This window comes from Pezoporus wallicus, unplaced genomic scaffold (genome assembly GCF_028554395.1).
Source record: "Pezoporus wallicus isolate ANWC-B61680 ecotype Strahan unplaced genomic scaffold, APGP_CSIRO_Pwel_v1 contig_2908, whole genome shotgun sequence".
NCBI lineage: Eukaryota > Metazoa > Chordata > Aves > Psittaciformes > Psittacidae > Pezoporus > Pezoporus wallicus.
In genome coordinates this window covers 7357060-7429148 of record NW_026642179.1, presented here as the reverse complement: position 1 = coordinate 7429148, position 72089 = coordinate 7357060, and the positions used below count along the sequence as shown (strand labels likewise).

General features: G+C 38.6%; 1 protein-coding gene across 1 annotated transcript; it reads left to right on the top strand.

Moving 5' to 3' along the window:
- The first annotated feature begins 35905 nt into the window (after positions 1–35905).
- Positions 35906–71541, top strand: MTPN (myotrophin). Its single transcript, XM_057427918.1, has 4 exons — positions 35906–36107; positions 59176–59289; positions 61356–61439; positions 69416–71541. Exons 1-4 carry the CDS (start codon positions 36036–36038, stop codon positions 69500–69502), a joined length of 357 nt encoding a protein of 118 aa, XP_057283901.1. The 5' UTR covers positions 35906–36035; the 3' UTR covers positions 69503–71541.
- Positions 71542–72089: the final 548 nt, after the last annotated feature.

The following is a 72089-nucleotide window of genomic DNA, read 5'->3' as shown; positions in this document are numbered from 1 at the left end:
AGCCTGTTAAGAGATCCTCAAGTATAGTAAGAAGAGTAGCATGAAGTGACCCTGTGAAAGCATTGAGGCATTACTCAGTAGAATGTTAACGTTCTAATAGTCAAAAAGGCAAGCATCATGAGTTTGAACTGACTTGGATTTAATTTGGGATAAAAAAGAAAAATCACCGAAAATACTTGGATGGCTGGGAACTCAGAGAACTTGGTTTCAGTCCATTTTCCAATTTGTCCCTGATTAAATTAACTATTGTTACACCAAGGACTGAGACCTATGTTTCAGAAATGCTAGACCCTTTTGACTCTTTTCCAAACAGTTGTCCTGTCTTGTTTTCAAAAGCCATGAAGAAGACTTAGGACTTCCATGGAAAGCAGAAGTTTTTCTGCATTGCAACACATGCTACAGCTTTGATAAGAAGAGTGTCTACTCAAAAAGTGGCTACTATGCACAGAGCAGCTGAGGTAGGAAGAGATTTACTGAGATCATCTAGTCTCACCTTGCTACTCAGGCAGGTCACTTACAGCATGCTGCCTGGGGTCACATTCAGTCAAATTTTTTAATGCCTGGTTTGCTGAGCTATCAGGGAAAAATCTGGTTTTGTTTGTGTTTCATTCTCACAGTAGCTTGGGCACTTCTCTGAATCACAGAAAAACTCCTTACATGATTGATAAGCACTAGTCTCAGTGGTTTGTGTTGGCCTATGAAACCTCCTCCCCCACAGGCACCTTGCTGGCACTTTAAATCTTATTCTTGGTCAGCTCTTCTTTCAGACAAACCTGCAACTGAAATGGCATATGGAGTCTAATAAACCTATGTGTGTGTGCATCCTTATTTATAGATGATCAATCTGATAGCAAAAAGCTCATAATGTCATTGGAAAAAAAAAAAAAAGTAATTATATTTTCTAAGTGTTCCATGAACAAAACAAAACAAAAGATGCTTTTTTCTATAAATATATGTCTTTACATAGTTGAGAAATCAGAAATAGTAAGAAGTGCTGAAAGAAGGGTATTCTGCTTTATTTTAAGCATCAATATATGCTGGAGCATTATACAACAGATGGCAGATAGCAAGAAGTAGAGCAAAGAAAATGTCCTGTAGAGATTGCTAAATTTGTGGTAAAATCAATCACAGTAAGCACAGAATTTGATCCCACAGTTAAAATGGGATTTGGTGTTGTGGTCTGCTGGATTGCCTATTGCATGGTCCAGAGCCACCAACATGTTTTCATTGATTTCAGTTTGATCTCAAAATAAACAGTTCTGTTGAGCAGTCCAGAAGTGAAATAAGCACAAAATATTATCTGGAACTTGTGAAACAGAGAACATAAAAACATGTTCAAAAAGTAAAAAGTAATAGCTTTGTCCATACTGGGCACATTCGCTACTGGAAAGTTGGAAGAGTTATTCAACTATAGTAAAATGACTTCCACTCTCAGTTATAAAGTATAATTTTGAACTAATTGGGCTGGAGCCATCCTTTTGTTATTCATGCATCCAATACCAGCATCTCCCAATTTTGTTTATAGGTAGACTGCAATTGTGCTGTCTGTTGGAGGTGTGGTATGGTCTCTGCTATCGCTCACTGAGTCAGTAAAATAACATGGTTTTACATTTTTACTCTCCAAGTATTTTATATGGTTTGAAACAGTGTAAATGAATACTTAAAGCCAGAGCTATATTTATTCCTCAGCATACTGTGATTGAATTCCATTACAATTAAAACCTCAGGTCAGCATGAGTGTAACTCATGAGACCTTCATTGTGCTTGAGGGTGTAGTCACTAGGAACTTACATTGAAAAGGTTAAGTGACTAATAACAGAGTGAATAGAAAGGCAGGTAGCAGGGATAAAAAGGATAATTGAGTGGCAGTATATTTTATTTTTTAACCAGCAGGAAAAACTGCAAATGAAGCAGCTGTGCTGTGAAGTAAACACAAGCTGGAGAACTGCAGAGAAAGAAAAATAATGGATGCAGATCAAAATATTTTGGTTTCATAAAAGAGAAGTTTTGTTGTGTAATCCTGATGTAATGCCTTTTATGTAGAACATCTATGTATTTCATTTCCAAACTTTTCTTTGGTTTAAAAAGCCCCAAATATTCCAATAGCATGAAAACAAAAAATTACAGCATTACTAGAGTGTATAATTTGGGAAGAGATGAGGCTCCAATTGAAATGTCAGCAAAACTGACAGTTTTTAGACAAGTTTCAACAACAAAGAAGAAAATCAGTTCTGGTATACCCACTAGCTATAAAAGAAAAAAAAAAAACAACAAAAAAAAATCCTGACAGTATACAGTTTGGCCTAAGTTTTCCTCTGCAAAGGATATTTATTAACACCGAAGTGTTAGAACAAAAGCAAAGAAATTCAAAACATCTGAAGGTGAAAAAGAGTCTATACAATTCCACTTGAGTTTTGTATTTAAATTCTTAAAACTGAGCTGAAAACGTTCCTGTGTGTGTTCTGCATCAGGCAGTATTAAGATTTGATGCTCAGTTACCTCTTCTCATTATGTGCCCTGCCTGGCAGCTGCAGTTCACAAGAACCTATAAACTTGTCAAACTATGATCCAGATTTTTAAAGACATTTCCACATACTACACTCAGGAAATTGGAATGAGGCATCTAAAAGCCTTTGAAATGGATCCCGTATCATTTCATAACTACATAGTCCAGGCTTGCTTCATAAGCCAGTGCTCCATTACAGCTAGAGTATGTTCAAGTTTTGCCTAGGAAAAAGCACCATGTTTGTCAACATAATCCTACAGGATTCATCAAAAATGCCAGCATTGAACTCATATGTTAGAAACATCTCATATTGACTTAAAAAAAGGTAGGGGGAAAAGGAGCCCCTCATGAATGTCAGAGCAACAAGACACCTGTGTATGCACAGATTTCTCCAGGGATTTGTAGACCAGAATCCAAGGAGATTGATTTCCAACTATGCTGCTTTCCTCTCTCACAAATCCTGCCTGCACCAAAAGGGGAAAAGTGTGGCTTATCTACTGAAAGAAACTGCAAAGATCCTCATCCTTCAAATAGGCAGGCAAGTTTTGTTTTTATCCTCCAGCGCACAGGCAGAGGCAGCTGAAGGCTGTGTAAGCGTGGGACTGTCAGGAAGAGCCCCCTGAAGGCTGAACCTCTTTCATGTGGCTGAGCAACATTGACCTTTGGAAATGCTAACTAACAAGGAAAACTTTAACAGGAAAATTTTAAAGGCTGTTCTAGAATAGGTTGGTAATTGTAATATTAAATAGGTAAAATGGAATAACAAAATCCTGGCCCAGTGGTAGCAGTGAGCAAGACCAAAGTAGTTGTTCATATAACAGGTAAAAATAGAGTTAGCTTACAGGAGAAACAGTGTGCCCCCCAGGGCACAGGGAAGCAGTGTAGGGCCCCAGCTGCCAGTGCTGCAGCCAAGGATGGAGCTTGCCAGGATGCTTAATCATACAGCCACTGCTGTCAGCTGGAGGTTAAAACCACAGTGAGTCTTTAATATAACAAAGAGTAGGTTAACACAGATGTTAGAGATGGAGAAAGTTATTTTGATCTTTTTCAATACCCAAGTCCAACTGGTCTGAAGCAAAATCTTGAGGTGAATTGCATTTCAGGCCAGACTTTACAAAGTTCTGGTTACCCTCTTACTTCAGCAGAAGATAAAGAGGAACACCAGGAAGATGCTGGGTTTATTGTAAAGTCAGGCATTGGACTAGATGATCTTGAAAGATCCCTTCAACCTCAAATTATTCTGGGACTCTATGATTGTGGTATTTGTTTCCTTCCATAGGCTGGCCTATGCATGCCATGTTCTGTGTATTGTTTCCCTGCACTCACATCCTTTTGGATGATCCTTTACGCAGTCACTCCTCTACTTCTCGTTTTCTCATTATTTTTTTTTTTTTCCATCTCATTTCTCTACCTCCTATGCCATCCTTAGGTATCACATGATAAATGTTCTGTTGCTGCCCTCTGATGTATACTTGCCTTCTCTCCAGCATGGCCAAGAAGCTGTCTTCACTGACTAACTAATACAGAAGTGCTCCCCTTAATGCTTCTCATCACAAGGGCTCTCAGAATCTGCAAAATATATACAAGCCAGATAGGGAGAGCAATGATGCTTCTCCTAGCCCACCAAGAAAATAATTCAGCCAAGTTTGTGTTCTGCTTTTCTGACTTATTTCAGTCCTTGTTCTCATCAAGGCCCAGGTATGTGGAAAAGGATGTTATTGTGAGAAAATCCACTATTAGGAAAGAATGGGGCACATCCATAGTCACAATTGTAATTAAACCATACCTCAAGCTGAGCATGTGTTTAAGGGCTTTCACTGCATTTGGAACTGAGACGTGATGGTGGATGCATTAAGTATGTGCTTAGATATAAACTCATCATAGAGAAAAGATCCTCTTTTAAACAGCAAATTTCAGTCTGTAGAGTTTGTCATTTGCTGCACCAAGTCAAAAACAACCAAAGCCTTGTCACACGGACTGCAAAGATCCCAGGACAACTGCTCCAACATTTTTCCAGACATACTCAGAATTTGATTTCTGTGTGTACCTAGTAGGGGTCAGGTTTGGAGAGAAATGTGAGTATGTCAGAGTAGGCAACAGGAAAGAGGCAGAGTCTATTTCTTTGCAAGGGGCAGACGGTCTGCATTAAACAAAGGGGAAATCAATTCTGCTACAACATGGCTTGTGACATTTCCTTTTCCTGTGGGAAATGAAAAAGTGATAAACGCTGTAGTACCGGTAAAAACTGTTTCACCTACTAAACCATGTATCATGGCTTCAGAGAATTGGACATTTCTCTTATTCTGATGTTAGAACACTTTCTGGGGGAAACATCTAGAAAGAGAATGAGAAAAGCATTGGCAGAAAGTAAGCACAAGGCTCCAAAAACACTTATAACCTTTCTCCTACTTTTTCAAATCTTTCCAATATTAGGGAACGTTTTAAACATGCTGGTATCAGGACATTAGGATATTGAAATAGGAGGTAAGCAGTAGTAGGAATTCTAACAAAGGGTTGTCTAGCACATTTGGGAAGAGCCTTGCTCACTTCATTGCCTTCCACTGCTATTGCACAGGCAACAGCTTGAGAACCACTCTACAGCAGCAGCCATAACCTGAGAAAGCTGTGAAGGAAAAGGCAAGCATATAAGTCTTAAAAGATGCTGTTGCCTGCTTTCCATTCTTTCCCACACTCCTTACTGTGCCACGTGACCACCAACATTTGTCCCTTGGGCAACTTATCTCTTGTCTCAGCCTTTAAATATTTCCCTGGTGACAGAGAGTGCTAAGCTGGGGTCTGTGGGCAGCCTGTGGAGGTTGCAAAGAGCAGGTGGAGAAAAGCTCCAAGGAGAGAAACATGCAGCAAAAGTGCCAAAGAGTGTCACTTCAGCCATCCCTTAGATGAATTAATTACCAAGTGGTTTAACCCCTCCACCTCAGTTCCAGATGTATAAGATGTGCATAATAAATGTTCCTCAACTCTGAGATGTTACACAGCTAAATCTATGAAGGAATATAAAGACTTAAGTGAATGGAGTAAAGGCATCATAAAAATGCCCCAAGGAAATAAATAATCCTGTTTACATTGGAGGAAAGAAGGGAAGAACTCGAAGTACCCCATGTCCCATCCCACCCATCAGGTGGAGGTGATCTTTTACGACACTGCACAATTCACAGAGAAACCACAGGCCCCCCAGAGACTGAAGAATTAAACTATTAATTTCACTGTAAACTTCCCTAAAATTATCTCAGGAGGAGCAGAAGTCTTGGCAGGTTCTTATTCTTATAAGAGATACCAAAGAGAAAGAAAGAAAACAGAAATAGGCTCATCACCCATGGATCTAGCAACACCTTTTCTGTCAGAGAACAGAAATTCTTTCAGTTGTTGTAGCCCCCGTGATCAGTGATCCCACTGTGGTCCACAGCAGAGAAGCTCACACCGCATAACTGAAGGACGGTGTCTTTTACAGGGTTTGGCTCTTCTGGAACCCTCCCACACCTGAGATTCATCAGCAGGGGATCCGCTGAGCCCCAGACCCAGTTCACGTTGTGATCTGGCAGGCACCGCAGTGTCTGTCTCTGTCTTCGGGCAGTTTGTAGCTTCACAGCCCCAGGGCAGGCATCCAAGGGAAGCATTCCCCACCTTGGTGTAGCAGTATTCCTGCTCTGCCCCCCGGCAGTCTGCCCAAGCAATAATGAGCTGTCTGTACCTTCTGTTTTGAGACAAACACAAGAAGGGTGCCTTGACCACCAGACCCCACCGGACAACAAGCTACAAAAAAGTGAAAACTGAATTAGTATTAGGTGCAGTCACTGCTAAGCAATTTTCTTCTTCTTTGGGTTTTCCTTACTGCAAGTACCAAAACTGACGAAGCCTTTTTTCTTCTGGATTTCTCTTTTTTGATTGATTTTTCTAACTGAATTACAGCAATGTTTTCCTTTATCTCCATATATAACTGGATTATAAAGCTGAGGTAACCGGTTTTCTTTTTTCTCTCCCACTCCAATTGTCCTCCAGCAAAGTAGGAACAAAATAAACCACCTCTTTGTCTACTCTAGCACCTCAAGTATTAGTCTAAAGTAATCTATTTCCACTACATTATCTCCCACTACCTGTGTGTAAATGAGCAGTGACAGCCAAGTGAATGGAAGCATTCAGGACAAGGTTGCAAGTGTTTCTTATCCCCCGCTGTCCATTCTTCAGCAAATCTAGCAGAACACACTTGCTTTTAAAACCTCTGTATCTGGAAACTGATTGAAATTCCTCGCTGGATATGGAAGTTTTTAGGCGATGATATCACACGGTCCTAGAGCTTTGTTTCCATCGAAATTAGCATAAAAATACTGAATGATTACATAAGAAAGCATGATGTAATAATGCATGTACGCAACGGAAAAAGAACCTCAATCAAGTCCTCTTTGGCTTTTAAATCTCTAAGTCTTTGCAACCTTAATATTTACTTATTATAATTTTGAATATCTCTTTAAGTATATTTAGAATATGTATAATGATTATTTAAGTGTATATTCTTATTATAAACGTATACTTACATGCAAGGCAATGCACTCATTTATATATTTACACACATGCAGTTATACACCACTGAATTATAATATTTGACTTCATTATTATTTATGCAGCTGGACTAATTATTCTTCAAAAACTATTAATTCCCAGCTATGATCTATAATATTTCTCCAGGAAAAGCTGCTGTGGAAAAAAAAAAAGAGGCTTAAGCTTTTCTATTGTGGTGTTCTGTAACAGAAGTCCTGCTAATTGCAAACTGGGGTTTCCACTATTAAGATTTCAATAATTATCATGTCACTTGGGAAGTAAGTAATCAATCTGCTTTGTAAAAGTAGCTTAAGTGACAATTGTTCATCTTTGCATATAGAAAAGATATCTGCATGACATGAAGTACTGTGCAATTGCCTATAAAAAGCCTTCTGCAGAAAGTTTATGGGTTTTCAGCCTAAGAAGAAAACACCAGTAGGTGACTATAATGATCAACACTCATTATTTAAGTGGCTTAGGTGCAAGCTGCACTGTTCAGACATTTGGAGAGATAAAACTGGTTTTGCTGTAGAGAATATAAAATAATTAGTCTTAACTGAAAGTGATGAAAAGGCTCTGACAGATACTGGACAGGGATGCCTAAGCAGGAAATGGCAGAATTGGGTTAAAAGTTCCATGCAGCTATAAGGATATGCAGCAGCAATTTGACATTGTAAAAGTAGAGCTGGACAAAAGCAGAATTTGTCAATGCAAACTAACTTTGTCTTCTTTTCTGCTTAGCTGGCTGGTGATTTTTTTTCTTGCCCCATTGAAATGGACAAAAAAAAATACTGTTTCCAGATATTTGAAACAAAAGCCAAGGAAACAAAACTGCCAGGGGAGCTTACATATGGATATCTAAATTTACATGCATCTTACTACTTTATATAACAGGCTAGGTAGAATCCTATGCACCACTGAACTCTTGCTCAAGTTCTCTTTTGAGGGCTTCACTGTAATTAACACACAGAGGCATTATGCTTCACTCTCCTCCAAGTAAATTTTCTCAATAGTGATAAAAAGATGAACTTCTTCACAGCAATCCTCTTCTATCTCTGTGAAATGTTTGCATTCCTTTCAGGGGTCAAGGGTAGGAAAGGGGAGAAACACTAATAAAATAAACATAATGGGCCAAATTTCTACAGGTTACTTACTGAATGCAATGCAGACTTTGTCCTGATGGCATGTAATGACTTCTAATATTTCCAACAAGAAGGTTAATTTCAAATTTTAGATTTATTTTATTCTTAGTACAACATGGGAAAAGTATCACAAGTCAGAACAGTGCTTACAATTACGAATTTTAAGAGACATCTCCTATAGCACAATGTAATTCTGGCTGCACTGTGGGTTCTGGGGACAAAAACAAACCTGTCGACCAGACCAGTTCCAATCTAGGTGGATAGGTAAGTGTCTCAAAGTCCCTGACATCACTTTTTCCACTTGTGCTTCTATATGAGAAATGCTGACAGATTTCTTCAGTACAAATTCATACAGATTTACTCCTGTATAGACACATATTTATTTTTAGGCTTCAGTTAAACCCCTCTTTTCAATTAACCAAACATGTGAGAGGATTCAGGCTTGCATTTAAAGTAAACCATATTTTTGTTTTCTCCAAATGTACTGTTTAAGAAAGAATAATAATTCCTAGGAAAATGGAAGTACTTTTATTCCTTCAAGAGAAATAATGTACATTAAGACACTGGAGACCAGATCCACAGAGGTGCTTATGCACCAAAAGAACAGAATAGTTGGGCACCTATAACTTTTCATGAGTCTAGGCCTTTAGAGTCTGAGTTAGTATCTGCCCCCAAAAGAAATTCACCAAACTGAGTATCTTAAACCACTGTTAAATCAGTATTTTGGGGATAATTGTTGGGCATTTTAAGATTACATGCAGCTAAACCAAAGCTGATAAGGCTGAATGCTAAACTCGTTTGTTTGTTTGTTTTCTTCTAAACACAACAGAAAAGTACGTTTAACAAAGCAGACACATCCATCTTCCATTATTATATATAAAGCTTTTTCTTTCAGCTATAGAATAAAGAGTTAAAATGAGTTTCTGTCTGCCCTTTGTCATTACATTCTTATGAGAACTTACCACTGTGTGCACTATTATTTATACATGAAAGTAAAAAAAGGAAAAGTCAGCAGATTAATACAAGGCAGCATTTCTGATACTGAAGCTAAAAGGATGCTCTTCAGTTGATTAGGTCCCAAAATTGATTTACCTTTAAAGATGTTTCATGTTATAGCTCTTTACTTCCAGACTCCCAAACGTGGTTCTTTTGAAAATCAGTCTTCATTGACAAATGTCTATGACAAAGCAATAACAAATGGGGCAGGGAACTGTTCCAAGGGGTATGCTTATTGCTGTCTTCTCAGAACACCCAAAGGCACTCTTAACACCTGCTTCCTTGTCTTTGCTGACAGCGAACTCACAAGCTAAAATCCCTACTGCAGTTTGAAAAGCACCTTCTGGAGCACTCGGGACCTATATTTAAAACCATAATAGCTGGTTTAGTGCAGCTTCTGGAAACATAAAATCCTGCCAAGCATTCCCGGTCAGGCCATCCGTGAGGTAACCATTTGCGTGGGAAGTTACTGGAGGCTCCTGGAACCTCTTTTTAACAATATGGTGGATTTAACCGATTTATGAGGACCTGTAAGAGCATGAAAGATATTCAAAGGCATGAATAACAACTGTATATCATTTCCCTCCTGTTTACTTTCTATAGAGATTAAGCATGTAAATGACATCTGAGGTTTTGAAAAGCTTCACCTGCTAATTTTAAAGCATGGGATGGCAGTATGTCGTAATAAATTGGAAAGTGTCTCATTCTGAACAAAAGACACCTTGAACTACTAATCTGCTGCAGGCTTATCAAATTAAAGTGTCACTGGAAATGCATTCATTAAGTTAGTGAATATATTTAATTCCATTTTGGTGTAAAAGCTGTGGGTTTTGCTGATTGTTAAAAAAAGAAGAAATAGATCCCCTAAAACTATAGAAAAAAAAATTAGGCTTAACATTTTATGTGCATAAAGGCATAATTTACAGCTGCAGTGTGAGACATCTGGGCATTTTAGAGTTTCTACAACAGGCTATTGCATTTTATGACACAGCAAAGATTTTCCCCATGATCACAGGCTTGCTTACTTCACTCTTCATCCCCATAAAGCAGGGGTGACTTGTGCTAACCATTGTAAAGCCACCTGTGAGGGTTAGCATATTACATCAGAAAGTGTTCTCTCTGCATAATCTGATGTGTGCTGGGAGAATTACAAGACAGCATGATGAATTAAGACCACGTATACTAAGAACTAGAATATATGTACGCATGGAAACCTTCAAATGAAGCTAAAATGGTAGCTGGGATCCTGCTCATCTTGACACTTACAAACCCATACTTCACCCATTTTCGAAAGGAAGGCAGCTCTAAAAGCTGAAGCTGTATACACAGTAAATTTTGAAGGCAAAATTTAAGCTCCAAAGGATAACAAAGCCGAGAGTATAGTCTGGCACATGGCTCTTAACTCAAAGATGTTATGCTTAGTTTTCAAGGTATTATATGTCGGGGCAATTAGCGTGACATTACACAGACATGATTTGATTTTCTTTGGCTGCATGGAAAGAAGCGAGAATAAGTGTAGTTGTTGTTGTGCTGAGTTTTCTAGCAATTATGTTAAATCTGAGGCCATGTTTTTGAGGCCCTGCACAAAACCACAGTCTTGAAAAGACATGACGTATGTGTCTTCCCACCTGCTCTTGCATTTCTGTGGCCAGTAAGAAAATGCAGGGTTTATGTGAAACCTGGAACACACTTGTTTCTGGTGGAGTCCTGCATGCTGTTTTCAGAGATTCACAAGTGGTCAAATGACATGTCAATAGTGCAGAACTCCTACAGGACTTCGCAAAATAGTGACGGTGTAGAAGAATATTCTGCAGGAGTGCAGATACATGTTTTGTAACAAAAATAAGGCAATGAACCTAGGAAAAGAATAATTTGAATCATGGTTACAAGTTTCCAAATTCAGAACTGCCAGACACAGTCCATAAAAAAGACCTCAGAGACAGCTGAGACCACTGTCATCAAATTTAAAAAAAAAAAATGTTTGACATCATTTAGAAAGGTACTGAGAACAAGACAGGGGTTTGTTTTATTGCTGTTTAAAGCCTTTGCCCACATCTTGAGTGCTGTCTGAGGTTCCGGTCCCTGCAACTCAAGAAGGATGTAGTAGAGTTAGAGAAGGTACAGTGAAGTGAGGCTGAGATGATTAGGGTGATGAAGCAGCTATTTTATGAGAAGACACTAAAAAGTCTGAAAGTCTTCAAAGAACGGATGATAGAAAGTAAGATACAGATTTATGAAATAATTGAAGCAGTGCATAAAGCAAACGAAGAACTGTTATTTACTATGCCACAATACGGGAGCTAGAGGATACCCATCAAAGCTATTCAGAAATCAATTTAAAATGGATAAAAGAAAGGAATTCTTAACACAAAGGGTAATGAATGTCTGGAATTTATCTTCAAAGGAAGTTGTGGATGTAGATAGTGTATCAGCAGCTTAAAAAATGGTTAGAAAAAGTCATGGACAATAGGTCTCAAAACAGATACCTCTGACAACCCTATAACTAGAATCCTGGATGAGTGGAGTATAAGGGGAATGTACAGAAGAAAGCATCAAGACTGACATACACTGTCTAAACAACTTCTCCTAGTGCCACTGTGTGGAACACAACACTGGGCTTTATGGACTATCAGTCTGAGTTAGTAGGGCATTTCTCACATCCTTATAGTCTCATATATGGAACTTCTGGGTGATAATGTGAACCTGCTTCTCTACAGACACGGCATAAGTATTGCAGGTTACAGTAGGAATATTGTCCAGGTGGTTAGTCACTATATACTTACAGTGAGGTTTCACTGCACCTTACAGGAACTTATTGATTTGGGGTTTTGGGAATGCATGCAGAAAAGCTACATAATGTATCTAGAGGAGCCCAAGGGACACACAGGACACTCTCTAGTGAGAATGTGGTGTGCAGGCTCTTGCTTCAAGCAGCCTAGCTCTGGCAGATAGCTATCACTCTCCTAACAAAGCCAGCAGGCTGCAGATCAGAAGAACTGTAACATCTTTTAAAGCACTTCTGAAAAAGCAAAGGAAGGTCATTTACCAGAACTGCCACCAGGCTGACAGGCAGAGTCTGTGGAGGGAGCATATGGATATTCAGTCTTCTTGGATCCAGGAAACAGTAAGGAAAAGAGCAAGTATACACATATATTTGGGGTTACTGGTTTTGTGATACATTTTTCTTGAAAACATTTAAGTAAATATTACGTGGCTTTTAGAAGATAGAGTGATCACTGTACGAGTTATTGCCCCAGATGTGTGATAAGTGCAAGGATCTCTGCTTGATGAGAAACAGTGTGTAAGGGGGAGGGAAGGCTAGGTCTGATTTGAGGGTTGGAGATAAACATGATCCCATGCAGAACCAGATGATGATGATAAGCCAGAGGCAGTAGGGTTGGGAAGCTTGTGCCGTTCCTGAATTGAAGGTGGCTAAGGGTGGTTTTCAGCTGGCACTGTTGACAGCCAGGCTTTGAATATAAGGCCTAATGTTTGCTACTAAGTTGTTGACTTTACCCACAACTCTGACTGTTAAAACCATCAGCTTATGCTAGACATAGTTTCTACCCATGAGGAATGCAGACAAAATAGGCATGACATGATGTAAGAAAGAGATAGACAACACCTACACAGAAGACAAAGAGAAGACAAACATGGGATGATAAAATACTTGCCTAGAATAGCACAGGTGTCTCGGCCAGAACTAGGGACTTAGGCCTAGATTTCTGAATCCTTATTTGAACCTTCAAGCCCAGGACCTCTTTCCTGTTAACAGTAATAGTGTCATATTAGGCAGGCACATACCCAGCTGGACAAGTTAATACATTTCATTGGAATGACTCTATATAATCAATCAGCTGCGAGTGAGCATCTGGCATAATAATTTCTTGCTTTCCTATCCTTCTGCTCCTTTTCTTGTTTTTCTAGCGAGTGATTTCTTCTTTTTGTAGAAAAGCTTCATCATTCTATCTCCAAGGATTAGCTGACACAGAAAACTACAACAGGAGCTTGCTAGCACTGTGATGGAATATCGTTTTACAGAGAATGCTTTTAATAAGCTAGCATCTTTCTGTGCCTTCCTCAGCTGATGCATTTATGCAGCTTTTTTATGTTACCACAAGAACCAAACAAATGAGCGAAGGAAAAATATACACTAATGTTCATTCACAATTTTGATGAAATTCAGTTCAGTAGTGTTTCTGCCTTTTCTTGTTTTTGTGTTACAGAAGGACTTTAGCCAGCCAGCCTCCTGGCATTGATGATGTGGGAGAGAGCGAATGAGAAAAAAAAAGGGAGAAAATGAGAGAGGCTGACAGACAGAAAAGATATCTTCAAAGCAGGACAATTAAATATAATTTTATATTTAAAATATAGGTAGGTGGATGGGATACCCTGAAGCTCAAATCACTTCTCTCAACAATTATCTCACCCATCCCTCTGGTAATTTTCCTGCCCACAATATTTCTCTTCATGCTTTTTCCAGGGTTTTGGAGTTTTTGTTTTGTTTGTTTGTTTTTTTGACAATCAAGCAGCAGTACTCACATTTAGTTTATTTAGTTTAAAAAGGCAGAGGATGGAAGAGGAATTGTGGGGGAGAAATCCCAAAGCTCTAGGCCCAGTGACTCCCCATCACGTTTAGAATGAGACAATGGGGGCAAAAGAGCATCCCAAAGAGTCAGAAAACACAACATCTGACTTATATGACCAATTACAACAAGTCTGTATTTAAAGCACTTCTGTCAATCACAAACTGGAAAGAGAAAAATTGAAAAATGCACTTGTCAAAAAAAATGGGCACATGTAAGGAAGCTACTATTTGCTCATGGATATTTCATGATCTAAGAAAAATGCCAAACTCATCAGATAAATTGTTTGCTGTGAATTATGCACTTGAGTCTAAATTGCTGCTCTTTCAGGCAAATACAATGGAAACCTGTGACTCCTTGTCATCAGTTTTTCTCTTCTGGAGCTGCATCACATTCACTTTTCTCACCAAAAAAAAAAAAGGCTTTGTATGACAGTTATCAATATAATAGTAACAAAAGGATTTCATTACCTTTTCCTCCTGTTTTTATATTACCTTCCTCCATATTCATCTTAGAACGTTACCTTTCACAGACAGACCCCGATTTCGCATGATTTCAACTTTCTTGCCTGTAGTTAAACAGGGCTGAGGAAAGAACTTAACAGAAGAAAGAATTCATGGTGAAGGACGTGCTTATTTCTCCTGCTAAACTGACATACTGGCATATTTTTTTAGCTGGTCTGAACTTTACATCCCAAAGGCAAATATTCTTCTCAGTTAATCTAAGCACAGCCAGACTCTGACATAGTCCCCGTTATTGCTGCCCTTTAAACTGCAGTAACTTATCAGCCCACTAGAGTGCAGTCCTTTCTCCTTTCATATAAGTAAATATTGCTTATTACATAAAGAAATTATTAAGAAGCCTCAAAGGAATATTGCAGGCAAGCAAAACAAAAGACTAAAGAAAATAACCTTATTGCTGGAAAGAAATGTAGAGAAGCAGTAAAAAAAAAATACATTAAATGCCCACAATACATTCACTCAAAAAACTTAGATCTGAAATTTGAGCCTTCTTCTTCGCTTGACCCATCCAGAAACAAATGGCATACTGTTTTCAGTTTAACAAGTCTGACTTCCTCTCCTGCCTGTTACATCTCCATACACTCACACAAGACAGATTTTTTCCCTTCCCAGCTTACTCTATTATGGTGAATAATGAACTTATATTTCATTGCCATATCCTTGCCAATATCCTTCAGCATTTTTGAAAAGGGGTTATTTAAGTTGCAGAGTACTTAGAATAGTACTTGTATTTTTATTTTGTCCTGCTTCCATCCTTTGGCTTCAGATGGATGACTTAAACATAAATAAGTACCATAAAACAGTGTACAGATGATGGGCTATAAATCTGCACATCTAGCTGTGATTAATAAAGATAGGTGTTTTAGCCAGTGATTGTATGAGAGCTGTTGATGAAAAGGAAAGAAGAAAAAGAGATCCAAGAAACCACAGTGAAAAATAAATTCTGCTGACAAAAGTTGCAACATACATATATAAATTTTAATTATCTGCATAAGATAAATGGCAGGTGGAGGTTAAAAAATGCCATTTGTAATAGTGAAAAACAGGACAATCTTTTCTTACCAGGTAGCAAAAGCACAGTGTGTCTGGCTGAAACAGAAGTACAGAAAGTTCCTGAAAGCAGAACTTTTTTGGACTGCTTCTCCTGATAAGTACCTTACTTTTCCCAGCCCTCTGTCTCGTGACAGGCAGTAGGGTGAAGGACTAAAAGCACTTAAGGAGCAAAAGTGTTCTCGTATAAATAAATTGACAGATGTAAGTCTCTGGATACACCAAGATGTAGCTAGGGTCATATTCTGCACATGGGATCTACTCAGATTGTTACCTCCCAGGTTGTATGGAAGACTACCACTGATATATGGGCCTTTGGCTCTGGTCATACAGCATGAGTCTGCAGCTACTGGAGTCAACAGGAAAGTCCTCACTGGGTACAGTGAGGAAGAATCCCATGGAGGGACTGTCCTTTAGCTGACTTCCCCTTCCTAGCTCAGCACTGGCCCTGCAACATCTTGTCATGTCTGCTGTAAGGTCTCTGTGGTAGCTGGTTCTCTAATAAATATACATAAGGAGACTGAAAAACCTTCACTGAATTACTCTATAATATCAGATTCAACAAATTCTGCTTCTGAGCTAGTGATCCAGTATAAAGGAACATTTCTTATCGAATTTAAGAAGATTATTATTTTCAAAAACCCTGAAGTACATCATGTGATAAGCAAAGCAGCAAGCATGCAAGTTTATCTCTTTTTTTTTGACAAATTCAGCTCAAGACAAAAATCAAATGGCATGGATCACCTCAAATTTAAGAAAAAAAAATAATTAGGGTGGTTTTTAGACGTCTGGAGAGGGGATTTATATGAGTGACCTCCACATGCCAGTGAAGAGAGTACTAGACTATTTCAATGATTATTGACACAAAGTGAAACAGTTGCTGCCTCTCACATGTCCTCTCAACTGTATCCATACAGTGAAAAAGAGAAAGCTATCACTACCCCAGAGCGCCAAAGTATTCCTTCAGAAAGTTACAAAATAACATTTTTGCAAAGCATGCAATGGTAACTTAAAGAAGCTACCATAAAATTAGATAATGTTTCAAATCCATTTATCAAAAGTGGTTATATTTCTCATTTCAAGGCAAGTGACAGATAATAAACATAGATCAAAGGAAGCTAGTCAGTATATAAAAAGTATAAATTGAAAAAACTGGTTCACAAAATAGCATTAAATATCTTATAGCCTCTTCACAGCTCTTCTTATTTATAAACTGAGCTTTGTTTTCTATGTTGAACTTCAACAGCTATCATGTCATATAGCTATAACCCCTGGGGAAATAATCCCTACAGATTAAAGATCTATAGAGACTAGAGATGGTTCCAACCACAGTCCAGAAGTGAGATGTGAATCCTTTCAGGTTCTGAGGACATTGAAATGAGATCCCAGCTTGGAAGCACAAACCAATGCTTTTTAAAAGCAAATTCATGATAGAAACCAGGCTCATCAAAAGCCTTCAGCCATTCTGCTGCTGAGCTCACAAAGACCTCTCAGATTTACATTTCCGAGGCACAAGAGAGAGTGCTTCCTCTTTGCATTAGGCAAATGATTTTTCTGCTGCTTCAGGTCATGTGGCTGGGAAAAGCCACAGGTCTGGGCTGCGGCTGCAGACTGTGCCACTCTGCAGGACAGTGTTACATGTCACATCTGACATCACTGGCTCTTGGGACAGGATAAACAGTGGTGTCTATACCCTTTATACCCACCCTGCATGTCAACCCTTTGCAATCCACAAGACGTGACAGTAGCAACACAAAGTCTTATTTTCATCATCCCAAGCTAGTTTTAGGTAATCTAAAATCTGGTCCCATCATGCACAAAAGTCCTTTTGAACCTGACAGCAGATATGCATTTTTCTAGAGTAGAAGCCTGCATTTTAACAAAAATTTGCCCATTACTTTGGACTTCATAATGTCTCTTGTCATTGCTGGCTATTTGATCTCTTTCCATTCCTACAGTGAGAATTGAAATGTTACCTTGAAATTGTGGCAACTGTAGGAGGGATGTTGCACCCCGTAACATCTTGAGGTTGTTCGACTGTCAAATTTGCACACAGTGTATTTTTATAAGCTAGCATTTTTTAATAGACTTTTTAAAATATCAGATGTCACTTTTTCACTTAATTTTTCAAGTTAACTAACTCCTTGGGCATGTGTATATTACAGAGAAAATTTTGAATATTCTCTCTTTTCAAAAGCTTATGCCTGAAGTTTTGTTAGAGTTTATTTATAATGCATGGAGTGAAATTCTAGCTTATGATCGGGACATGAAAAATATCAAAACTGTATACAAAACTGCATGACAACCCTATAGCTTGTCAGATCTAAAGGGCTGAATGCAAATGCATCATTTCTACAGATTCTGACACTGTCTCCTGAAAAATAACAGAGTTTACATAGAAAATACTAATAAAGTAAAGCTGGGCAACAGGCGAAAACATACTTTTATTTACATGTGAAGTAAATGGAAATCTGCTTACTGGAATGCCTGGAGAAAAACAGGCAAAAAGAAAGAGAATCCTTTGGGAGAACTCAGTCTTTGTTCTAGCAAAACTCTTCATAAAGCCATGTTAATTTGTCTGTTGTCCTTGCAGAGGGGTGCAAGTTATCAGGTATGGCGCCTAGTTATTCAACCTACTTTTTTTGCCTATTTCTGTAGTGATCCTGACCGAGAAACCACTGCATGTTTAGGAGTCAGTGATCCACATGACAGCTAACCTGCACAAGCTCAAGCCTGTGCTGTGCTTCAAGTCCAGCATGTCACTCAGGCCTGCGTTGTGCTGCACAGTGTCCTTGGCTGCAGGATAATCTCAGCCAGATCATAGCAACTGAGGGGCCTGCAGGCAGATCCTTCTTGGTACCAGTCCTGGCACCATCTGCCTGGCCTTGCCTTTATCTAAAAGTGCAGCTAGAAGTTCTCATGAGAACACCCTGCAGGAACAGAGTCGTTTTCTTGTAAGGAAATTATATGTTAGCTTGAATGACCAAAAGGGAGAGCTTTTCTCTACAGGTAGGATTTACTCTGCCTTGTGCAGTGCACTGTGGGAAAATCCATCCAGGCTCCATCCAATGCTCTGTGAACATAGTGTGCCTAGCATCTGAAGGGGTGTAAGGTTTACTCACTATCTATATTCTTATTACTATTCTGTCTTCTTAAAGCAGTCCTCTTAATAAGCACTTTGCTGTTATGCTTTTCTCATTGTGTTTCAGACAGGAGCCTGCACTGTCCCTCTCTTCCCTCACCTTCCCACCCTCGTGCAGAACAGCTTCCAGCTAAACTCAGTCTAACATCATCTTATTTAGAAAGGTACTAAATCACTATGCCAATCCCCCAAAAGATCTCCAAGCATTTCTCCTAGTGATGGCTCATCCAAAATTAACACTCCAATCTTGCATTAAGCTTGGGAGTATGAGCTAACCACTGCCTCCAACCACTCTGACAGGAAGGCAATACTGACTCTACCTATTTGAAGAAGGGGTACCAGCACAAAAACTACCATCTGCATTCCATTACAGGTTCTATGCTGACATCTGTAAATTAATTTTGTTTCCTTCAATTGGAATCAGTCTCTTAAGGACAGCAGTGGAAAACATAACTCTCAAATAAAATGACCTGCATCTTTTAGATACATAATGAATCATGGGCAGGGAATAAAATGTTTTATTTGAAATTCACTAATAAGATAAGTAATAATTCCAAAACATCAGTGGAGATTAAATCCAGTTCTTAAGATTCTTAGAAAGTGAATGTATAGCACCATTCAACTGAACTATATGGATACTTATCTCACTAGCAAGACTAAAACTAAGTTTACCTTTTTCCTGCATCTTTTTCTCAGATGAGCTGTGAATGGTGATTTTAATTAAGGCTGCCTGCTTATCATCCCAATTCCTCTTAGTTTTGCTAAATTTTAGCCACCGGTTAATAATGGTAAAGTGGACAATAAGCAGTCTGATACATCCTAATTTAGAAGTGCTTGACCTTGCAATCTTAATCTACTTTCATTAATAATGACCTTGAGCAGGTAAAGCCTACTTATCATGGCCAAAACTCTGCACAGATATTATATACTTAAATTACATAATTCCCTGATTCAGAAAATCTTGACAGAATGTGTTTAAAATTACTAGCTCAAGGCTATGAAAGTAGGTAATATCAAAACTGCCAATGGATTAAAGAAGTTTCTTTCTTCCCATCTCATGATTAATCCACTAATAATGTTTATTAAATAGTTTAAATTCAGATTCTTTTTTGTTGATATTCTATAATACTGACTTGAAATACTAATTATTGCTCTTTTCTTATGTCAGATGATCACAGAGTAAAATTCCCCTAACCATAAGCAAATGGAATAGCTACTCACTGATGGTAGTGTAGAATATGACACAGGATTTTCAGTTCAGATCCAAAACTGCAGTTTATGAAGTTACTGCTTAAAATACCATGTCTGGTTCATTGCACACAAGGTGCAATAACAGCAAATTTAATTTAAAATTTCATCTATTAAAGCAGTAATTAGGTACAACAGTGGCAGGCTCCAGAAGGAAAGAATAAATATGTTTAACTTACTCAGACAACATTCCCATACTTTCTCCTATTTGCTCTTGCCACTTGCGTGGAAAACCTTACTTCCTTTTCAGGTGTTCAGATATCAGTGCACTGAGATCTTAGAGCATTACCCTGTCTAGTGGGTCTTTTAGCCACAAACCCCTTCCCAATTACAGGAAGGCTTCTCCTACTAACAAGAGGAATTGGAGATGTGTGCACATCTACAAACAAGAGGAATTAGAGATGTGTTCACATATACGGGGGTATGATATAATAGCTATCACAGAAACATGGTGGGATGGCTCCTATGACTGGAGTGTTGGAATGGAAGGTTACAGGCTCTTTAGGAAAGACAGGCCTGGCAGGCAGAGAGGGGCAGTTGCCCTTTATGTTAGGGATAGGCTGGAGAGTATGGAACCCTGTCTGGGGACAGGTGAGCAGTCCACAGAGAGTTTGTGGGTGAGGGTTAAAGGGAATATAGCTATGGGAGACATTACTGTGGGCATCTGTTACAGACCGCCTGATCAAGGAGAACCTGCGGATGAAGCACTCCATAGACAGATAGGAAAAGCCTCACGCTCGCAGGCCCTTGTTCTCATGGGTGACCTCAACCACCCTGACATCTGTTGGAAGGACGGTACGGCCTGGCACAAGCAATCCAGGAGGTTCCTCGATTGTGTAGAAGACAACTTCCTTCTGCAAGTAACAGAGAAGCCGACAAGGAGAGGTGCCATGCTTGACCTCATGCTCACCAACAGGGAAGGGCTCGTCAGAAATGTGACGCTCCAGGGCAGCCTTGGATGCTCGAATTTGAGATCCTGAGGACAGTGAGAAGAGCATGGAGCAAGCTCACTGCCCTGGACTTCAAAAGAGCAGAGTTTGGCCTCTTCAGGAACCTGCTTAGTAAGGTCCCATGGGATACAGCCCTAGAGGGCAGGGGGGCCCAAGACTGTTGGTTGATATTCAGGGATCACCTGCTACAAGCTCAGGAGTGTTGCATCCCAACCAGAAGGAAGTGCAGCAGGAGGGCCAGAAGACCTCCTTGGATGGATAAGGAGCTGCTGAGGAAAATTCAAAGGAAAAAAAGAGGCTTATAGGAAGTGGAAACAAGGACAGGCGGCCTGGGAAGAATACAGGGATGTTGTCCAGGAAGCTAGGGACCAGGTTAGGAAAGCTAAGGCTCAGTTAGAATTAAACTTGGCTAGGGTTGTTAAAGATAACAGGAAGGGATTCTACAGGTACATAGCAAAAACAGACTAGGGAGAATGTAGGCCCCCGCAGGAAGCACTTAGGAGAACTGGCTACACAGGATTTGGAGAAGGCTGAGGTTCTGAATGACTTCTTTGCCTTGGTCTTCACTGGCAAAGGCTCTGACCAAACCACCCAAGTCTTGGAAGGCAGATGCAGGGACTGTGAGAATGAAGACCTTGGGCCCACTGTAGGAGCGGAACTGCTTCGAGACCATCTTAAAAATCTGAACGTGCACAAGTCCATGGGTCCTGATGAGATCCATCTGCGGGTCCTGAAGGAGCTGGGAAATGAAGTTGCGAAGCCACTGGCCATCATATTTGAGAAATCATGGCAGTCAGGTGAAGTTCCTGATGACTGGAAAAAGGGAAATATAACCCCCATTTTCAAGAAGGGGAAAATGGATGACCCGGGGAATTACAGACCAGTCAGTCTCACCTCTGTGCCTGGCAAAATCTTGGAGCAGATTCTCCTGGAAGGCATGCTAAGGCACATGAAAAACAACAAGGTGCTTGGTGACAGCCAGCATGGCTTCACTAAGGGGAAATCCTGCCTGACCGATTTGGTGGCCTTCTACGATGGGTCTACAGAACTGATGGACAGGGGTATAGCAGTTGATGTCATCTACCTGGACTTGTGCAAAGCGCTCGACACTGTCCCACATGATATCCTTGTCTCTAAATTGGAGCAACATCAATTTGATGGATGGACCACTCGGTGGATAAAGAACTGGCTGGATGGCTGCACGCAGAGTTGTATTCAATGGCTCAATGTCCAGCTGGAGACCAGTAACGAGTGGCTTCCCTCAAGGATCGGTGTTGGGACCGGTCTTGTTCAACATCTTTGCCGGTGACATGGACAGTGGGATTAAGTGCGCCTTCAGCAAGTTTGCCGATGACACCAAGCTGTGTGGTTCGGTTGATACGTTGGAGGGAAGGAATGCCATCCAGAGGGACCTTGACACGCTTGTGAGGTGGGCTGATGCCAACTGCATGAAGTTTAACCATGCCAAGTGCAAGGTCCTACACCTGGGTCAGAGCATTCCCAGGACAGCTACAGGTTGGGCAGGGAAGAGATTCAGAGCAGCCCTGCAGAGAAGGACTTGGGGGTGTTGGTCAATGAGAAAATGAACTTGAGCTGGCTTCAGTGTGTGCTCGCAGCCCAGAAAGCCAACCATATCCTGGGCTGCATCAAAAGGAGCGTGACCAGCAGGTCAAAGGAGGTGATCCTGCCCCTCTACTCTGCTCTTGTGAGACCTCACCTGGAGTATTGTGTGCAGTTCTAGTGTCCTCAACATAAAAAGGACATGGAACTGTTGGAACAAGTCCAGAGGAGGGCCACGAGGATGATCAGGGGACTGCAGCACCTCCCGTATGAAGACAGGCTGAGGAAGTTGGGGCTGTTCAGCCTGGAGAAGAGAAGGCTGCATGGAGACCTCATAGCAGCCTTCCAGTATCTGAAGGGGGGCTATAGGGATGCTGGGGAGAGGGACTCTTCATTAGGGACTGTAGTGACAGGACAAGGAGTAATGGGTTAAAACTTAAACAGGGGAAGTTTAGATTGGATATAAGGAGGAAATTCTTTCCTGTGAGGGTGTTGAGGCACTGGAATGGGTTGCCCAGGGAGGTTGTGAATGCTCCATCCCTGGCAGTGTTCAAGACCAGGTTGGACGAAGCCTTGGGTGATATGATTTAGCGTGAGGTGTCCCTGCCCATGGCAGGGGGGTTGGAACTTGATGATCTTAAGGTCATTTCCAACCCTAACTATTCTATGATTCTACTAATTTTAGTATCTGTAATGCAGACAGGAAATATTATTATCAGGCTAAAAAAAAAATCTATAATGTCAACATTTTGCAGCAGAACTGCTTATGTTAAAATCATTAACAAGAGAAACTGGTGTATGAACTGACATTAAACATTCTAAAGACACATTCATTCCTCTAGGAGAAAAACTGTACATAATGGATCATTTTTTTAGAAATAGTTACACATTTAACAGCAAGATTGTTTTTCTATTAGCATAGTAAATGTAGCCACAAAGATTCTGGATGGAAAACTGCAGCAGAATCTGGGAATTCGTTGGAGCTGATCTGCTGAGATACAAGTCACTGTAACAGCAGTTAGTAGCCAACAGGTAACTGTTGGTTACTTCCATGTCTGTTCTGGTGATATGAATTATTTATGTTTCTTCCATAGTTTGTTACAGCAATTGTCAAGTAAGCTATGAAATGTTTAAAGACACAGATAAGAATATGAGTAATGATCAAAGGAAAAACAGGTTTTGGGAGCTCAGACTGATTTGCACCCACTGAAATAGGATTATAGCATACAGAAATCTGCATGGAGATTCAGCATGCAGAAATATGAACACACACATATCTGCATAATCTACATGTACATGCGTGCATATAGGCATGCTTTACAATTACCTGCAAAGATGTAAGATATATAATTACAATGATGTCTTTACTTGGTTTTGCAGGCAATAAAGATAACCTTTGAGTATATAGGTACTGGTATATGATGAATATGTACAGATCAATGCACTGAGAGTACACACACCCTTACATAGATCCCTAAGTCTGACTAAAGACATAGACTCATAGAATCATAGAATGGTTAGGGTTAGAAAGGACCTTAAGATCATCTAGTTCCAATCCCCCTGCCATAGACAGGGGTGCGTTACCCTAGACCATCTCATCCTAGGCTCTGTCCAACCTTGGCTTGAACAATGCCAACGATATTTACCACTTATTTGAGCAACCCATTCCAGTGCCTCACCATCCTCACAGTAAAGAACTTCTTCCTTATATCTAACCTGAACTTCCCCTGTTTAAGTTTGAACCCATTACTCCTTGTCCTATCACTACAGTCCCTAATAAAGAGTCCCTCTCCAGCATTCTTGTAGGCCCCCTTCAGATACTGGAAGGCTGCTATGAGGTCTCTAAGCAGCTTTCTCTTCTCTAGGCTGAATGGCCCCAGTTTTCTCAGCCTGTCAAAAAGGTAACAAAAAACTTACCCATAGGTCTCAATATAAAGAAAGAAAAAGGAAAAAAAAGGCACTTTATAAAGATGGCTAGGTATTTTTTCAACTTGTGCAGAAGATATTCAATGAGCTTAAGGGTTTTAAACACATGCAAGTAATCATGCCATTCTTTATTCAACAACCTGATCTGATCCTGAAATCCCGTTAGTTTCTCTTGGTGTTGCACCCTCTTAAACCTGAGGTAGTGCTCAACCTTTTCCTGACTGCTAAAGAAGTTAATTTATTCCCTCCGTAGTCGGAAGGAGACTGAATTCACGAAGATAACCACTAGAGGTCAGCCAGGGTGCAATTCATGGCCACAAGGAAACGGGAGATTTTATTAAGCTCCGTTGGCAAGAGAAATGAGGGACCAGAGTGACACAGACATAACAGGATTTAAATACTTGCTACTTTTCATGTCAGAAAGCAAAACTGTGCTCTTGAAAACTGCTATATTCAAGACAGATCACACGCACTGGTATGACGGTAACGGTGAGGAAATAGTTTTATTAGAAAACAGGTTCACAGTTAAACGTGAAAATGGTCACAGTAAGCATCTCAGTCAGCAAGTGTGCAATTCTACCCAAAGTTTGCTTGTTTACTGGATCTTCAGTTGCCTCTTGAAGCACTTTTTCTACATTGCTTTCATTACACAAAGGTGCGTGAGAGGAGGAGAATATGAAGTAGAAAACCACTGCAATACTCCATTTTTCTTGGCTGAATAAGAAATGCAGTCCCAGCCTTGGAATGCATGCAAAACATTGTCCTGAAATGTTAAAAATAATTCAGCAGCTACTTTCCTGTATCACCCACACAGTTGTGACTATCTCGATGAGCTTCTCAGGGGCATCTGTTTGTTTGATGGAAATAGAAGAGTTAAGCTCGGGGGTGCACAAATGACCACTTCTTGTCACAAAACTGGTAGCACCATCCAGTGGGACAGCTGACCTGCAGCTGCAAGCCCCTCCTTTGCCTCACAGGCTTTTCCTGTCCACAGAAGTGCTACTTCTGATCAAAATGCATCTTCCCTGCAATATACATGCTCATATTCCCTTGCAGCCTATATAAATCTGTAAGCTCAAAGGTTAGGTGCTTTGTACTTCACAGAAAATCTTTTAAAGAATTTTCTCAAACAAACATGTTTCTTTTTCCCATATGCCACCTGAGTACCTGGTGCACTCCTCATACTGCCTGCTGTCATGAGACCCCACCTGAAGTACTGTGTTTAGCTCAGGGGCTCCCAACAAAAGAGGGATGTGGACCTGTTGGACCGAGTCCAGAGGAGGCCACAGAGATGATCCGAGGGCTGCAGCACTTCTCCTATAGGGAGAGGGTGAGAGAGTTGGGCTTGTTCAGCCTGAAAAAGAGAAGACTCTGGGGAGACCTTAGATCAGCCTTCCAGTATCTAAAGGGGGCTTACAAGAAAGTGGGAGATGTACTTTTTACAAGGGCTTGTTAGTGACAGGACAAGGGGAGATGGCTTTAAAGTGAAAGAGCGGAGATTTAGATTAGATATTAGGAAGAAATTCTTTCCTGTGAGGATGGGAAGACACTAGAACATGTTGTCCAGAGGAGTTGTGGCTGCCCCATCCCTGGCAGTGTTCAAGGCCAGATTGGACAGGGCTTTGAGCAACCTGGTCTACTGGAAGGTGTCCCAGCCTATGGTAGTGGGTTGGATCTAGATAAACTTAAAGGCTGCTTCCAACCCTAACCATTCTATGATTCTCTGATTTGCAGCTGAGTGCTATAACAGTACTTCTATATTTCTTGGAAGTTCATTTTCTTGGAAGCATTTAAAATAATTCCACCAAAGCTGACATTAAGGTTGGCCCAATTATCCAAAAAAGGCTACAGTGGCTTTGGTTTGCTTACTTCCTTGCAAATACTTATGTTTTATCCAATACCATACCAAGAGTGAAGAAATTATTGAAAATTCAGTCACATTTACTAAGTTTTACATCTAATTGTACCTACTGCATTCCTAATTCATTATAGATCTGTAAATAGGTACTTAGAGATACTTGTCTCTGATAGCTTTGTTAAAAAAAAGCACATCCACCAGAAAAATCACTTTATTCAAGTTAGCCAAAATCTGTACTTGTAATCTACTGGACTGTGAGATAGTTGTCTTAAGTATACAAGTCCTTAGTGGTATTAGGCAAAAAGAGATACAAAAAATTTAGACCTACTTGCCACAATATGATAGGAAATAAAAAGGAAAAAAAGTGCCTAATATGTGTTACTAATTAAAAGAGAATCTGCTAATCTTTTAATACTTGTTGATTTCTGATAAACCTTTTCCTCCTACAACAGCTTTCCTCCTACAAACAGATATTTAAAAATAAGTGCTACATCTCTGCAGCTGCTTCCATGTCAGGACTAGCCTCACACAAAGTGGGTAAAAGTAAAAACCCTTCTGTTCTGGATTTCTATCTGAATAGACAAACAAAACTTACTGTCTAATTGCTACATGTAATAGTGCAAACTTATTTCTGCAATTGTGGCTAATGACTTGCTTTCTTATAGCAGGAGCCATCTACTTCTATAGTAGGTGAGATCTACCTCTTATCACTGTGAATAGACACTACAGAAATAAATTGAAAGGTGGATCAAAAGTCTGTTCTGGTTCCTGTGTTCCCTATACATTTTATATATGTGACAGCATTGTTTCAATGTCTACACACTTGTGTAGGCAAATATCTACGTATCCGTTTCCTTAGATGCCTCAAAAAAAAAACCCAAAACAACAGAGATGGCCAAGCACTCCTCAGTTTTTCCACGGAGAAGGACAAGAAAATATAAAGACATAGGAAAATTCACTGTTTGTCACTCTTTTTTATTTCCACCTCCACTGCAGGGCCCTGAATTTCGTGTCACATAGCAGTGAGGAATTGGAGTAACTGGTAGGTGGAGAGAAAAATACATGTCACAGCTCTGCTTAGGACAGTACAAACTTTATTGTTAGCATGTACACAAAAATCTGCATTGGGAATTGTAACAAAACACTCTAAATACTGAATAAGTGTGGTTCCACAAGCCAACAAAGACCATACCAGGAACAGAGGACAGATATGGAACGAGGCAGTAAATAGTCAGTATGTGCCAATTTATCCAGAGAGGCTATATTGACAGTGCTGCTTCTATACTCCATCCCCTTTGGCAGAAACAGAGTAGGTATCTTCACAGGAACAGTGACAAGAGTTCCCGAGCATATTGACTGACTGGAGCAAAGCATGGATTAACAAGTGGCTATGCAAACTTATGGTGAATGAGCACAAAACTTTATAAATAGCTGTAGCTGCAGAAGTATTCTCTCCCTCTCCTTTTCTGTATTATTTGCAAAGTTATAATCTCAGGAATCTGCTAGGAAAATTAAACTAAGGTTTTCATTAGCACATACAGTTAATTAAAGGTACAAATACACTGGATAGCACAGTACAGAGGCACCTGAGCTGGTTCCACTGCTACAGCAAAGCATCTCCTAGGATGAGAAAGAGCAATGCAGATGTTTATGTGTAAAGGGTGTATGCGTAACAGAAGAGCTACAGCCTATTAACAGTAATGATGGCTGTATACTATGTCACTGTACCTATAATCACAAGCATTAGAAGCTATGCTTCTGAAGTATGACATATGCAAGACATAAGCAATCCGACAGAATACACCAAGCATTATTTAGCTAACCTGTTGGACTCATTCCAGTATGACTGTTGTAAGGCTCCTGCAGTGTTTCCACCTACAGTGTTGGAATAGTGCATGTTACAGGTTTGCCAGGGCCTTCAGTAACTGCATTATTAAGGTGAAAGATATAATCTTAAACTGCTTAAGGTTAGGATGTCATTTATTCCTCCTATCACCTGATAAGAAAAAAAACATGCCTTGGGAGGATGGAAGGGGCAGCATTTCAACACAACACTGCTCCAGACTGTACTGTACTATAGGTACTCACCAAATTGAGAGCAAAATGTTTCATAATCCATACTATCCATTTAACAAGAGGACACATACACCCACTCAAGGAAGCTATTCCCTTTTGCAGAAGGAGAACCTAGCCCAAACTGTTACATAAATAGATTATGGTAAGAGTATTACCACAGTTCTGCCTCTGTTAATATGAAGCAATAGTCCATGTATTAAAAAGCAAATGCAGAAGAGAAAGAGAAAAATATGGAAGGAAAGAAAGAAATCAAGAATGAAAAGGACAAAGAAAAAATAAAAATAAAAAAAATAATTGTTGCTTGTTGCTACAAACTAAGGAAAATGTTGCTGATTAAAACTGAACACTAGGTCATATGGATATCTGAAAAACATTGAAAAAAGGTCTCAAGCACTGCATTTTTGGTTTATATATTTTGTCCATATTTTTATAAGAAAGACACAAGTGGAGACATGATTGCAATATCGATAATTATTGTGAAAGGAAAACATTTTTGTTAATAGAGAAAACAAAATATTTTCAGTGCTGTACCAGGCACAAGTACATGTAGTGCAGCCAAAGCCTTTTCTACATCTCTTTCCAAGCATATTTATTTTTACACAAATAGTCTGCAAAAGCTGGATATGCCCCATTTGGGGGAAGGGGGGGGGGGGGGGCAGGGGAAGGAAAAAAAATCTATCTTTCAACAAAATATCCTTTTTTTTAATTATTCTCCAAAGATTAATAGTAACAATCATCACTGATTCTTTACACTTATCTATCCTGAATCTGAGCATATGATTGTGAATACAACCATGTATTTATAATATCTTTTCATGGATGTAACATCCTTCATCCGTGATTCTCAAGGCTTTTCACAATTGTAGAAAAGTATTGGATTATGGATGGGAAAACAAAGGCATACGAAATGATGGTTTGGACAACAGTGTCTCCCTGTGGCACTGTGACTGTTACTGTTATTGCTTATTGTTTGTTAAACATGACTAGTGAACAACGCAAAACCCAAGAAAATAAGGAAGTTATTGTCTTCATATATTTGCAAGCAGACACTTGGTTTATCAAACACATTAGATTATACAAAACTTTCTTCGAAGTATTAGGGTGTTTAAATAAGCATAAACATACAGAACTGAGGTTTGCTATATCATTTTGAAGGTCTGTTGTTTATCCTTTGATGCTCACAGGACAAGCGCACTTGCAAAGAATCTACATGAAGCCAAAACCATACTGGTCTGAAAAGGTACACCTCACAGTGGAATTAGTGGTCCTGATTTTATTATGGTTCTGAATAGAATATTAACATATATGTTTCATCAGTGTTTTCAAATGTTCAGACACTGAATTCTCTATGTATAAATTGTATGATCAATTCTGACAACCTAAACTTGAAAACTTCTTTGATAAAGATTTATTCCATGCTTCATAATCACAACCTATGTACTTCCCAGAACAATGATAGCTTACAGTAAACACACAGAATACATACACAAAAATCTGTGTGCAATACTCAGGCAGTTGCATCTGCTTACGGCTAGATCCATAAATACTCTTCCATAAAACTTTCAAAGACCGTAAATGCAGCTTATTTCAGCTTTCTTACATGGGTATTATAAATGCTCATGTTTAAGTTTCATTTTGCAACTTGGGATGCTGATCTAAGGTTGCTAACTTCGTGTTTGGATAGGAAGTGGAGAGTCTCAAACAGCGCTTAAAGCACTAAAAAAAATACAAGACTGTTCCAAAATTAACAAGATTTAGAAGGCAGCAGTCAATGTCATCCCTGGTTGCAAAATCTTGCCACCATAAAAAAAAAGGAGTCCCAGGAATTTCTTAGTTTCTAAGTGTAAAGACACCCTAACACATGATGTAGTACAAAATCTATGAGTGGAAAATTGCAGATCTAACAACCAAATCTCCAGAGATGGCTTTCTCTGCATATAATCTCTGCATATAAACCTTTGTTCAGCAGCACCTTTGTAGGTTTTTCAATTTGAGCTGTTTTGTACTAAAAGCAGACCTATGATTATTATGCAAATAAAAAAACCTGGAAGATTTCACACAACTGTTCACTGTCTCAAGGCACTAATCTGGATGGAAATGTAAAGGGCAGCAAAGAAAGGTTTAAATATAAAATGCTTTTTTCTGGCTTACCTTGAAACTTAAATATTCTTTTGTTTGTTGTTCTACTTCTGCTATTACCAAACCTCCACAGTAGTTCATTTACCCAACATGTAAATTACACCAGTTTACACTCACTTTTCAGACTGTGGCTTTCACAGACATCTCTGAATTAAGGTAAAAATGCATTAATAGATGTCATTTTTTTTCTCAATGGCTGTCATTTCTACAAGAGGCAGAATGTTGTGAGCTGCAATTGTTCCCTATAGAGCCAGGCAGTTTCAGTTTTCTAACTTTTTCTAAAATCCCAGAATTTCACCCACAGTATTATAATTTAGAATTATCTCTATGCAGCTGAGCAAGTTCGATACCCATCTATTTTCATTTAACTAGAAAATCACATCAGTATCACTTTTAGTAGTCAGTTGTTTATTGCTGTAACAATGAGTACTGTGAGAAAAAATGATGTTGCTTATGTTCCTCTTTGTTAGTATTGGTCTCTAATGCGCCCAACACATTTGCTTACTGGCAAAAGATTTCACCTTTGTCAGCACTGCAAAGCCCATACTGTTGTGAGAAAGCAAACTGCAACCTATTCAGACTCTTGCACTATCAGCAAAGCTTTGGGCTAAGTTCTCCCAATTGTGATGCTCAGCTGAACAGTCCCTTGCTTTGGAACAGACCCTACTGTCACTCACGCCAGCATGAGCTCCCCAGTGTTTAACCCTTCATCACATCATGGCTCACTTGAAGGCAATTTCAGCCTTCAGAGAAATAATCACCACTTGTGAGGCTGCAGATGGGAGTAGGGCTTTCAGTTTTGGGATCTCCAGAGTAAAAAAGACATTGACATACTGGAATGAGTCTGTCAGAAGATGGACAAGGTGATAAGCCGATGTAAGCATATAATAGATGACAAAAAGCTGAGAGAAATTGGCTGTTCAGACCTGAGATGACAGAGTTAAGGGTGAGAGAGAAGGATCTTACTGCTGTCATCACATACCTCATACAAATACAGACAGCAGACAGAGCCAAACTCTTCTTGAAAAGGTAGGTATAGTATAAGAGATAACAAACACAAAGTTAGAGGAGGGAAATTTTTATTAGATATGCAGATTATTTGTTCATTTCTTTTGCAAAAGCAGTCAAACACTGTAAGAAGTTGCCAGGAAAATTTGTGGTTTCATCACACTTTGAGATATTCAGAACTTGACTGGAAAAAGCCCTAAGCAACCTCATCTAAGTTAGGCCTGCTTTGAGCAAGGATTAGATCAGATGACCTCCAGAGGTTCCTTCCAACCTAAACTATTCTATTTTTATGATTTTATTATGTTAATTCAGAGAAATAACTAAGATTATCAAGAGATAACCTTTTGAACTTGCATTTCCTATGAACTACCCCTGAAAAGAGAAATACAGAAAAAAGGTATCTTCTCTGGCATGAAGCATAAAGATTTTAGCTCATTTTAGTCATGAAGACAGTAATAATGGCTTATACCCATACTCTTGCAAATAAAAGAGAAGATGAAGTACTTAAATGTGAAATAAACAAATAAAACTATACAAACCTACTGGCATCTATTAATGATACTGAAAGAGAGAAGGCCTACAGCCAAAAAGAGATTTGTACCCTGTGTTAAAAAACATGCCCAGCCTGCTTATTTATGGGTCAGACCTCCAAATTTTATTCACCTTCTGATCTTGATGAGAGTATTTGTCAACACTGGTACACTCCTTGCTTCAGTTTTCAGAGCCAGCCCCTTGTTTAGCAATTGCTAAACTGACTGTTAGATCGTGTTTACTAAATAGCATCCAAGGGAAAGACATTTCCACTCCACGGGAAGATGCATTTCTACAGAATGACACTCTTTCTCATTATCAAAGGCTGGCACTCATGTTACTGCATTATTTTCCAACATCCAGGCTCACTGGGATTCATGAACAAGTAGCACAAAACTGGAGTTATATGTTTGACTTTGCTTCCCTTGCTATTTCAAGTACCACAAAAATTACAGTCAACAATTGTTGGGTTTCCCTGTCTGCAAGCCTTGCTTGACCTTGGGAGAGAAAAAAATAACTCTTATTTCCTTTTCCTTTCCACTCCCTTTTCCTTCAAACACTTCATATCACATACAAACCTGGCCCTGTATATATATTTACTTTTCAAATATTTACACAGATTTTCTGAAGGTTAGGAAGAAGTTTACTTGCAGTAATGTCAGCAAATACTAAACTATTTCACCAAAGATTTACACAGCTAAAGAAAGAACTCAGGGAGACAGGAGATACTTGTCTTTCATATCCTGTACAATAAGGTTTAGGACACATAAACTAAACCTAAAACTTTTTTTACTAACATAAATTAAAAACTGTTGCTGGATTAAAAAAATAAGGGGAAGATATTAGTGTTTCTTCTCCGATAATGATAGCAGACAAACTGCATCAAATAGAATAAGTATGACCAACTAATAAACAGAAAGCAGACCAAGTATCAAATTTCTACCTTTCATTCCTGGACCTCTTGTGTCAGGTCCATAACTTTATCTAGTCTGCTACTTGTTAGCTTTATTATTTTCTCCTCAATAGAATGAGTTTTATATGACAATATTTTGTGTCTGTTGCTAGGGAACTAATAGGTGTTGTGTATGAATTGTTTGGCAAAAGGAATATAGTAAATATGAGATAAAATACATGGTTTTTAAATAAAACCCACAAGGAAACCAGTGTATTCAAGTCACTTTCTTGGGTTTTTATGTTGTTGTTTGTTTTTTTTTTAAATTTGGGTACCTAAACTCATTGGATTGTCTTGTATTCTAGACTATTTTTGTTCTGCATTTGTCATTTGTACTACACAATAGTAACATTGTATAACTGAATATAACAATGAATTACAATTTATTTGTTGAAACAGATAAATGCAAAACCACATTAATATGCAAAAGCATATGAGCAAATATATGAAGATATATGCAAAAAAAAGTTTATATTCTGTGAGATTCACTTAGGGAAGTGAAGCTGTGGTCAGCAAAGCAGGATGAGTCTCTAGGACACTTTAGCAGTTACATAAGCCTTCAAAACAGGGTTTCACCAATAAGCAGATAGATGAATTTCATTTCAGCCGGAATAACTGGGCTAGAGAAAGCACAGATCTTTGATCTAGCAGTCTTCCTACACCTTTAACTTGCGTAACTCATGATGATCCCTGTCTCCTGATGAGGCAATACACCTCCTACTTCCTCTCAAATTTTCGAAGATGCTGAATAGAAATAACAGGGTTTAAGCAGAAAATGAAGCACAAATTCATAGAGAACATACAGAGATCTTCTCTGCTGATCATGATAATGTTTATTCCTGCTTATAATATGTTTGGCTTGTATCTCTATCAACACACAAATGACACTTTGCTTGGGGTCCAGAACTCTTCCAGAGCGTGACTTGCATGCTGTGTTGAAACTTGTGCTGATGGGACTAAAATACTGTTTCTAAGAGGGGAATGTCTCCTTGTGAAGGCTTATATCTGAAAGGCCAGCATAAATTCTATGACTAACAATTATGACCCCCTCTCAAAGATGGATTTGTTCTCCAAAGATCAAAATGGCAGCCAGCCTAGGGCTCTCCTAACATGGTTCAAGACAGTACAAAGAGAAGATCCTTTCCACAAATGAACACTTACAAGACAGACAAGGTAATCAGAAAGATGTGTAAAAGCAGTTCCTAGTTTAAGGATTATAATCAAGTCCAGGTCTCACAGATTTTGCTTAGTACTGCATTTCTTTTCAAGTGTCCGTAACTCTATAGTGTTTTCCAGAGAGAAAAAAATGTTTAAGAAATTACTTTGCTAAATGTTTATTCACCGCATTTCTTTCACACTTTTTTTCTGATTAAGAACTGGTCTAAGAACCAAAATTCTTACACACAAATGGATTTCTAGGAGTTGGAACTAAGCTGGAAAATAGTAAAAGAGGATTAAGGCAGTGCATGCAGCTTTTAAGGCATGTATGACATCATTCAATAGTTAGAAAATGGTATCAGGTATGGATTTGTATTTCTCGATGCATGCCTGAGACATCCAGTGTTCGCCACGGAGGAGGCAGAATCCATGTAGAATTTGGGCCTGAAGATAACTGACGAGTGTACCTCTAGAACAGGGATGTATCAGGTAGAAGGGGAGAAATGTCTGATTCTAACATGTACTTTAGGTAACAGAACTTGTAGAGAAAGAGGGTAATGTGAAACCTTTTCTGCTTCAGTGATGAGAGGAGTAAGGATAACATAGGCAATTTTTTGGTAAAATTACAAGATCGGATTCATGGGCTAGTGACTACAAATATAGCAAGAGAATTGTTCAGCTTTTTTTTTTTTTTTTTTTTTTTTAAATATGGTCTCAACTTTGCTCCTCGATGCACATTCAAATAGCTAAGTCAGTATTCAGAATTTTAAATATGTTTTCACCAGAGTTATTAACTCAGGATTATTTAGTCTCCCCCCCCCAAAAAAAAAAAAAAATTAAAAAAATTGGATTTAGCTTACTAAAACAATCCAAACTCACTTACCATTTCTGCAGATTGAAAATTAAGTACTTAAAAGTCATATTTATGCATGTGCTGGGAGCATTTACAAAACAATGCAAGGGCATTGCGAGTTGTTTTACAGAGATTTTGGTTTCTTTTATGACATTAGGAAAAGGAACAAGGACAGTATCACACGTTCCAGAACTTCTACGTTTACAAGTGAAATCAGTAACTAATCCAGCTTGAAAGGTTATAGATTTTTATTTCCTTGCAAGGAACAGTGTAGCTATTTCAGTTAAATACCATTTAATCCCTGACAAAAATCTGCAAAGCCCTACATATTTAACATTTCTGTGGTTCAGAACTATAAAGAAAACACTGGAAAATCACGAGTTGTACAGCACCCTCCCACTTAAAAATTTTCTTGGCCTGTGCGATGGGCTGCCCCCTCCTTCTTGAAAGTAAGAGCGTTGCTGCCTTTAAACAGTTTCCATATATTTTCATGCTGTTCCCAGACTGTATACAGCCATAGAAGAGCCTCTTTAGCTCCAAGGATGTTTGGGGTGCTGCTTGCCAGACAGGGTTAGGAAGAGCGGCTGCCTGTTAGCAGTCAAGCATGACTCACACAACAGGCTGCATGTTCCGTATGCAAAACACGTGGTTTCAAAAGACAGATGCAACCACCAAGTTCCAACATACCAATTAATTATCATATACTTCCTTTTATATCTCCCCGCTCATGTTTTGCAAGCATTATGATAATTATTTACAGCATGTTCAGTGCCTCGGGGTTTGTAGAACAGCTATTTAGACGCTCGGTTCCCTCAGTGGGAAAAGATACTTAAACACGCACTTCCTCAACCGGTTTGGAGGCAGGAGCCAGCGGCTCTGCTGCTCCCCCGGAGCCCAGTGCGGCCAGCTGCTCCCCCGGCATGCCGCAGCACCCTGGGCAGAGACGCAACGTCTGGCGCAGGGTGCCGAGCGCCGGGGGAGGTGAGCGTAGGGCCGGGATCTCCCCACCATGGCAACCCTCCGCAGCAGGGGGCGGGGCCGTCGGCAGGGCGAGGTCGCCGGAGTGCAGAGTGCATGAAGCATTGCGCTCAAGTAAACCGCTTTTCCCGTCTTGAGGCAGTCGGACCGTTCCCCTGCTTCCCGCGCCTTGTTCAGTGACGTCCAAGCGCCGGCAGGCAGCGAGTAAGCGGCCGCCGCCCTCGCTCCCTGGAGGTGCCGCCGGACCCTAGCCGCCTCGTCCGTCCCCCTCCCCCGCCCTCGTCTCTGCCTGGCGACCGCGATGTCTGACAAGGAGTTCATGTGGGCCCTCAAAAACGGAGACTTGGATGAGGTGAAGGACTACGTGGCCAAGGTAGGAACAGGCGGCTGAAGGGCTGAGGAGCGGCGCTGTGGGCTGAGGAGGGAGGAATGTGTAGGTGGGAGTTCTCAGGGCCCTCCGCCCGGGTCCTGAGTGGATGGCCTGGGGAGTGGTGGCCCCATCCAGCCTGATTGGGGGGTAGGCAGTCTGTGAGCTTTGCACTGTGGTGAGGGTCCAGGCGGTTGGGTGTGCTTCCTGTACCCCTCTTTGCGGCCCTGTCGGTTTCTGGGCTTCTTCCTTTTGGACATTTCTAAGGTTTGCCTGGACAGGGTGCTGGGATGCCTACTCTACGTCGTGTTTTGCTTAGAAAGGTTGGACCCGATGATCCTTGAGGTCCTTTCCAACCTGATATTCTGTGATTCCTTTTCTCACTCATTGCCCTGTCCCCCTCCTGCCCCCACGCCCACCCTTGTGCATGCAGGAGAAGTTGCTGTGAAATTGTCTGGATTGACAGCCCTTATCCTAGTCTGCCTCGTTGATCTTATGTGTATATGCATATGTGTGGCCTCGGTTTGGTTATCCTTCCTCTCTGTGCCTCAGGGCTCATCCTTAATAGGGTGATGCTAAGCCACTGGGTGTGTTGAGGCTTAATTCATTAACCTTCTGTGAAGTATTTTGATATCTAGTTAGGTCGAGTGCTACAGGAATAGTAGACACCTGTGTAATGGCTAAAAAGTCTTGAGGTACATTGTACGTGGAGGCTGGATTCTGTCCTCGTTTGCCTTCGGCTGTCAATGAGATTTCCAGGGAAAGTGCATGTACATAAGGCCAAGGTTCTACTTCAGTGAACTCTTAATGTTCAGGAATATTACCTAGCATCTGTTACATCAGAGCAGAGATTTCCATGTAATTTAGCTATAATTACTTTGATCTCTGAACAAGCGAATTACTGTATTTGGGAGCTTGACATGTGCTGACATCTTGCTGTGGTGACTTAAGTTCTTCCTACTCCACTTGTCAACTTTGAAAGTTACCCAAGCTTGTAGCATTCTTGGTAAAAAGAAACGTGTAAGTGCTTCCACTTCTTTAGTACAAAGTCCAACAGCTTGGCTCGAATAGTGTTCTCTGACGGTTTCAGCTAAAATACTGGACTTTGCATCACGGTGGCTGTGCACTCACATGTTCTGCTCTGTCTCTAAAGTGCTAGAAGTAACAACTGGGAATAATATAATTCAGCAGTTTAAGGGTCTTGTACCTATGTCTGTAATAAAGTTGAATGTTGCATTGATGTGTCTTGCTTCTTCTCAGCTTTGGGGGCCTCCAGAGTGTTTCAACAGCAGATTTGGATTCTTATTACAGCTTTTACAGGAATTCCATATATATATAGAGAACTCGCTGCACACTAGTGATTAATGGATCCTTGTGTATCTGTTGCTGAGGCAAAAATTTTGGCAGTAACCATCGAGTCAGTTTATATCTGCAAGATATAAACTGCAATGCTAATCACAAAGGTTTTTTTTACTTTCTCACTCTGAGTTGTGCTGCAACTCCTAGCAAATGGATTTGATCACTCTTCATCTACTTCAGTGCAAAGTCAAATAGTTAGTTCCATCTGCTGCTGAAAGAAGCTTGAGCCAGCCTGCATGATGCTATAGTAAAGAGGCTGAAGGGCATCATCTAACTTCACTAATGAGGTAGAAATCCTTGAAAGAGAGACACTGTGGTTAGATAATTGCAGTAAATTAAACATTAGAATCCTTGAACAACATATACATTTGAGAGCTGCTTCTAATGTAGAAAGTGAGTAAACTGTGGGAACTTTCTCCTCGTCTGTGACCTAATCTTATTCATTCTTCCCTCTCCCACTTGCAAATATGCTATCATCCTACTTGCCAGTAGTGTAAGAGCTCTAATATTTTCTTTTAAGACCAGCATATTTTCTTGACAGATTGTGGACTAGTAGACACTTAGCCTCGTTTCCTGTGGAAACAAAGCTTATGTGGGCAAGTTTTGACTGACCCTCTTCCTTCCTAATAGTTTGTTAAAATTTTTTTGGCTAATTTTTGTTAAGCTTTATGGGGGTGTGGATAGATTCTGGTGCGTTTTGCAAAAGTGCTGAAGTAGAGGGAAGTACATTAAGCGAAGAAAAGAGTACCAAAGTGAACTCATGTTTTACTGCACAACAGGAAATATGCACTGAGAAGGGGCAAGTGAACTCTATAAATCCTAACCGTAGGAGAAACCTCAGAACTTGCATTCTTGGTTCCTAAATTAATAAAATATGTGAAGGCAAATCATGTTTTGGTAGTTATAGTTCTCGGAAAAGTATCTGTTCCATGCTGCATGTTCTTTTTTGACTCTCTTCCTTATCAGTTATATGGCTTCTGCTCCCTGCTGCTTTCCTGTTCTAAGTATGATTTAATGTTCAGGAATTTTACTTATATAAACTTTGCAGTAGTAGAAATTTCCTCTCCCTGTGATGTGGGAGTCTTCATCTTCATAAAATTCTTTCTTGTCTGTCTTCCTGAAACTTTTGGTTTCCAGCTTCTCATTTGTTTTGTGTCTTGTTTCCTCATTAGTTGATTGGATACAATACAGCTTTTAACCATAATCTTGCAATTTTGCTGCCAATTACTAGATAAAGGGTTTGACCTCTGATTTTGTTTTGTATCTGAATGGCAGGGCTTGAAATGCTAGCTAGATGACCTGAGGTGCTTTAACAATAATAGTATAAATGGATGTCATCAGTGAGGCTATAAATGAGTCTTTGCTTTTCTTCACTTGTGTGTAATAAGTTGTGGAGGTTCTGTCTTTGGAGTCATTATTATTTCTTTTTTTTAATCTTGGATTTAGTTCGTAGGTAACAAGAGGAAGGTATCTGTCAGACTTCGATTCAAACAGCAGGTGAAACTTAACCTATAATGTGAAAACTATGTCACTGAAAGGAAAGGATTGTTGTCCTTAAATAGGGAAAGTTTCTGCCACTTCAACAGTTCTTGGACAAAGAAGGAATACAGAGGTAGACGGAAAAGTCTCCATTTGCATTTCATACATCTCTGTGTAAAGAGATCCTTCATTCTCTTAAGATATTTTCTTCAGAAAGAGTCTTTCACAGAAACATATTTCTGAGGGGTGGCAATGAAACAGATAAATGCCAAATGATACTGCTTTGTTGGTCAGTAGAAGATTTTAGTCCTGCCAGACTGTGCATTTGGAAGATACTGTTGGTTTCTACTTGATAAATGTGTGAAAGATTATTTTATAGTTTGAGTAGTCCTGTAAAACTTCTTAGATTTTTGTAAGAAGCATCTTGCTAGACATGATTTTAAGTAGAGAAATGGAAAGAGCACTTTTTTCTGTGTGGTAAATACTAATTTCTACAGAAGTACTGTAGTTAGTGTGTTATGCTAGCAGTTATGTATGGTGTCATCTATTTTTATGAAGACTAGATTAAAAAAGTAGCTTTTACTGTTTGTCTTTGATGTCTTCCTTTTGAACACAGCCAGCATATGTTGATTCAAAGGTGCCTTTGCAAAAATTGAAGGAATTCTGCACTCTTCCCACATACATCCACTCAAATTTTTAAAATTACCAAAGAAAGGAGAAGCTTTCAAGTGAACAGATGAATCAAATGTGCAGTTAAATGGGTGAGGAGGATCCATGTGGATTAGAGAAATTTCCTTTACTCAAGGGAGGGAATAGGGGTTGAAATGTACTAGTCGGAAGAAGATCAGGGTATATTAAGCCTAGAACTTCTTAATGCAAATGGTGTTTGCTCTTTTTCCTTTATCCTCCTCCCTCAGTGGAACAAGATAAGCTGTACAATTGCCTTAAAAGACTTTTCTATCAACATGTACATGTAATGTTTCCAGTCAGCAGTAGATTTCTCAGGCCAAGTATAATTCACATTCAGTCACTGGGTACAAAGTTTTGAGGAAGATAAACTTGGATTTGTAAGGAAGAGGTTACAGTAAATGTTTGTTCTAAAGTAACTTCATCTCCCATAGCTTAACTGGGAATTCCTCACTTAATGAGCTGCTGTATTCTCCTACACCGTTGCTTCCTAAACATACTGCTGCTTACAGTGATGTTTGGTAAATCAGCTAGCCTAATACTTTGAGAAGATAGGACAGTCAGCCAAACTGGAAGCACCGGGTTTTTCTTGCTGAGAGGACTGGGGAGTTGGAGTGATGGTAGATTGTAAGACATGTGGTTTTTAGTATATATGTGCTGTGCTTGCATAGTAAGCATTTATGGTGTGAAGTCTTGGTTTTTACATAATAAAACAAACAGCTGAAACAAAACCAAATCCCTAGAGGACCTTTAGTAACTCGGCTACAAAACAGCATCTGTACATCCTTCACTCAATTGTAATACTACGGTCTTGCAGTTCTTTGGGATATAATGATGCTTGAATGCATGTCTTGAGAAATGCATAAAACATGACTACTGCAAAACTAATTGGAGAGGCTAACACAAGAACATTGTTTAGAAATACCTTTTTGAAATAGAGTTAGCAGTCAAGGGTATAGTGTTGTGAAAAAAAGAGAATCTTAACTCTGCAGGAAGAATTGTTGGAATGTAGAAATAAATAGCTTTTAACTTTTGAGGGGTAACCTCAGTTCTTCTGAATGGAATGACTTCTACTCCTTTAGGGACAAACTAAATGAAAACAAACACTGAAATGGTCATTGTATATGGGTAGTTTACTTGAGTTACAGATTAACCATACCTTGGATACATTGAAATTCACCTTGTCTCATTAGATTGAATGCTGAAGTACATGTCATTATTATGACTGTGTTGATATCTGAATTGCCTATACTTGGGAAAGAGTTTTCTTGCTTTTAAGTGAAAGGAAACCTGAAAGCCTGTGTGGATTAAAGTGCAGTGTAAGCATGCCTCAGTAGTTTGTCCAGGGGAGTATCAGGGTTAGCAGTGACCTTGGAGATGCTGGACTGTTTTATCCCCTGTGAAGCCCCTTGCATATTTCAGTGTTACACCAGTACTTGTAGCATGTGGATATTTCCTTATCTGGAGTATTCTAGGCTTTCTGTTATTTTCCTCTTCGTTACTGTTGAGCGTGCTGGAGTGTGACTGCTAAGGACAGTTTTGTTTTACTGCTTAGTTCTACTTAAACTTGGTGTTTGATTTTGTATATATACATTTTGCATATTTTGACATGATGACCTAAGCATTTCTTTTGTGAAACAAAACAGTTGCTTGCTACTGTAACCTGCTGTTAGCACATTCCACATTCATGTTAGAGGTACTCTTAACTAAAATGATATGAATGTGCTACAGTAACTTTCAGAAGAACACAGCAGCTACTTTTTAGTAGTGGGTACAAAAAGAAATATTAGACTAATGGAAAAACAGCATTTCAGGATAGCAAATTAATTTCCCCAGTCTGATCTGGAAGAGCCTGAGGATATGTAGCAAAGAATTGTTCAAAATATTAATAGTTTGTGCATCTTTTTTTTTAAAGTAGTTTATAGGAACAGTGTGGAGTAACAAACTTGTCTCTAATCCTTTGTGGTGGCATTGTGGTGGAGTCAGTGTCTGGCTGACTGAATGAACATCCCAGAATCCTCAAATCTGTCCTTTCTGTGAAGGCAGAGATACAACTCCTTCTGAAGGCATTTTCATCTTGAGACGTAAATAGCCTTCAGGATAAAACTGATCATGAATCTGGAACTGCTAAATGTAGTAATATCTTTGAGATATTGATGTCAGGTGTTGGGGTGTTGTTTTTTTTTTTGTTTTGTTTGTTGTTTTTTTTTGTGTGGGTTTTCTTTTGGTTTTTTTTTTTTTCATTTAGTTGGCTTTTGTGCTCTGAAACTTGTGTCTTTAAGAGGTTGTCTAAGTATGTGACTCGTGTTTGACTTTTTATGCTTATAAAAAAAGTACTTCCTTATTTGTTTCTGTTTGGGCTGTTATTATGCTGACTTGTGTTGTGTCTAATTGGTGTTTGCTGCAAAAAGTAAAGAATAATCAGAATAAAACATTGAATTTATTTTTTTGTGGTTGCAGAAAGTCTTACTAACATATTCCATTCCCTAAACTGAAAGTAAATTTTATCTCTTCTGTGACTGTATCCAGTTTTGTCTGAGTTTGTAGTCTTTAGCACATGCATTACCAAGTATGACAAGTACAAAGTTAGGAACAGATTATGAGTAACAAGCAGATAATTCAGCGGTGTGAAGAAAATTTTTACTTCTAGCACTGCTCCTTTTCTTCTCGCCTTCCCTTATTCTAACCTCAGTTTTCCCTCTTGTGTAAGTTTTATCTGTACTAAATCCATGTTTTTCAAGCCTAGCTCTTGTCTTCCAATTCAGTTAGTTGATTTTTATTTCAATAAGGGGGCATACAGAAGATGAGCTATGCTTTCTAAATATCTGAGAGAACAGTTCTGCAGTGGTCTGTATTGTGGTATTGTGCCTCCATTTGGAATAATACGTGGAAAGTAGTGTTAGTTGTGAAGGTTATGCATTGAATGTTGATTTGGTACTGTGGAATTGGTGAGTCATACAGGCCACATAAGTAAAAATACTGAATGAATGGATCTTGCAGCAGCGTCAAAATTCATAAACGAGAAATTCCCTGAACAGTTCACAATGCAACAAACAATGCCTGTATGCTTGTTCTGACAGAGCATGTTCTTAGCTGTTAAAATACCAGGACTTGCAGGTCAAATACTGTGGTCAAGGTTAAGCAAAACACAGTGGACTCAAATACAGGGTTCTCAAGTCCAAATATTTTTATGATGTTGAAAGGCATTTTAAATATGTAAATGAAAGGTCAGAAGAGAAAATTTAGGAAAGCTACAAAAAGCGAGGTGGTATATAAAATTGTATTGCTTAAGTCTTATGTTCTTAATGTTTTTTTTTTAATTTATTTTTAATGGCTTGTTCGTGTTTGTTTGGACTTCTGAATATGTGTCTGGAGAAAAGGGTGAACAAAGTTACTTCTTTCTATGTAATTTGCATGCTTCTGAAGTTGAAGGTTTGCATTAAGTTGTTCTTAATTTCGCCCCCTGCAAAAGTTCCACCTTGAATGTGGCATTTATGAGCCAATACAGTTCTGTGGAAAGAGGCAGTTGTCATTTGTGTAGACAGATCTCCTATTACTAGGACAAAAGCATTAGATGGGATTAGTAAGTGCCAATAACTGACCAGTCAGTTATACAACAGTTGTTTTTCTTCCAAGTTGCGGTTTCAGCAGTTTTGAACAATTAGATGTTTTTCTGCTTTAGCTTGTTATGAGGAGGGGTAGGTAGAAATCTGCACACCTCATTAAAAAGACTTTGAAATATTTATTAGATGCTGGATATTCTACTGGCTTTTTTTTTTACTGCAGATTGATGCTGAAGCCTATGTTGATTGAGAGCACCAATGGCAAATTCTGCAATCGCATGCCATAGTCGGAGAGGGAAGCAATAGTTTCATTAAAAGCTTAAGGGACTAGTATCTGTGCTGCTTTCTGGCTTGGAAAGCAGTCAGTATTAATAAGTGCTATTGAATAAGTTAAAATTCTTGTTTTAATTCTCAGAAATATGATCTTGTATACTCATGCATATGGCTTTGGAGTAGCTTGAGGGACTTGGATTTTGCTGCTTTTCAGCACTTTGCCTGTTTTTATGGTCTGTTTTAGTCCCTTGTATGCAGTGTAATTATATAGTTCAGTGCAGATACATAATAAGCCAGGGGTTATTGCATTTCTCAAAAAATAAAAAAAAAAAAAAGAATTTATATAACTTCCTTGCTGCAAAAGGAATTATTGTCTAGATTTTTGTCCTTGCTTATGTATATATTGTGGTCTTCCTCACTGGTTACAGGCCTAAAGGGAAACAGTGAAATCTTTTTGCTTGGCCTTCAGCTACACTCTGAAAATCAAATAGCGTAATTGCATGCAGTGGCTAATAAGCTGAACAGACCAAAACACCGCTAGAAAGGCATATTCTGGAGATTTGTCTGTCATGCTTCTAGCAAAAGTTCAAAGAATATTCTAAAGTGTATCTAATTATGGAGTCAATATGCTCAAAGTTTCTTATGAGCTAAGATCAAATCTTGATAATTATTTTTGAATGACTGATACTTTCTTTCCCCAAATTCCAGTAATTTATGAACTTGCTTTTTAACACACTTGTGGTGTATAAATTAGAGACTAGCTTCAAGGAGAAAAGATGAGTTGGAAAGTCATTTGAGACAAAAGATAGAGAGCTGTCCATAGAACAGTTACCATCAACATGCCTCTTCTAAACTGATTTGTTAATGATGCTACGAATGCAAATACCATAGGCAATAAATGTTTAAAAAGGATTTTTGTTTGTTCAAAACACTTCCAATACTTGATTCAGGTAGTGCAATTGGGAGGAGGTGGTTTCAAGTCCTTACATAAAAAGAATGATCAGTAGAGTTCCTCCTGTGCAGTGAGATCTGCACTTTTGTGTTATGTCCCTGTATAAAATTTCACAGGAACCTTTGTATTCATGTGAAGCATTTGGGAGAATCTCTATTTCTTGGATTGCTGACTCAGTAACTCCAATAACAGTATTATCCATCTATTTAGCCAAAGAAGAGCTACTTATAATGGTTTAAAAAACTTGAATTTGGCCTTTCTTGAAGCATTTATTATCCATTGCTTAAACTTATCTTGGAGATAGTAATAGTCTTTAGTTCTCTTCTTGTATTAAATTTACATTATAAATTTATATTATAAATACATTTAATACATTAAATGTATTAAATAAAGCATAAAAAAATAATTCCTGGTAAACTGGAGAAAATAACATAACTTTTGTAGATTATTTAAGTGGTAAAAGTGCAGTATCAATATTGGCAAGTTTTAATGGAAGTAGTACAGTGAAGCTGAATACTGCAAGTGTATATAATTAGTTTACAGAGCCATTCTGTGGATGTTAATGTGTCTTTTTAGGTAAGTAGAAAGCAGCATTTATTTGATTAACTTAAAAATAGCTCTTCTGATCAAGTTTTTGTTTTTGCATGATTCTGATAATGAACTGCTTCAGCATGTTATCAGAAATCTGTGTTAAGGCACAAAACTTCTAGAACTCATACTGATTTTGGTACTTCTTTTTATGCATTGCTGTATGAAGGTGATGTAAACTCAATGTGCACTGGAAAATAATGCCTATTAATCTTATATGAAAACTTATTTAGAAGTTAAGCTTCACTGCTTTGGGTTTGACAGAACACTTAACTTGATCTTGCCTAGGACAATATCCCATGTTCACATTGTAGAGAAGTCAGTTATGCTTATGATGTTGAGCCTCACTTATTTAAATTTCAGTGGGTTTTTTTTTGTGTTTTTTGGTGGTGGTGGTTGTTTGGGTTTTGTTGTTTGTTTGTTTTTAACTAGAGCAGTATTTTTTTTGGAAGATGTACTCATCTTCCTGTTTTCCCCTCCTGTCTTCATGACAGAGTACAACCTTAACTTTGAGAATTACTATTTATTATTGTGAGGGGTGTTTTCTATTATCACAGACCTTTAGATCCTGTGTAGAAGTAAAACTATCAAGCCGGCATCTATTGGACTGAAATGCAATAGCTGGTGCTTTACTGCTCCAGAAGGAAAACAGTCACTTCCTGCTCATTCTTTGGACAACATGTCCTGAGAATTTTAATACAAATGTTGGTGTTGGAGCTCTTGCAGTAATTGAAAATGCTTTAACTCAGAGCTGGTAACTAAGTGCAGATTGGATGGTAATGGTTTTTATTCTTTGCTCAGCTGGTTATCTTTTGGAGCAATGATCTAATGATGGAAATAGCCTGAATCCTATTACTAAACCTTTGGATTGCTTTATCCTTGGACTTAATATTTTACTCTAATACAAACTTAGTGGCACCAGTGATGTGAAGCATGTTACAGGGCATTTTTATCTGTCCAAACTTGCTTTCAGAATTCCATGACTAGATGATCCAACATGTTAAGCTTGAGTTTGTGTGAAGCTACATGAACAGGAAGATTTTACTTTTTAGTGTCATGTGTTGTCAGTCTGCTGATGGTATAGAACTGAATTACTGAGATGTCACCTGATTTCTGATTTAAATACGGTTGATATCTGTTCAGCAATCATTTAGCACCCATGTAGGCTGGAATATTTTCTGCTTAGTATGCTTTTAGAGTATATAATCCAAATTGGATCAAAATACAGCAGTATTAAAACATGGAGTCTGGCCAATAACTTCTGGAGGAAAAAGCCTTTAGGCTAGCTCAGTGCTGCCTGTGAAGATGGACGCTGCTCTGTGTTCAGTGGATACAGTATTCAGCATAGCTGTCTGGAGTGAATACTAGGTTCATGTCAAATTAAGGTATAAAGGCATTAGGTCTGGCTGTGATTCCTTAAGAATTAGTGGTTAACTGATTTTGCTTCTGGTAGTGTCCCCTGTATCATGTCTGATAGGCAAACCCTGGTGCTGTAAAAACATTTTTTTCCTTTAATTACAAATCCTAACAATACTTCTAAGCAAAGGTAGCTTAGAAAGTGTGTCTGATCATTGGCTGTTTCAGTTCATGATCTGGAATATTTAATGCACTAACATAATCAGTTAAAGCAGTACTCTGGACAGAGAGTCTCTTGGTAGAAGTAATAATACCTATGTCTGCAACAGCTTATTCTGTCAGAACTAGTTGTTGCTGTTAATCTGAGCTGTTACCTAACTAAGAGACAGCGCTTTTGGTCAAAACTTTTAAATAGGAATTTTTAAAAGGTAAGAGAACCTACAAAACTGGTCTCTTAATTCCTGTTTCATCACTTAACTAATGCAAGGAGGGACTCTTCGTTAGGGACAGTAGTGGTAACAAGGGGTAATGGGTTCAAACTTAAACAGGGGAAATTTAGATTGGATATGAGGAAGAAGTTCTTTACTGTAAGAGTGGTGAGGCACTGGAGTGGGTTACCCAAGGAAGTTGTGAATGCTCCATCCCTGGTGGTGTTCCAAGGCCAGGCTGGGCAGAGCCTTGGGTGATATGGTTTAGTGTGAGGTGTCCCTGCCCATGGCAGGGAGGTTGGAACTCGATGATCTTAAGGTCCTTCCTAACCCTAACTGTTCTATGATTCTGTGAAATAATGAGTGGTTTCCACTATTTCTCATTCAGGACTTAGTTAGGTTAAGGATTTAGGGAGGGGAGCAACTGTTTTCAATAATGCACATATTTGACACATCTCTGAAGCTGGGATTGTAGCACGTGTTTCCAGAAGCTGTAGCTAGGAAATGGTATGTTCATTACTGTTCTACAGAGCAACTCATATGTCAGGTTTGTCTCTAAAAATGCTGATACAACAATTGAAGCACAGATGGCTCAGTAGTTCAGTCTATTTAACAGTTGTTTCTGGAATTGTATTCTTTTGACAAAGGACTTCAGATTACAGTTGATGACGGTGGATAAGATGGATACTATTTTACCACTAACAAAACCTGAGAAGTATGCTTGTTAAGCACCTTTTTGTTGGCTTAAGCCAAAGTAAGTGTAGGGCTGCTTATATAAGCTTTTCAGCATACTTCAAGTGCCACCTCAAGACAGGCAAAATCCAACATCAGGTTCCTAACTAATTCCCTTAACTTGTGTAGACCAAGTGGTAATGTTATCATTAGCAGCTAGGGCTTCTGTCAAAGTAGAGAACTGCAAAGTAGATACCCTTTTTAAACATACATGGACATCTATGTTTCTCTGCTCTGGTTTTAGAACTTGCTGCAAAATGCCAACTGGTGAGACTTATGCTGTCACTGGAACAGATACCTGTTTCTGATTAAACCAGTGTGCGTTTTTTTAGTGGGAATGTAACTTTCTGTATTCAAGAAGTTCCCTTCTCAACATCTATTAACTTGATTTTTCTTTTTTATCATAATCTATGGAATTTCTTGTGGAAGTTTTTGCAATTTGTTTTTGTTTCAGTAAGACGCGATAAGAGGAATGGATGAAGATGTCTTGTCCCATATATTCCCCAAAGCATACAGGGTAGAAAAGACAGCAGGGACAAAATGCCTTTTTGCTCCAGGTTGTGAAACTTGGACAGGAAAAACCCTGGTAGTGTCAAAAAGGTGTTACTATTTCGTTTACCATGAACACAAAGATAATCAGTCGAAAGGTTTAGCTAATACAGTTGCTCTCTGCTGTTAAAAAAAAAAAACCCAGAGAACTTCTAGATCTTCTGTAATTATCCAAGTGGAAAGCAGTTATTGCATACAATAAATCTAGGGCATTTGCTTCTGTTCAGACAACTGTGGTCCACTCGGGCTGCAGTTAGAAAACTACTAGAATGGTCAGAATTTGCTGAACCGCTGATCAATAGCAGCAGTAGTCTCCCTGTTGCAGGCTGAATGAGACAGGGTTATGTTAATTTATTTAGTTAACTGGAAGTAAGTAATTTTTAAAAATATAGTGGAAACTTGAATGATTCAAGTGGAAACTTGAATCCTGCACAAAACTCTTGCAGTAGCCATGGGAAATTGCTTACTTGCAATTACAATTAATTGGTTTCTCAGTTTTGACAGGAACTTACTGCTGGTTTTAACTGAAGAAGCCTGCTTCAAAATCGTAAACAATTCACAAGGTAAACACTCAGTCTTCTTCCTTCCCTTTCTATTCTTTGGACTTAACCCAGCCTTTGAGGTATTAGTTATTTCACTGTGTTCTACTCTTGTTTTTAGGCTTGACTGCTGACCAGGGCAGCAGGGTCAATAACTTTTCGACATCTTGCTTCTGAATCAGAAGATAAGGACAAGAAAACTTGAGACTCAATAATCTTGCCAAGTAGAATATATATACATGTTTCTGCTTCTTAGGCCTCCTGTGTTGTTTGAATAGTTGTTTCAGTGCATCAGGATGAGTGGAAATGTGGAATTTGTTTTTCATTTACTGGACCAAATTACTAGTTCTGCAATCCTGGAATGTTGACTTTTTTTTCCTCTTGCAGGGAGAAAAAAAATAGAAAAGTTTAAATAATATGTAGGAAGTTGTGTTACAAGCTGGTCATTTGAACTCTTCTTGTTTCTGTTTAATGACAACACAAAGAACTGTTGTGATTTAAGCCCAGCCAGCAACCCAGAACCATACAGCCGCTTGCTCACTCCCCCCCACCTTTCTCCCCTGGAGGGATGGGAAGGAGAATCGAAAGAATGTAACTCCCACAGGTTGAGATAAGAACAGTCCAGTAACTAAGGTATAACACAAGATACTGCTGCTACCACCAATAATAATAAGGGAAATAACAAGGGAAGAGAATACAACCGCTCACCACCTGCCAACTGATACCCAGCTCTACCCAAGTGGCAATCTCTTGCCACAGTGCAGCAGCCCAGATGAATTTACCTCTGCATTGTCAGTTGCTCTGCTTCCATTGCTGCAACCACCACCACAGGGCATTTGCCATCATTCATGAGTCAGTATAAAGTACTGGTCAGTTTTCTCGTTTGGTAATGTCCAAGGCCAGCTGGATGGCTTTCACCTTGGCAAACTTACTTGATCCACCCTCTCCTTCAGCAGGTTCTCCAGCTTGTCGGCAGGGACTCCATACAGTTGTCTTCCATCTATGATGCTTTCCCACAATATGGCAGGACCCATCAGTAAACAATACATATTGCTTTTCACTTTCTGACAGTTTATTATGTGGTGGGGCCTCTTCATGCATCACCTCCTCCTCTGGTGACATTCCAAAATCTTTGCCCTCTGGCCAGTCCGTGATGACTTTTAGAATTCCTGGATGACTGGAATTTCCTATTCTTGTTTCTATTTAATGAAAACAGACTGCAACGTCAAAATTGCATGTTAGTCTGCAGTTATGATGGAATACCTAGAAGCTTACAAAAATGGTTTCCTTGTCTAAAGTACTAGACTAGTGGTTCAGTTATCTTAATATTTGTATTCAGATATTGAGGGTAAGCAGATATTGAGGGTAAGTCTACTGTAGCAGTTTGAAACTGAGTCAGTTTCAGTAACGGATGCAGATATTTACCCTCTCTGCTCTTCCCAACAGGAACCGCTTCAGGCTAGCGCTCCATTTTGGTTACCATAACAAAATTTCTAGAGAAGATTGTATAACCAACTTGGGAGAAGGGAATAATTTATTGTTGCTGCTACTTGAAGGTATTTTGAGTTGTGTTAATTTTAACACTTGAAAAGTAGAAATAGTTTTTTTACAAAGAGCCATCAGGACTGAATTACTGGTTTTGTTTTAAGGGTGTTTGGAGAAGAGGAGACTGAGGGGTGACCTTACTAGTGTATATAAATCTGTAAAGGGGGAGTGTCATGAGGATGGAGCCAGGCTCTACTCAGTGGCAAAAAATGATAGGACAAGGGGTAATGAGTACAAACTGGAACACAAGAGGTTCCACTTAAACTTGAGAAGAAACTTCTTCTCAATGAGGGTGACAGAACACTGGAACAGGCTGCCCAGGGAGGTTGTGGAGTCTCCTTCTCTGGAGACATTCAAAACTCGCCTGGACACATTCCAGGTGTTCCTGCTCCGGCAGGGGGATTGGACTAGATGATCTTTTGAGGTCCCTTCCAATCTCTAGCATACTGTGATACTGTGTTTCTGTCAGTAACCTCCAAGGACCTGTGAAAGTGCTAGATTAGTTTATATCTAGGCAGGAATTAAAACTCCTTCAAAGTCAGTGCTGCTTTTTAGATGCTGGGACTATTCTGTAGGGGGGAAAAACTCAATTGAACTAAATCATTACTTCAGAAGAGTTAGAACATTGTGGGATTGTTGAACTGAAGGCCTAAAGTGCACACCAGGTGAATACTTTCATACAGTGAGCTCTGTTAAGAAGTGGTGTTCTATAATCCTGTTGATTTTTTTCCAGCATTTTACAGAAATACATATACTGGAAGAAGGCAACTACAAATCCAGCTTGGAGTTAAGGTTAGCAGTATGTGAATCGGCTCTTTGGCGATCATAAGGTGAGAACTAGGGTGATGGAATGGAATACATATGGAACCACTCCAGAAGCAGACTGAGGAGGATGAAAGCACTCTGTCAGGTCACTGTAAGGAATCTAGGCTGTCAGCACATAAGCCTGAGGAATATTTCAACAGTGGAAAAATTTCAATAGTAAGAAAACTGAGATAGTAGCACTTGAGTTTTCAGTGGTAAACCTCCACTTCTTTTGTTTTTGTGCTGTCAAAAGTGAAAAATGAGAGCTTCTTGAACTCTTAGCATGCAATTTTAGTTCTTCTCAAGCCTTCAAAGAAAATTAATTGTAGAATTTGAGGCTCCAGTTCTGTGCTTAAGCAACTGATTAGTGGAAAAAGAATTAAAGGGAGGTGAGGTATAAAATTCTGTTTCTGTGGTGGAAGATCAGATTTTTGTTTATATGTTTTTCTTTGTTTGAATACAGATGAAGTGATAGCGCAGCTCATTTAAAGTGAAGGTTAAGATGCTTTGAGGGCTTTTGCATTCTGGGACTCGCTCACGACAATGTGAGAAATGTTGAGTCGAGAGTGTTTTTCAAGGCTGTTATTTGGACATAGAACTTTCTTGCCTGGTCACAGATTTTTCAGCAATCTAATCAATACACAGAGTTACACATAAGGTGAAAGCAAAATGGTCAACTGAAGAGAATGTAGAAGTTGCAGAAGTGTTGGGGCGGCAGTATGACAGCTGAGTTCAGTTGAGGTTCAAAACTAGCAGTTTTCTCACTACTGAAATTTTCTCACTGTTGAAACATTCCTTGGGCTTATGTGCAAAGAGCCCAGGTTCCTCATATGACCTGATTAGTCACATGGCTAAGTAGGAGCTTTTCAGAAAAGGACTTCAGTGTCCTGGTGTAACCATCAAATGCAGATGAGTTTGCAGCGTAGCCTTACATTATTGAAGGCCAGCAGCACATTGGTCTGTAATAGCAAGAAAACAGCCAGCATGTTGAAAGAGATTTTTCCCTTCTTACTACTTCTGAGGCTGCATATGAGTACTGTGACCAGTTCTGGGCTTCCTAGTTCAAGAAAGGCATTGATATACTGGAACACGTTCAGAGTGGAGTTTGGGGGCCATCAGGATTGCTGAGGACCTACAAGTGTTCTCAAGGCTCAGGTTATCTATATTCCACCAAAACCAAAAAAGCTTACTCTTTCAGGTGTGAAAGAATATACTTTAAAGTGAAGAATATTGTGTAAAGGAATATTACATGTGATCCATCTGATGCAAAGGCCATGCACTGTGATGTGACAATGAAACAATAAGGTACAATACCCAAATTTTACTTTTATCTGCACATATTTGTCTATTGTTCCTACACTTGAGGAATATAAGTGCTTGAAGCCTGAGATGCTCTTGCTTTCCACGAACAGAATTCTTAACATCTTTTGCTATGGATATGTACAATAAGCTTGATTGGAAATATCTGTGATGAATTATCTCATGTAATCTCTTTTGTTGAAATTTTAAAAATAAATGCAACCAGTATGAACAAAGGCTGGTGTAGAAGATAGTAAAATATGAGGAATTTGGAAGTATGCAGTAAGATAGTTGGAATATCTCATCTATAGGACTTTTCTTTATAGAAGGAGGATTTTTTTTCACTCTTCCTCCTTCACACTGACAGCAGCAGTAAAGTTACTGCTATATTTAAAATGTCAGTTACCTAATACTCTATAAGAATAGACATCCTTTGTATGTGAAGAGATGGAAGTAATGCAACAGAGTGTACAGTGAATTAATCTTTTTCCAGAATAAGAGACAGAAATTATCTAGTACCCTGTAGGATGCTTCCCTGCACTTTAAGGACATCTGACTGCACGGGATATGGTGTCTTTCATTAAAACTGGAATAAAAGGGTTGCAGGAAATGGGGAAATTAAGTTATATCTGCATGACAGAATAAGTACATATGGGGATATGAAGTAGTTTCTATATCTGAAAAAGCATTTTAATGCCACCAGTATTACAGATGCTGCTCTACTAATACAGTTAACCTATGCAATAGGATTTAATGAGGTCACAATTTTCAGTTTCTATTCCTGTGGTAGAACTGCAGTGTAAATCCCAGCTACTTATTTCTGGTGTGATCAGGTGCCAAGTGGTAAATAAGATGAAAGGACAGATTCAACTGGAAAGAAGAAAATGATCAATTTGTTTCTCTGACTTACTAGTTCCCACAGTGGATTCATCATTCAGCCACTAATTCTGATGCATGGGTACAAAGGATCAAACTGTGGTTAGGAGTACTACTGTAAATAGCTTCTAAACTGATCAGTAAGCTGTGACATTAATCACATGTCAGTAATGTTCTAGAGCAATACTACTGGCAAACCACAATGCCTGAGTGAATGGATACATGGTTCAGATTTGGTTTCAGTTGGTGTGCTACAGTAAAATAAGCCTGCGATTGAAACACACAGAGTATGCTGTAGGGATACTAGAGTGACACTAAATAAGTTTAGTTTAGCTCATTTGACTAAATGCTTTTGAAACTGGCAGGAACTGGGGAAGGGGTGAGTTAGCAGATAAAGCTAGACCAAATGAGCCATGGACTACAGTCTGTGTATTAAAGTCTACGGAAAAGGTAAGGGCTGTTCAGGGACAGGATTGGTTTTGTGTGGTTAAATAATCTGCCTGGAAAATAATGAGCTTGTAATTTATGACTAAACTTATGACTATGTTCATTCAACATTTTCAAAGAGCTGATGCTGTAATGTTCATTAGGGGCAAAGTCAGTGAAATCATTCATTCTTTTAACTAGGGCTGCGAAAGAACAAGAAATTAAATTGGGCAGACTTATTCAAGGTAGCTGTTAAAGTGCAGAATATTCCAGATAACTCTGGGATACTCCAGCTGTTCTGACAGAAGGGTAGTTTGGCTGTTAGGGGACTCCTCTCTGAGCTTAGATATAAAGAGGGGGAGCATGATAAGTGAAATTAAGGGTAGGTTTCCAAAAAGAATGTAGATGTTTTCCCAGGGTGTGCAGGAGTGGAACTAAAAAAGCCACACCTTGAGTGAACTTAAACTGGAAAAGGAGATGAGATACTACCAGGGGTTTTGTGTAGGTAGGTTGGCAAGAAGAGGTAGAGCAAGGAAAATGTGCGAAATAGAGGGTAGTAGAAGAATTAAGTTCAAGAGTAATTAATTTTGACAGTACTCACTGAAGAAATTAGAACAGCTGTTTTTATGGATTGAACTGTTCCATTACAGAAAGTGGGTGATAGTTGCTTTTAGATGATGCTACTATTAGTTATTTAAAAAGCAGAGAAAATTCTGAAAGTGTTTTTCACTTTCTTCAGTGAAAATTTGGTAGCCCACTTTTGCTTAAAGTCCTTCTAATTGAATATTGTACTGTTATCCATGTGTGTGACATCTCTAAATAGGACATAACATCAACATGCTATAAAAATCTTTCATGCTGTCTTGTTTAGTAATTGGAGATTACACAGGGAGACTTTACCTATAAACAGATCTTGATAGAGGGGATTAAAGCAGATACCAGCTAACTGCTGTTTCTGATATTTTATGTGTTGAACTGGATTTTAATGTTACATAGCTGGTCTTTGACCTGCAAAGAAAAACATTACTGATGAGGTTTATGCCAGACTTAGCCTTAAATGTCTAAGTAAACTCAATGTATTCTGGAAGGTCATTAATGAGGTGGTTATGTCTTTCCTTTTGCAAAGACAAATTATTTTTTGAGGTTTTGCATAAACATTCTTACAGTTGTTAGTGAATTGGTAGGTTCACTGTGGAAAGTGAAACTAAATAATCTTCTTTCAGAAGAGGTGTAGCCTTTGGCTAAGGTTATGTTTTATTTTGAAGTTAATATGATTCTTTGGTTCTGGTTACATTATGCCTCCTTGTATCCTCATAATGACTGACCTCATTGTTGCTGTGTTAGACTCCAGAAGATGGCAAACATCCCATCAAACTTCCTGGGAGAATTATTCTGTCAATTTTTTTTATTTTTTTTTTAATATTTGTAAGATTTTGTTTCTGGAGATGTAAAAGAAAAATCGTGCTCTTTGGCAATTCATGTGGGTTTTGACCATATGCCTGAGCTGAGTATGGTCTTTTCTAAAATAAACCTTTACCAGTGATTTGGTACAGTCTTAGCTTCAGCCTACCAAGATACTGGTTGCTTAGCTGTCTTGGATGTCAGTATGAAGAATCATCATCTGATGAGATTGCTGATACCCAAGCTCTTAACATTCAGTATGATGTCTTTGGCTGATAGGATTCAGAACCACAATAATTTCAAAAAACTTTACATAGCGATAACTCTTTTCCTGCCTCAGCCTGTTACAGGACTTTAGACACCACTTTGTCTTGTTCTGTGGACATAATTAGCTACACCTTCACCAGAGCTGCTTTATCTGAGAGGGGACTCAAATCTTGACCTTAGGCTTAGATTTTCTCTTTATGATATGAACTGGTATTTGATGCTTGTTGCTATAACTACAAAATAAAATTTCTTTGATAATGTGAACTCTTAAATTCCGTATTGCGTAGTCAATCACTTTTTAGATGTCTCGTTACAGAAAAGATGCATTTCCTATACAAAATGTGGTTTGTCATGGCTGGTCAGTCTGTCAAAACTGGGTACCCAACTGTCTTAAGTCAACATCTCTCACTGGTGTAGCTGAACAGAATATTGTGGAAAATCAAGAGAATCCAACTTGGAGTGTTCATGCAGTGAAGACAAAAGTCAACACCCACAGGACTGTAAATCCAGTGCTTAAAGGAGAACAGCAGCTTGTTTAGATAATCTTTGACAACCTTACCTAGGATGTTAGATGTATTTCTCATCACTGTCTAGCAAACTGAAAGGCTTATTGTTGCAGTTTTAGTAGCTACTGTCTTTGGCACCAGTGTACTGACAATTTGGATTATGAGGGTTCTAGCAGTTTTCAGACTTTCTCATTTTATAGGTGATTTTATATGGAACTTGTATCTTGGAGACTTATTTAAGCACATAAATAGCAGCTGGTGTAGACAAAGATTGAGACATTTAGTAGAATTTCAAATAAAGATACAAAGTCAGTATTTTCATGTCTAAAGACACCTTTTCTTTCCAAAGTAGAACTGTAAGGATATTCTTACGAGTTTTATAACAGTTGGTCTTTAATCTGATTAATTTGTGTTTAGAGGTAAGGTTTAGGGTTATTTTTAGTTGACCTATAAAATTTCCACTGAAACTTTTTAGTCCTCCAGAATTAAACTCTCTCTGAAAAAGAATTCACTTGTTGTTTCTGTAGTTACCAATAGAGCTATAGACAAATGGTCTCCAAATCTTTTTGATCATGCACTCCATCTGGAGGAAAAAAAACACCAAAAAAACCCCACAAAAGCCCCAGAAAACAAAACAAACTACTGAGCATACACCACCCATATCTGCATATTTATTTATAAATTACATCCATAGAATCATGAAATGGTTTCGGTTGGAAGGCACCTTTTAGAAAATAATCTAGTTTCAACCCCCCTGCCATGGGCAGAGACACCTTCTACTACACCAGGTTGCTAAAAGCCCCATCCAACCTGGCCCTGGAAATGTTCAAGGCCAGGTTTGATCCTTGTACATTAAATTGATTTATCTTCCTTCCTACTTCTATATGTCTTGGATTAGGAGTAGGAAAGGCCAAATGAAGTTTTATAATGGTCAGTGGTCTGTTTTACAGTGCCTTTTTCACACCCATGAAACAACTGGTTATTTTACTTTGTTTATTACAGAGCCTAGGAGGGCTTGCTTTATTTTTGTAACTTATTGGATATCTTGTTTCTGTTAATTTGGACTAAGATATTCTTAGATTTGACTTTGAATGCTGCTGGCACATTTTCTCAGTGCTAGTATTCAAATCCATGTGATCTGCACTTGAGACATCTTTCTTTGCGGAGTTTTTGCTAGGTACTTCCCTATAAACAGGCTTTCATCATCTTTAAGGGAAACTTAGAAAATTTGGTGCTTAGGTGTTGTTTTATCCTTCTGAAAGTTTGTCTTGTCTAGCTTGAATTTATTCCACAACCAGTTTAGGAGAGAATGAGGAGATCAGTAGTAAGTGTAAGCCAATGAGCCAAATAATGTTTATAAGCTTAAGGAAGGGGGAGCTTTGCTGGACTTTCTTAGTCTTAAGGTATGACTCTAAGTTTCTTTCTGAGTGTGAACTTTATAGTTTTATGGGGTGCTGTACCAGGGGTTAACTTGCTTGTCCTTCTCCATTACTGCCTTACTTACTGTGTCGTAGTATGCATCAGAGTATTTTAGAGCCTGTTTTGGGATAGTGATTGCATGGCTTCTACATGGTTGGCTTCCTAAGCATATGCAACCCAGTCCTTAATGTGTCTCTTAACATCATGTGTTATTTGAATACCATCTGTGTTAAAATTGATGGGAAGTGTCAAGATGCAAGTAAGAATATGGATAGAGCTTAACTTTCTAGATGAGTTAAGTATATGCTGCTTCTTTCTGTACTTTTCAATAATGTGGCTGTTGGTGTGCTGTTAGTGTCGTGTGATCTGGGCAATTTTTTTTTTTTTTTTTTTTTTAAATTGGGACACAGTTGTTAACATAATTCCCACCAACTTTTTATACTGAAATTCAGCAAGAGAAGTTACATCACAAAGCTATCTGCAACAACTTTACTAGTAAGCAAAGAATTAGACCTTTGGTTACTCTCACTGGAAATTTACATTTTACATTATGAACTGTTGTATGGTGTTTATAATCCACGTATCTACAACTGTGGTAGACTTTGTTTAGAAGTATAATTTGTTGCTTTTCTGCAAATCATAGATAAAAATAAAACATAGATAAAATAAGAGGTTGTGTTTTTTTTTTTTTCCCAACATCCAACATGTGTCAGAAGCCATAGCTGTGTTTCAGGGTCACTAGCAGTGGTGGCAGAGGGTTTTTTTTTTTAATTGTGCTACTTGCTGCCACTTCATGCTTTTTTGAAGCCAGAACCTTCAATAGTGTGAAGTGCTGACCTCAAACCACAGAATGTGCAGTGTTTCAGTTTAACAACTGAAAACAACAGTTAAACACTGCTGTATTGCTTTGACTTTCAGCGTGGTATATTATGAGAAGAATTGAATAGCCTATTGATACGAGAAATCTAGAGTCATCTTGTTAGTTGGCTGGTAATACAGAATATCAAATGCAGAACAGGATTTCCTTCTGACAATATTCTCTTCCATTCTTAAAGGGAGGTAGTGTCTGAAAGATACATGTCAAGCCTTCTATTCTGTGCTCTTCCTAGAGATTTGGGGTAGGAATAAGGGAAGTGTAGGGGCTCTGTAGAGAAGTATGAGTGGTGCTGCAACTGAAATTCTTGTTTTTCTGTGGAGGTGCAGGGCTTGATGTACGGTGCTAAATTTAGCCACTCCCTAAAATACTAACATTACTTGCAGATATGAGCAAGAAGTTACCACACAGCTTGTCAGTATTTGGTTTCCAGTAACTTCTTGTCATCACAGAAGTGCAGCAAATCAGTTTATCCTAGTTGCACAACCCAAGGTGAGGAACCAAAGCTGCTTAAGCACTCACTAAATTAAATTTTGTTTACGCCTTACGAGATGTCTCAATTCACTAGTATGAGTGGCATTAGAATTCAGCTTCCTGTGTCCTGATTTGACTGTCTTCAGACTTTGTGTCATGTAGAATTGGCAGGTGCTATTTATAAAAGCGTCCAGTTTCATGATTGGGTTTGAAGTTATGGATGGACTGTACTTATTTGCCAGTAGTTGTGACGCTGACTTCTCTACGCATCTGGTTTTTCAGTATGCAAAGCATCAATATGTATAGAAGCAGGTAAAGTAACTTAGCCAGATAACTAGAATCCTAGCTGGGGTGAAGGAAAAGCAAAATGAGCCAATGGGAGCATGTTTTACAGGCTCTAATGATATTTTAATTTTTCTTTAATCATAAGCTACCTAGTGCACTTGCATACTTAGTACACTTAGGGTGCAGTGTGGCAGGAGGGACCAAGATTGTATTACAGTCTTAAATGTATAGATGGGGAAAGGAAATTAAGCAGCTCGATTTTTGTTTTTCTTGTGGCAATGACTTAAATATTTGGATCATTCTTCAGCATATTTGAAGGTGTTGCATTTTTTCAAGCTGGTCTTGGTGTGTTAGCTCTAAAATTTTGCTTATTAGATTACATTTACATTGAAGGGTGAAGATGTCAACCGGACACTTGAAGGTGGGAGGAAGCCTCTTCACTATGCAGCAGACTGTGGACAGCTTGAGATTCTGGAATTTCTGCTATTGAAAGGAGCCGATATTAATGTATGTACATCAATTTGCAAACAGATGTTGGAGTGTTAGGATCTTCCTTCTCCTGCCCCTCCCTCCGCCTCCCCAAGGGATTGGTATAAGTACCTAAATGGTTACTGAAAGACTTGAATCCAACTAAGCAATTTGCTGTGTTTAAAAATATTTGAGAGGCAGTTTCCTGCAGGTCAGAAGCTTAAGATTACATGTATTAAAAGTTTTTGTTCTTTTTGGACACACTAGGAAAAGTTGTTTATAGTTATAAAAACTTTGATTTAACCATTATTAGAAAAATAAATCCAGGGATCACATCTAAATAAAGTTTGCATGAAATGCATATTAGATTTGTTGGAAGTGACTTCAGAAGGCAGTACAATGCATGCTTGTCCAGGGCAGGATCAACTGTGTTTAAGTTGGTGTGCTTTGCTCTTTTTTGAGACATTCTTTCTTTTACAAACTTAGTCATTTTACTGTAACTTGATATGCATGGCCTTTTGACATGAAAAAATTTGGCTGGGCTGGGCTGTGTTGGCACTTGAAAACAGCGAAGTTCTCCATGAAGTGAAGTTTCTAAATGTTTTAACCATGCACCCCAAATGCTGTGCTTTGGAATAATCCCATTGATATGCTGGAGGGAAGGGGTGCCATCCAGAGGGACCTAAACACGCTTGTGAGGTGGGCTGATGCCAACCGCATGAAGTTTAACTGTGCCAAGTGCAGGATCCTACACCTGGGTTGGAGCAATCCCAGGCACAGCTATAGGTTGGGCACAGAAGAGATTCAGAGCAGCCCTGCGGAGAAGGACTTGGGGGTGTTGGTTGATGAGAAAATGAACATGAGCCAGCTTCAGTGTGCGCTCACAGTCCAGAAAGCCAACCGTATCCTGGGCCGCATCAAAAGGAGCGTGACCAGCAGGTCAAAGGAGGTGATCCTGCCCCTCTATTCTGCTCTTGTGAGACCTCACTTGGAGTATTGTGTAGAGTTCTACTGTCCTCAACAGAAAAAGGACATGGAACTGTTGGGAAAAAGTACAGAGGAGGGCCACAAGGATGATCAGGGGACTGTACACCTCCCGTATGAAGATAGGCTGAGAAAGTTGTGGCTGTTCAGCCTGGAGAAGAGAAGGCTGTGTGGGGACCTCATAGCAGCCTTCCAGTATCTGAAAGGGACCTATAAGGATGCTGGGGAGGGACTCTTCATTAGGGACTGTAGTGACAGGACAAGGGGTAACGGGTTCAAACTTAAACAGGGAAGTTTAAATTGGATATAAGGAGGAAGTTCTTCACTGTGAGGGTGGTGAGGCACTGGAATGGGTTGCCCAGGGAAGCTGTGAATGCTCCATCCCTTCAAGTCCAGGTTGAACAGAGCCTTGGGTGATATGGTTTAGTGTGAGGTGTCCCTGCCCATGGCAGGGGGGTTGGAACTTGATGATCTTAAGGTCCTTTCCAACCCTAATGGTTGGAACTTGATGATCTTAAGGTCCTTTCCAACCCTAACTATTCTATGGTTCTGTAATTCTCTGAAAGTTAATGTATAGGAAGACATCTTAGCTTTGGTCCTTAACAACAAAATGGCTTGGATTTTTTTTCCTTGGTGTCTGGAAATACTGTCTCTTCCTCAGTTCCCCTAATTGGAGAGGAGGTAAAAGTGGAGGGAAAAATATGAGTATTTTGGTTGCTCCATTTCTTATTCTTTCCAGGACTTTAGATTAGAGAGGAGAAGACAGCTTAAACTGTTTCAGCCAAAACTGGTTTCCTGAGTAAGGCTGGCTGGCAAATGTGAGAATTAGGAATAGTGGTTTTAAATTGGGAAAAAGTTGTCAGCTGACACCCTGCAATGTCTGTCATTGGCCTAAAAAATTAAACAAACCTTAGAATACCTTAAAAGTGTTACAGAAGAAATATCTTGCTGTTACCTGTTTTTTAAACAATGGCTTTTCTTTTTAAAAGGAGAGTAAAAAATTCTGATTAATATTCTTCTTAATTCTGGTTTTCCAACAGTAGTGTGAAGGTAGGGATTTAAGTGAAACCTTTTAATGCTGTCTGAAATTGTGTTTCAAATAACTTTGTCTCCATTTACAGGCTCCAGACAAACACAATATCACACCACTCCTATCAGCAGTCTATGAGGGCCATGTTTCCTGTGTGAAATTGCTTCTGTCAAAGGTGAGGCAAATGTTTAGAAAAAATTATTCATTAGCAAAGTATGTTGCTGTGATTTTTTTATTTTTTATTTTTTCCCAGTAAGATTATGATGCTCCAGATAAGTTCAGAAAATCAGCCAAATGCTGTTTATGTTGCTAAACCAGAAAGGGTAATCTGCTCATGAAGAAAATAGTTGGAGGAGAAAGTTCCAGGACTTTTTCAGTGTGGAAAAAGTAATAGTGACAATTCAGTATTGTAATCTCCAGCTAGAGAACAATTAACAGCAAATCAGGCAAGAAAAATGTGTGCTCCTTTAGCAGACAGGGAGGAGTGGGATTTAGCTTTAGCAGCTGCTAAAGTGTTTTATGTGATGGAATCTCCACTGTGAAGCTGCTCAGAGGTGTGGTTTCCCTCTGCTTTTGCCAGATGACTGAAAACCCATGTGGGCTGGCAGAGTTAAGGGAAGTAAATGTACGAAGACAAGCTTTGTATGTTATGGAGCTTGTAAATTTTGTCCAGGGGAGAATAAGCTTGTTCTGTTTCTCTTCTGCCTTTGATTCGTATTATGAAGGAGATCCAGTTAAATCAAGCAGTGCTTTGTCTCCATATGTGCTTGTCCTTGTTATATCTTACTTTGAAAAGAGGAGGTTAACAGTATGTTTTCAGAATATGAATCCACTTAAATCATTTCGCCAAAGGATTTCATGCTGTGTAATGTTTTCATATGGCACTTCCAAGGTAAAGGTTTTACTTAAATTCATGCAGCATTGAGGCAGTTAACTTTTCTTCCCTTCTGAGATGCTGTCTTATGTTAGTTATACCTTCCTGTGAAGAAATGCTGTGACTGTTAATTTAGGATTCAGATGGTGCATCCAAATTGCTTAAATTTGTCATAAGGAATGATCCTTTATTTAGGATCATTATATACATGTCACAAAAAAGGTATTTTTTTATCCCATGTTGTATTTCTTTCTTTTTTTGTTTTGAATTCTAAGCAAGTTGCTCAAATAATAAATGCAATGCCTCGAAACTTCATAAGTTGTCTAGTTGTCATAGGTTGACTAGTAAAGGTTGCGTATTAATTGTAGTCTCTGTCAGCAGGGGCATTAACATCGTGAGCCATCTAGTTTTCATGCAGCTTGTAAGAATGTATTGATCTCTATACTTGGTACGATTTGAATGGCAGCAATTTGTTTCATGGAATTTCAGCTAACTTTCAACAAGGGTTTCCTATGATAAAGCACTGTCTGTTACACTTGTTATTGCTCAGAAAGGACTATTTTGGAGTTCTTAGCTAGTGCTTATCACATGTGGAAGTTGAATTCTGTGGTGACAGTGTGTCTAAAATACAAATGACACTTTGGAATAGTGAAGGCTGGTGGTTTATCTGGGAATCACTGGCAGCCTATATACAGCTGAACTGACAGAACTGTAGAATTATTTAGGGAAGACCCCTAAGGTTATCAAGCCCAGCTGTTAATCTAACACTACCAAGTCCATCACTAAATCTTGTCTTCCTCATGAACCTCCGTTGGTGCCATTTTCCATTGTGCTGGTGTTCAGGTCTCTGAATATAACTGTACATTGTTTGTCAAGTTGTATCATCACCACCATTATGGAAGTATTACCTGTGGCTAGGTTTGGTCAGCTTATGAATAAAATTACTGTTGCAGGAAGAGTTGTTGGGTTGCATAGCTTATGTCTAAATCTTGTGGCTGTCAGGGGCTTGAATGTAAATAAAATTATATAAATAAGCTCCTTTCTGAAAATCTAGAAGGTTTTACCTTAACTCTTAACCTTAACTCTTAACTTGAATAGCTTTGTTTTGGTCATTCATAACTATAATAGGGAGATAGAATTTAACTTGCTGCTTTCTAAAGAAACAAAGAAGTGTGGGTTTTGATCTATAAATGGACCTTTCCTTGGGCATTTTGAAATACTCCAGCATTAAAGCAGATTTTGGGGCAGTAGCTTTTGACAAGTCAAAACGTTCAATGGCATAAGGAGTCTCAGTTCCCTAAAATGGATTTTGTGTGGCAGCATTTGGAAATGGATGAGGAATACAGCAAGGATTTGCAAAAAATAACCTTGTTGGTAGGCTTGTTGGGATTGATAAGGGTCTGTGGACGTTGGGAGCAACCTAACTAAGCAAGTTTTGCCACTGGATGCTTTTTAACAAAACGCCAGTGTGCAGTTATGTTTAAATTTGCCCAGCAGATACTTGAGTTGTCCTCAGAAACTTGATTTATGGTGTTCTGCAGCAGTTTTAATGTCACGTGTGAAGGAGTGCTTGTACAGAAGCTTTCTTGCCATACTGTTCCTTCAGCGTGAGACAAGCATGCTGTCTAGCAACATCAAACTGCAGCTACATGTTGCAGCTAAGCCACTGCAAAGGTTAGTTTGACAGGAGATTCTGGTCAACCTTTTAGTACTCTTACCTGCATATTACTACTGCTTCCTTGCAATAGGCTTGGCATTTACCTTTTTCATTTGTCCCTACTGCAAGTTAATTTGTCTAGTTAGTTTCCTGCCAATTGAGGACTCCAAATTAAAATTCTGTTGCAGATTTTGTTGCAGATTTAGTTGGAATTGAAGAAACACTGCTGCCAAATCAAGAGACAGAACTGAGGTATCTTCGGTTTCACTTCAGCTGCTGCCATGGGAGTTTTTTCAGTCCTTTTGCAGTGTGATGTCCCTGTTCCAAAGTGTGGTCTCCCGGGTTTGATTCGTTTTTGTAGATGTGTACAGTAGAACCCGATTTTTCTGTTTTACTGCTTAACCTAGTCTCTGTGGTGTTCTTTGTAAATGACAGATGGTGTTTGCTTGTTGCCACATACTGAATGCTTGCTCAGCTGTCTCTGTTGTGGCACTGCTTTTGTAGGGATAGATGAATTGTGGAAGAAGTTTGGGAATAAGAGATGTGAAACAGATGGAAACGAAAAAGCTGAAGTCTTTTTAGCTAGCCCTCTAGTGTCCCTTGTATCCACACATGCCTTACATTATTAGTTGCAAAGGCACAAGTGGTATCTTTTTCTCCATTACCATACTTCATGTTTATTCTTGAAGAACTGTGAGGAAAGTATTTTTTTGCAAGCCTACTTATCATCATTTTGAAGACCTGGTTTGGTTTTATTAGTTTTGATAAGCTAAAGGAACACCAGCTGTTATCATTTGACAGCAGGTACCTGGGATAAGGATTAATGCATTTTTATGCCTTTCTTGTGCAGCTTCAGGGAATTGGAATGTACTAATTCTGGAAAAGCTTAGATTTTAATAGACCTCATTTTCTGCTTCTACCGTCCCACTGTCCCCCTTAGAATGCACTGAATTGTCTTGAGTCAACCACAGCTCCAAATTATGACATAGTTAACATTTTATAAACTACTTGGTGGTCCCATAGTGTTTGGCTACATAATAATACTGGAGTGATTAAAAAAAAAAACCAAACAAAAAACCAGCTGCAAGAGAACACCTTCCTTAACACACAGGATTTTAGTTTGGCATTGGAAAATACATTGGTCAAAAATGGTGAATTAAGCACTGTGAATAATCACTTTTATGTGAGTGGTGTTTTTTTCCTGGTGGGTTTTACAGCCCAGGGGGGTTGTGGAGTCTCCTACATTGGAGATATTCAAGGCCCACCTGGGCGAGTTCCTGTGTGATGTACTCTAGGTTACCCTGCTCTTGTAGGGGGGTTGGACTAGATGATCTTTTGAGGTCCCTTCCAACCCTTGGGATTCTGTGAGTTTAATGTTCGTTAGTGGTAGCAAATGAGCACTCCAGCAGATTTAGGCAGTAATTTTGCAGCTTCAGAAAGCAAACAGTGCTGTGTTTGCTCTTTGGTAATTCCTTTGATTGGTATTGAAGTTGCTGACAATGTTTTAAGGGTTTTTTCCCAAGTTTTCATCTATTTTAATGGTTGCATAGATTTAACCCCCAATATTTTATGTTTTTTTCTATTCATAAAGCATAGCAAAAAAACACTTTGAATTATGGATTTACAGTAAGAATAAGGTTTTACTTTGAACTGTAGCTTTACATATTACCATATTTTTTATCAGTATTTAAGTTTAAACATACACCCAGATATAACCAACATAATTATTTTTCAGAAATAAAATAATTTTAATTGTTTACAGCTAAATGAAACAGTTATTTGTCTTTGCTCTCATAAGTACTGAGAGACACCTAACATAACTTAAAGGGTATATATTATGTTGTTCCAAAGAGTTTCTCAAAAGGGCCTTTGATGCACACTTTCTTCCGAATTTAACATTTCATTGAGGATTTCCTGATTCGCTGATTGGATGTTTTAGTTTTGGAACCAACAGTGCTCAGTTTGATTTATTGCTCTAGAAGAAGCGTAAATGCAGTTTGAAAGCTTCAGAAGTTGAGAATACAAATGCTTGATTTCAGGCACTGCTGTTGTGCTAAAAATAATAGTGATCAGCCATAATCTGTTACTGCCATGATTCTGCTAGATTAGATTCATTAAATGGCTTTAAACATACTAGAATTGTAGTCTGATGGGCTGCAGACTGCAGTTGGGCAGGTCTGCACCACTCTGATGGTGCAGGCCTGCCCAATATGGACTTAAAACATTGATAATGTGGCAATTTAAATTTTGAGATCAAAACCAAGGTTTTTGTTGGCATGTTTAAAATGTTCAAGTAGTGTCATTCCTTCCAGACCTATAGGGATTAAAGCTCAAATGTTAGTCTGAAATTGTCAATTTGTTATAAAACTGTAAAACTTACTTAAGTGGGGAGGAATTAAAATATGAAGTTCTGTATTTGAAACTTTTCTATACATTAAAAAAGACTTTACCTTCCATTTGTGCGCAAGATTTTGATGTTTAGGTTAACAAACAGCTGCTACATGTATGCCAGATCAGCTTCCAAAAAGCTTAATTAACCTGCTCTTGCCAATAGGTAATAATACAGTATGATATTAATTCTCAAAAATTGAAAGGCTCTAAGTCATGAAACAGAAAATGGATGAAGATGGTTTTTACTGCCCTCAACAAAGGATAGGTGAATTTACCAAAGTAGCACGAGTGTAATCTTAATATGTTACAACTGCCACAAGTAGTGCAAACCCTTTAGGTCAGAGCTGATATGTGATTTTCTAATAAACACTTTTTGGTCAGGCTAGAGGTCAAAATATTGTATCCTTAAAACAGTTCTTCTGAAGAATTCATTTTGCCTGTTCCTACAATACTGCCCTTTTTAAATAATCCTTCCTTTTTAAACTATCTAAGCTTAGTTATATAGTATATAACCTAGAAATAGTTTTCGGATTTCTTAGTATATCTTTCAAGTTTATGAAAATACGTGGAATATCATACTGTAGACATCCCAAAGAGTAGACCTATGGAGGCTTGCAGAGTGATACCTAAAACTGCTCTATCAGCATCTTTCAGTTGCAAATGTTGTTTTGCTCTGATTTACTGTAATACATGAAAGTAATTAGCTTTGGTCTAAAGAGCACTTCCTGCTTAAAGTTCAAAGGTAGGTCTTCTTGTCTTGCTAGTATGTTAACTGTATAGTCCTTTTTATTAATCTTAAAATATTTTTCTAGGAATTTGTAATTTTAAACAGTAAAGCTGTTTGCAGCATGTTCTGACCTCAGAATGAAACAGAAGTGTGTTAATTTTCTTCTGCCTTTTCAGTACTCTTATTAATGTTAAGTAATGTATTGGGAGATATTCTGTTATTACAGGGAAATTAACTTTTAGTAGCTTTTGTCCGAGAACTGAATTGTTTTCTAAAATACCAGAGTTTTATTTTGCTCATGTTATGTACCAGCCTTCTACAAAACAAAGTAACAGATATCTAATGAACACTGAGCCGGGCTGAAGCAACATCAGTTGCTGTATTTCAGTTTGGTTTTATTCTTTTTAGGGATAGTGGACTTAAGAGATACCTATTTGAAAAGAAGAAATATATATTAAATTCAAATTGTTCCTTTTTTTCCTTTGAGAATGTTATTTGATCTTGTAATGTAAAAAGGCACTTGCTTTGGGTGTAATGTAGGAAAAAACAATATAGTGTTACAATGGACGACTGAACTGATTTTTGAATTCTTTTAATGGAGGATGAGGTTGGTAGTGAAAGATGGAACAAATCCATTTGTTCAGCCTTCAAAATAGTTCTGCTTTTTCAAAAATATCCAGTGTAATTTGATCTCTGATTTCTACAAAAAATGTGTTAGAAGAAATACCCAGTTGCATTAGGCAATTTAGCACCTTTCTTCTCCTCTGGTGGCAGAAAGGATGCCATTGAGGCACAGTTTGAGTATGACCATTTATGCTTACGTATTCCCTTTATTCATGTGTACCTCTAAAATCCCCAATATGACGACTACGTCTGTCCTCTTTAAGAAATGTTTATAAGTTTGTTGTCCATGAGCTCATTCACATCTGTTTTGAGCAAGCTGTCATCTGCCTCTGTAACTTCATATGCCAACTTGTTCTGGAAGTTTTCTGCTTGATGCTTGAAATCAGTCTTCTGCCAGCTTCAGTAAGTGCCCCCCCCAACACCACTTTCACAGGGCTCTGCATTGCTTCCCCGTGCTGCCCCCCTCCAGAGTATGTTTAACATTTGTGCTTTGCCCAGTGGCTTGCTTGAGGGAGATGATTCTTCTTTGTTATTACCCTGCCAAAGAAAGAGAGTTTATGTATGTGTTTGTGTGTATTTTAAGAAATAAACATAACACAAACATAAAATTTTAGTAGCTTTTTACATTGGGTTAGTAGAGAATACTGTGGAATCATTGTACTTTAATAAACTCTTCATTCAACTTGCTCCCAGGCAGCATTGTACTTCTGAAAATTAGTCCTGTTGACCTGAACTTTATTATTTCCTTCTCGTTTTATACAATGCAGGTAAGAATCTTTCTGCCCAGCTAAGGGGCTGTTCTCCTAACTTATTAACACTGAGTTTATTAAATGGTGTCCTCCCTTAGGTAGTCATGAATCTCTCATCCTACGTTCAGAAAAGCTGTTTCAGAAATTCAAGTCTTTATCTTGTAACTATTCTGAAGGACAAATGTGCATAAGGGTGGAAAGCAGTCCTGTCTAAATTAGCAGTTCTCATGTAATGTAACTGTTAACTGAAGTAATTTTAAATATTTTACACCCTAAATGCTGATACAGTGATGGAGAGTTTTATAAGTTAAAGCTCTTTAAACTGTGATTCAAGATGAATACTGACAAGCCATTTAGTGTATGGTTCCATTTTTCTCCTAATCTAAATTCCTTCAGGTTTTCTGAGTTGAATTTCAAAGAATAGCATTGAAGCCCTTCTGATTTCCACACAGATTGTCATCTGAGAGTGCTATCTAAACAGTAGAGATAATCAACACCTGCAAAATTAAGCTTTTACTACTTTTATTGTTGCCTTTCTTCTCCCAGGATAACGAAGATTATAGCTGTATAGAGAGGGAGGTGGGGGGTGTTTTTTTTTGGTTTTGTGTTTTCGAAATGGGAGAGAAGCACAATCCTACAAGGAGCTAGTCTCTTATGATATAGAAAGAAAATAGTATGCTTTGTTAGTAAGTAAGCTCTTCCAGACTTTGTCTAATCTAGCATGTGAGAAAACATAGATTTCATAGCAGTGTGTAACACTGAATTCTTCATAAGAGTAGTTGCTGGAAACAAATAAAGAAAAATCCTTCTATCTCCATCCAAGACTGATAACTTTTTTGATCTTGTAACTTGCTGTGTGACACATTACATGATTTTCTTTTCTAGTTCTATAAATTTTATAGGCGTATATATTATAAATTCTATAAATTTCTATAAATTTTGAGGCTTAGATGAGCTGCGTGCTGAATAGTTTTGTACATAAATCTTGTCTGCTTGGTTTCTAAATGAAAACTGAACTAAAAAGCTGTATGTAATCGATATAATTATCCAAGGTAAGTAGCTGTTGTGACACACTTAATACATACAGCCTGGCTTTATGAATTGACAGTCCTTCTTAATGTCTTCACAGGGTGCTGATAAGACTGTGAAAGGCCCAGATGGACTAACTGCCTTTGAAGCCACTGACAACCAGGCAATCAAAACTCTTCTTCAGTGACGGATGGACTGATACCTTAACTGTCTCTCCTGTGGCCTCACACTGCTGCCTGTCTGTCACTCTTTTGCATCTTCAAGCTTCTTCAGCTAAATACTTTGGGGGGAGGGAAATTATTTCTGAATCAGACTAGTTAGGGGCTTGTATTGAAGATAATCTCTTTGGGGAGGGTTAAAAAACTATTATGAACAGTGTCCCTCTAGGACTTCTTTTCAGTGCACAATCTCTTCCTGTTTCTAGTGAAAATGGAAGAAGGAAGACAGACCATGATCTTGAATTTTATGCTTGTAAACCTCCTAGTTAGTACTAAGATTTTTTTGAAAGATTCCTTTAGATGGAAGTACTGTGCTATGTTCCTAAAACTAATTGTGAAGGAGACAATAGTCCCATGCTATTAGTGTCTGCTATAATCTGAAGTGTAGTGATGTAGGTGGCTGGGTTGCTTTTCTCTCTGTGGTTAGCTTTATTATCCTTCTGCCTAAAGCTTATGTTGCAGTTTTGAGGACTTTTGATACTAGTTATTGGACCTGTTCTTTATATTGACTAATTGGATGTCACACTAATATTTTTCTGACCTATTGAATAAACCAGGAAAGATCAGTTGAGGCATGGTGATGTTGCACTCCAGAATATCTGCTAAGGTACTTTTGGATGCTTGAATCTGAAGTTTTTCTTTCCCATGTTTATTCTGGTCCAGGACAGATGTTTTAAGCAACTGGTTTTGAGAGAGTTCGAAGTGTCACTGTAGTTATTTCCAAAAGGATTCTAAGATGGAATTACTTTACTCACCATGTCAGCATAAAATTTATAGACGCATGTGAAAGCTACAAGCTCTTTGGTACACATGGATAATCAAGTCAAAAGTGGAAAATGAACAATATCTAGACATTCATATCAGGTGAAATTGTTGCTAAATATTTCTGGTAAACTTTTAAAATACATCTAAGCTTTCTAAGTTCAGGTGTTAGGAACAGGAAGACGTACAAGTAGAAGTCTTAACTTGCTCTAACTACTGGAGGAAAAAAACCCAATTTTTAATTGTGCATATCTTTGAATCAGTATTTCATTGTTGGCCGAATGAAGCTCTTAAATTTTTAATGAAGTTAAGGCGTGGGGCTGAAAAGTTCTCAGTGCAACCCACATTAACCATCAACTTTTAGATAAGATTTACTATACCGGTAATTATGACAGTACTGTGACAGCCTTGATAATTCATGGGAAGGTATTTAATGATGTTCTAGGTATTCCCATCACATTTTATGGTCCTCAGGAACGTCTGAGCTTCTTTCTGGCTTTCATTTTGAAAATTTTCATTACATTGCTAGTTCACCCAGAACTGCATAACAGTTTTTGTAACAGAAAAGTGTATACCACAAACTATACATCTTCCTCTTTTTTGGAATACAGATTTCAGACTTTCTGATAACATACAAAATACAGAAACGAGTGTATATAATGTCTCGTGCTGAATTCTTAAACAAAAGTAGCTGATATTATTTTGATATTACTGTTGAAATTGAGAGGATATGTAGAAGTAGGCTGGTGACTACCACTCATATTTAATGGAGACTTAGTTTTACTTGAATAATGTTGCATATTACGATTTAATGTCCCAGCTATAAAAAGCCTTGTGTTGACTGTAAAGTGAGAGCAGAAACTGATTTACATGTCCACATCCCATAAGAGATGGAGAAAACAATCAACTCTGGCCATAAACTGTACAGTGCAATTACTCTTTGCTTCTTTGAGATGGGTGGCAAGGAAGAGCAGAAGGGTTGGAAATCAGCGATAAATCAATTGATGAGCTGCTGATAAAAGAACAAGCATGTTTGGTGAACAATGCTTTTAGTGCTATTTAAAGAGAACTCTTTAATCTTATCTCTGATCAGTGCTGGATTGTCTTGTTGTTGTAATAGTGTGAACACAGACTATAGATTTAACTCTTTATTCAGCTATGAAAGTAAGCATCTTTGGTATAAATTTGCCTCCATATTATGCTATTAAATACTTAGCTATTAAAATACTAGTCTAGAAAACTGCAATCTGTTTTTATGTGGAAACTTGATTATTCAAGTTTTTTGTGTTGATCAGTGTCGTCTGGCCATAGAGGTTTTTTTTGTTTTGTTTTTTTTAGGTCAGGGTTGGGGTTTTTGTTTGTTTGTTTGTTTTCTGGGTTTGTTTTTTTGTGTGTTTTTTTTTTTTCTCTCTGTATCCTTTCCTATTCTTCCCTTCAACTCTCACTTAGGTGAGCATTTTCATAGTAAAGAAACATCATCTTTCTACTAACTCTTCTACTAACGGGTGATTCACTGAGGCAATTTTGCCTTCCTTTTTCTACAGTTATGTGGACACCTAATTATTTCTTACTTCACTTGAGGGGGAGGGAGGGGGGGAGGAAAAGGGGGCAATGCAAACAAACTTCAGTGAGACAAGTGTTAATTTGGCTATAATATATACCCAAGCTGCCTTTCAATATAGTTAAAAGATGGTTTTTAATGTTTGGCTCATACAAAAGAAATACTTTTTTGCATTTTGCACTACATAAGAGGTGATTGATCATTTTGCCCAAGATTAAAAATAATAATAAAAG

Bases quoted from the DNA above. Each gene is read 5' to 3' on its own strand.
- MTPN (XM_057427918.1), top strand. From the start codon at position 36,036: ATGTCTGACAAGGAGTTCATGTGGGCCCTCAAAAACGGAGACTTGGAT. The intron at 36,108-59,175 runs GTAGGAACAGGC...TTTACATTGAAG, and splicing joins TGAAGGACTACGTGGCCAAG to GGTGAAGATGTCAACCGGAC. The intron at 59,290-61,355 runs GTATGTACATCA...CTCCATTTACAG, and splicing joins TGAAAGGAGCCGATATTAAT to GCTCCAGACAAACACAATAT.